At 50.0% G+C, this 65662-nt stretch overlaps 9 protein-coding genes across 21 annotated transcripts in view; 6 read left to right on the top strand and 3 right to left on the bottom strand.

The window, feature by feature from the left end:
* Nucleotides 1-19148: 19148 nt before the first annotated feature.
* Nucleotides 19149-24972, top strand: LOC105694869 (formin-2). Of its 3 annotated transcripts, XM_012415964.2 has the most exons (11): nt 19149-19557; nt 19736-20012; nt 20135-20320; nt 20696-20865; nt 21011-22190; nt 22326-22447; nt 22519-22803; nt 22880-23417; nt 23501-23754; nt 23827-24010; nt 24890-24972. In XM_012415964.2, exons 1-10 carry the CDS (start codon nt 19270-19272, stop codon nt 23977-23979), a joined length of 3453 nt encoding a protein of 1150 aa, XP_012271387.1. In that variant the 5' UTR covers nt 19149-19269; the 3' UTR covers nt 23980-24010; nt 24890-24972. The 3 variants fall into 3 exon arrangements, with proteins under 3 accessions (XP_012271387.1, XP_012271386.1, XP_012271388.1); XM_012415963.2 differs by lacking the exon at nt 24890-24972 and having other exon boundaries at nt 23827-24789; XM_012415965.2 differs by lacking the exons at nt 23501-23754; nt 23827-24010; nt 24890-24972 and having other exon boundaries at nt 22880-23266; nt 23334-23417.
* Nucleotides 24901-27807, bottom strand: LOC105694870 (zinc finger protein 568-like). The gene is made up of 3 exons (XM_023434127.1): nt 27563-27807; nt 27317-27475; nt 24901-27185 (listed from the first exon to the last, which is right to left on the bottom strand). Exons 1-3 carry the CDS (start codon nt 27743-27745, stop codon nt 24933-24935), a joined length of 2595 nt encoding a protein of 864 aa, XP_023289895.1. The 5' UTR covers nt 27746-27807; the 3' UTR covers nt 24901-24932.
* A 467-nt stretch (nt 27808-28274) lies between these two features.
* Nucleotides 28275-33906, top strand: LOC105694899. 3 transcript variants are annotated; one of them, XM_012416038.1, is made up of 8 exons: nt 28275-28877; nt 29119-29469; nt 29556-29909; nt 30000-30168; nt 30275-30415; nt 30491-30648; nt 30730-31390; nt 31484-33906. In XM_012416038.1, the coding sequence occupies exons 2-8, from the start codon at nt 29122-29124 to the stop codon at nt 32785-32787; spliced, it is 3135 nt and encodes a 1044-aa protein (XP_012271461.1). In that variant the 5' UTR covers nt 28275-28877; nt 29119-29121; the 3' UTR covers nt 32788-33906. The 3 variants fall into 3 exon arrangements, with proteins under 3 accessions (XP_012271461.1, XP_012271460.1, XP_012271462.1); XM_012416037.1 differs by having other exon boundaries at nt 28275-28860; XM_012416039.1 differs by having other exon boundaries at nt 28275-28657.
* Nucleotides 33907-34103: 197 nt separating this feature from the next.
* Nucleotides 34104-45861, top strand: LOC105694840 (tetraspanin-1). 4 transcript variants are annotated; one of them, XM_012415899.2, is made up of 9 exons: nt 34104-34270; nt 37571-37656; nt 37728-37826; nt 39855-39983; nt 40105-40179; nt 40244-40351; nt 40817-40981; nt 41480-41621; nt 42472-45861. In XM_012415899.2, exons 2-9 carry the CDS (start codon nt 37597-37599, stop codon nt 42504-42506), a joined length of 813 nt encoding a protein of 270 aa, XP_012271322.1. In that variant the 5' UTR covers nt 34104-34270; nt 37571-37596; the 3' UTR covers nt 42507-45861. The 4 variants fall into 4 exon arrangements, with proteins under 4 accessions (XP_012271322.1, XP_012271324.1, XP_012271321.1 ...); XM_012415901.2 differs by having other exon boundaries at nt 43504-45861; XM_012415898.1 differs by having other exon boundaries at nt 41791-45859.
* LOC105694839 (mediator of RNA polymerase II transcription subunit 14) lies at nt 45476-53914 on the bottom strand. 3 transcript variants are annotated; one of them, XM_012415897.1, is made up of 24 exons: nt 53673-53914; nt 53471-53603; nt 53227-53400; nt 53004-53129; nt 52749-52928; nt 52481-52674; nt 52293-52410; nt 52081-52222; nt 51803-52007; nt 51560-51719; nt 51278-51485; nt 50584-50756; nt 50256-50502; nt 50039-50182; nt 49820-49963; nt 49581-49753; nt 49306-49500; nt 48996-49253; nt 48691-48937; nt 48231-48601; nt 47995-48153; nt 47668-47937; nt 47333-47596; nt 45476-47250 (listed from the first exon to the last, which is right to left on the bottom strand). In XM_012415897.1, exons 1-24 carry the CDS (start codon nt 53819-53821, stop codon nt 47086-47088), a joined length of 4599 nt encoding a protein of 1532 aa, XP_012271320.1. In that variant the 5' UTR covers nt 53822-53914; the 3' UTR covers nt 45476-47085. The 3 variants fall into 3 exon arrangements, with proteins under 3 accessions (XP_012271320.1, XP_012271319.1, XP_012271318.1); XM_012415896.1 differs by having other exon boundaries at nt 50584-50759; nt 53673-53821; XM_012415895.1 differs by having other exon boundaries at nt 50584-50792; nt 53673-53821.
* Nucleotides 53915-54545: 631 nt separating this feature from the next.
* LOC105694910 (ectonucleotide pyrophosphatase/phosphodiesterase family member 5) lies at nt 54546-57588 on the top strand. Of its 2 annotated transcripts, none has more exons than XR_001103563.2 (8): nt 54546-55144; nt 55222-55468; nt 55607-55705; nt 55773-56136; nt 56225-56434; nt 56508-56756; nt 56876-57076; nt 57139-57208. XR_001103563.2 is itself a non-coding variant. In XM_012416052.2 (8 exons), the coding sequence occupies exons 1-8, from the start codon at nt 55032-55034 to the stop codon at nt 57257-57259; spliced, it is 1494 nt and encodes a 497-aa protein (XP_012271475.1). In that variant the 5' UTR covers nt 54547-55031; the 3' UTR covers nt 57260-57588. The 2 variants fall into 2 exon arrangements, 1 of the variants encoding a protein (XP_012271475.1); XM_012416052.2 differs by having other exon boundaries at nt 54547-55144; nt 56876-56966; nt 57139-57588.
* A 285-nt stretch (nt 57589-57873) lies between these two features.
* On the top strand, nt 57874-59882 carry LOC105694773 (motile sperm domain-containing protein 1). 2 transcript variants are annotated; one of them, XM_012415724.1, is made up of 6 exons: nt 57874-58024; nt 58295-58471; nt 58553-58716; nt 58790-58949; nt 59050-59193; nt 59265-59882. In XM_012415724.1, the coding sequence occupies exons 2-6, from the start codon at nt 58327-58329 to the stop codon at nt 59294-59296; spliced, it is 645 nt and encodes a 214-aa protein (XP_012271147.1). In that variant the 5' UTR covers nt 57874-58024; nt 58295-58326; the 3' UTR covers nt 59297-59882. The 2 variants fall into 2 exon arrangements, with proteins under 2 accessions (XP_012271147.1, XP_012271149.1); XM_012415726.1 differs by having other exon boundaries at nt 58571-58716.
* Nucleotides 59883-61944: 2062 nt separating this feature from the next.
* LOC111674327 lies at nt 61945-64287 on the top strand. The gene is made up of 3 exons (XM_023434178.1): nt 61945-62043; nt 62647-62735; nt 63990-64287. The coding sequence occupies exons 2-3, from the start codon at nt 62699-62701 to the stop codon at nt 64184-64186; spliced, it is 234 nt and encodes a 77-aa protein (XP_023289946.1). The 5' UTR covers nt 61945-62043; nt 62647-62698; the 3' UTR covers nt 64187-64287.
* Nucleotides 64288-64683: 396 nt separating this feature from the next.
* The window catches only part of LOC105694767, a 2307-nt gene continuing 1328 nt past the window's right edge, over nt 64684-65662 (bottom strand). For both annotated transcript variants that reach the window (XM_012415717.1, XM_012415716.1), the window contains 2 exons: nt 65425-65624; nt 64684-65331 (listed from right to left, as the gene is read on the bottom strand). In XM_012415717.1, coding sequence (XP_012271140.1) covers nt 64802-65331; nt 65425-65624 — 730 coding nt within the window. In that variant the 3' untranslated portion in view covers nt 64684-64801. The remainder of the gene's footprint in view (nt 65332-65424; nt 65625-65662) is intronic.

Here is a 65662-nt window from a genome sequence, read left to right on the forward strand (position 1 = left end):
GGTGGAACGTCCGCGGGACGGGATTTACTTAACACGCGAACGTTGAGCCGTCGAAATAATCCAGGGCGGAAGCAATAATGGACCGAAGTGCACACGCGCCTCTCCTGCCGGCACGGCCTCGACTACGTAAATAATGCGCGCTTATCAACGACCGCTGGAGCGAGTCGTGCCCGAGCCGGAGGGACGTTAGCCTTAACGAACGACGCGGACGGTTCACGGGACCTGATAGAAATTCTAGTCCGCCGGTTGCACTCGGGAGGATCCTTCTCACTCTCTCTCTCCCGAAGGAAATCGGCTCTCACCGCGCGCTTCTCGCGATTGAGCGAATCTCATTGGTCGGCGATTCGTTTCTTCGTCCCGCGCTCCTTATTCGCTGAGGCTTCGGGGCGACTCGAAGGTTAACGCAATCGGCGTCGGACTCCCCCGATCTTCCGACCGCAACGGCCGCGTCGGCGGATCCGATCCGACTCCGAGGTGCGACGAGAGGAGGAAAAAGAGAGAGGGAAATGGAAGCGCGGAACGGGCGGTGTGCGAACGAAAGGAGATCCGGAGGCGAAACGCGACTGCAGCGTCGCGGGAAAAGGACGGGAAGAGGGAGAGAAGACCCGGAGAAATCGGACTAATTACGTTGTGCGCGTTTCACGGCGGAGACGGGCGGCGGAATGGCTTCCGATTATTTTCGCAAGTAATTGCCGCACTCCGCGGGAGTTGGCAGTAATTCCTCTCGGCACGTCTTCCGGCTCCCAAGTTTCGGCCGGCTTGGATCCGCGGGTTACGTTCCGGGCGATCCGGAGCCAACGCCATTCTCGACTCCGATCGTTAATAAAAGACGTATCGACGGCGCGATAAAGAGCGGGGACGGCGACGTACCGCCCGCAGAGGAAAAATCCGGCCAACGACCAACTTTAATCTACTCGGCTTAATCGTAAACTCCGGAAATTGGAAATGAAATGTACGTAGAGCGGCGGGCAAAGGGTGTTAATTAGAATTTATGAAAGCGCCGGCAACCGGCTGGAAGTAAAACCACCCGGGGTGGGGGCGGAGGGGTTCGAACAAATTGCAGTTTCCTGGCGTGTCGACGCCGCCGGAGGCGTCTCCATCGCCGGGACGACTCTCGCCAGAGATCGGTTTCGACCCTTCGGCCCGGTCCGCCGCGACTTCTTCGCGGTCGCCTCCGTAGTTTTGGCACCGGGATCGTTGACGCGTAACTCCTCGGAAATTCCTCGGCCATCGACGGCCACGACTTTAAAGAGCTCGGAGGCAGGTTCGGGAGTATCCTTTGCTCCAGCCGTGATCGCGCCGCACTCGAGAAAATGGGATAAGAGGGGATCCATTTGTAAGAGTGGCACCGACCGGTAGGTGGATATGGAGGCAATTTAGGGCGGCCGCGACAAAGCGAAACGTTTCCTCCCGCGCGGAGAGAGGAAATTAAGCGAGTCCCGAGAGATTCTCTCCTCGACGAGCGAATCCCGCCCCGAGGAGTCTCTCGGGGAGACGGCCGGTCGGCAACGGAGTCGTCGCTTCGGACGACGCGAAGTCCGGGGACGGGGTCGCGCCTCGCCAGCCGGCGGAATAATCCTCGGCGGGGACCGAGTACCAAGAGCCGTTGCGGCTCCGTCTCTCCCGTGGGAGAGAGGATCGGCCGGCTCATCCCGCTGGGTGGCACATCCGAAACGCGAGCGGAGCAGAAAATTCGTTTCCTCGCGGTATCGCGTCCGCGCATGCGGATAATCGCATAACTCGCGCACGGCGGGCCGGAAGGTTCGAGGTCGGAGCTTCCTCCGGGGCCTCTTTCGAGAGCCAAGGGACGTTCCGCGACTGCGGAATTCCCGGCCGCGCGGCGGCGGCGGCCAAAGGGAGGAGCCGGCCCGGATGCACGTCGTCCGGTCGAATTTTGCATCCGTTTTGGCATCGCGGCTCGCTAAGCCGAAAGCTCGATAACGTATGCGACCCCTTTGCGGAGATAAATAAAAGTTCCTTCCGTGCCGGCGGACCGGCCGCCGGAAAAGACGCGGTGCCAAATAAGGCCTTCCGACTCGCCGCTTCCGTCCCGTTCGCGACGGAAGTCGCTCGGCGGTCGCGATGCTCGATCTCGTGCGGCCTGCCGACCGCCTTGTAATCCGGTATCTCTCGTACACGCGGCGTTTTCGCGTCGTCCAGGTAACGAGATCGTACTGCCGAACCCTGCGGGCCGATTTCACCGAGGTCGTTACCGGCGACTCGCGCGGTTCTTTCGGCAGGAGGGAGGGTCCGGAAGTTTGGCAGCCTCCGGCTCTTTGCGACCCGGGTGCGCGGACTTTAATATGCGCCCTTTGAGCCGCGGGGAGACGTCGACTTTGAACGGCCCGAGGAAGCCGGAGACCGACCACGCGGCCGCTCGCTTTTCGCCGTTTTCCGGGTCCGGTGCCCAGGAATTCGGCCTTCGAGGACCGACGACCTCCCGAAGTCGCCGTTCCACCCGACCGAGGGTGAACGCGATCTGGGCGCGCCCCCGACTTCCCGATTGGTCGCGCGCTGTTTGCCGTCGACGACTTCCCCGATGAAATCTATTCCGCGTTCGGTGAACAAGGAGTCCCCCGTCGCGAGGCATCCTTCCTCCTCCTGACCCCGCGAGACCCGGGGCTTGCGTCGCGATAAATCATTTTAACGCACTTTCGGCCCCGCCCTATCCCGCTTCTTTGTCCCGTCCTCCTCCAAGTCGTCGGGACACGCGCCGAAAATTCCACGTAGACCCTTGGAAGACCCTCGGACGCGGTTTGGACGATTCGATAACGACGTTCGCCGCGAGAGATTTACCGGCGAAAAATCGCTCGACCGCCTTTCCCCCGTCCGGCGAAAAGGCCAGTTCCGGAATTGCATTACCGACTCAAAATCGATATCGAGAAATCGCCGCTTCGACTCGAAAACCCCCCGCGTCGTTATTCTTTTTCGGAACCGAACGCCCTGTGGTCCGTGCGAGCGTTATTTGTCATCGGCGGTCCTACGATTGAAATCGGTTTCTGAAATTCCGCGGCCAAAAGCGGAGGTCGTTGCTCGTCCCGCGAAATTCGAAAGCCGGTATCAAATTAAAGGAAAAAAAAAAAGGTAGGAACGGCGTCCATTCGACGACCAACCACGATTCTTCTCAATCCCTCCGGCCGGAGTTCCCCGATCATTTTTGCGCGCCCTTCGCTCCTCCCGGGAGAGTTAAGGGAAAGGCGCGGTCCGTCGGGAGGAATCGTTATTAATCCGTAGACCATCATTCGAGAGATACGTTTCGTTTCTTAGTCGGCTTCGTCCGACGCTCTCGGTAACGGACTCGAAGCCCGCGAGCTCGAAAAAACGAGACGGGGCGGCGCTCGGACTTCCGGCGAGGTGCGAGGGTAAGCCCCGGGTATTACATATTTCCACGGGCGGAAGAGCCCGGTCTATACGGCTTAATCTTGGCTCGGTGAGCCCGGCAATCTCGGCGTCTAGCCGTTACCCCCAGTCGCCGGAAGCTTGCCGGACGAGCCGAACTTTGCGAACCCGGCCAGCAAATATCGCTCCGATTCCCGGAGCCGGACGTTCGAACTCGCGGGCTCTGCCGAATAGTCGCCGCGAGGACGAGTCGATCGAGCGAGATAAAACGATATCCCCGGAACCGATCCGCTCTCCTCTCCCGAGCCGGTTGCCCGGGATTAAACACGCGGTTCCGAGTTGGTCCGAGCAGACGCCCGGATCGCCGGGGCCCTCTTAACCTTTCCAGTCGAAGCGACTCGGCAGAGGGACCCACGTCGGGGTCCGTAACGTCCCGAGGGAGTCGGCACCTAGTCGTTCGATTTTATTACGCGAATAGCGCCGCGCTTTATGCAAATGTCCCGAACGCCCCCGTATCGGGCTCAAGAAGATCCGCGCACGCATCCTTCGGAGCCGTCGGTCCGGCAAAATTCCCGTTTGCATCGGCAACGACATAAATATTTAGACGGGGGAACTCCACCCCGACGCTCCCGCGATTTCCATGGTTTACGTTATCCTCCCCTTCGCCGGCTGTCTCGCTCCCAAAAAACGGTTCGCGATTTTCTTCCTTCTCGCCGATGCCGCGACGTCGGGTAAACGGTGCTTCTTCCGGGCAAGTCGAGACTTATCGGCCAGACTCTTTCCTCCGGGTAAGAGGAAGGAAGCGTCGCGGCCCCTTCGAGGGGGGGTCCGCCCCGCGCGTAACGAGCTCTCGAGCGTCCCGCCGTTGATCTCGCTTCGTTGGCGTAACGCATCGGAGGAGGTGCGCGAAATTAATTAAGTAGGCGAGCATCCAGCAGGTCGGTCGGGGCACCTTATCCTTGGGTCGTTACGCGACGGTCGCCTCGTCGCCGTCCATTGCCGGTCCGTTATCTCGCCGTTATACGCTCGTTTCCAGCCTCGTTGGCCACGGTTGCTTTCCCGTTGCTCACCCGTTGCTCACCCGTTGCCCGTAGGTAATCCCCCTTGATCGATGGAGAGGGCTGGACCCTCGGCGTTGTCATTCGGGGCGAAACGGAGCGCGGGGGCGGGCGGGGTCGGCTTCCGAGGGGGAACGATTCGGCCCGGCGTAAAGAATGCCCGAGCTCGTTGGATCGCGTTTATTAGGGTGGACCGCGAAAGTCGTCGTTGGCAAGGGGCTCGGAAACGGGTCGTTTCGAGATTCGGGTTTCTCCCAAGTCTCGTGGACCGAAATCGAGGGAAACCCTGGCCTGACGCGACCTTCGCTGCGTGCTTTTACGTGCATAATTTACGGTCAACATTGGCGGACGGTAAATGGAGAGGATTCGCGGTCAGTAAATACGTTAGCGTAGCCGGGGAAGATCGCCACGGGGGTAAACGAAAACGATGACGGGTCGGCTCTCGTTGCGCTCAGGGTGCGTAACGGCGGATGGCGCGCCCAACGGCCCGGTGAACGCGCGTCCCGAATCGCGGAGGGCGTCCCTTCCGTCCAGATGGGGTAGGTCGGAAAAACGAACGCGGGGCGGGTCGGCCCGCGCGTAATCCACCCCTGTACGGGCTCCGTCCCCGTAGGTATTAATGGGACGTTATCGCCGAGTAATATAAGTTATGGGGTCCGCGGTGCGGTGTATTATCGGGCGGAAAGCCATCTCGGTAATTATATGAAATGAACGGGAAACGCGTCGGCCCTGAGAGCAGCGCCTCGTAATAGCGAGCGATAATTCGCGGATAAGTGTGACGTATTTTCTCGTTTTGCCTCCCCCTCGGTCGCCGCGGGGGATTTTCGAGCCGGGCGCGACGCATCCTCCGAATCGTTCGCGCCGTGCCGAAAATTGGTACGCCGGCACCCTCGTTAAGCGGTAACGGGACTCGACGATCCGCCATTAAAATGTCTACTCGGAGGAGGCTGCCGACTCGCGGGACTTAATCTCCGTCTTTGACGGGGACGCGAGATGGCGACCCCGCTCGAACGGAACCCGCGCCGGTAAGCGGCTTGGGAACCCCTCTCCAGGGGGGGATCCTTCGATGCCTCGACGCCGCCGATCGGCCCGGCGGCGCCTTCGCCCTCACCCGTGAAACGCGATCCTTCCAATCTTCCACTCCCGTCGGACACATTTGCGCGAGGAATTTCGCCACGGGCCTCTCAAACTTTGCGCAAAATTAGCCGGAGAAGGGTCGGAAAAATCGGATCCGCAAGGGCGCCGCGCCGCGTCGGCCCTCTCCGCTGGGCGTTATGGCGTTACGGAGCTTCGCGCATCTCTCTCCCGTGTTCGAGACGCGCGTCGCGCCCTCACCTTCCCCTCGAGGAATGCGATCGGATACGAGTTGGCGAGGGCGGAACTAAACTCCGTTAAACGGGTAATTTCTCATCGGCCGCCCGACGGCGGCTGCCGTGTCTCAAATTGGGTTTACGAGAGACCGTAACGCGCGGAAATATAAAAGGGCGGCGGACGTTGGCAGCGTCGCGACGTCGACCTTCGACACCGGGGAAACTCGCGCCCGGATAACGCGTTAATTACGACGAATCGACCGGTGATAATGCGGAATTATGCGTGGGTCGAGTAAAAACACGGTGGAGTCTCTGGCGAGCGCTCGCCCCCGGTGATTTGTGTCCCGAGGTTCGGCGGCCGGGCTCCCCGATAATTTATTGCCGTAGAATATCGGCCGCGACGAAGTCCGATCGACGAGAGCGAGCTCGGCCGAGGGTTTCGACGGGAAACGTTCGCCTCGTCGAGTCGGAGTGACCGGGGAGCGACTCGATTTTCCTGTGTCGAAATTACCCTCGTTGTCTCCTTCTCCGGTTTCCGGAGTCTGCGCCGACCGGGAATACGCGAACGACGAGATGCGATCCCTCGTAATCGGTAGCGACGCCGGCCACTCGCCCAATCACCATAGAGATGCGATCGAGTGGCTCGTATAGCACTCGGCGCTGCCAATGGGAGCGCGAGCATTCCGTTAGAGATACGAGGAGGCAGCGATGCCCCGCGATTCGATGCGATACGATATCGGACTCGCGTCCTGGCCTGTCGCGCCGCGGGGGCTAATTAATCTTATCGCTAATTAATTTCCAACGAGTAATTTGGCGCTTTCGGCGTAATTGCCGCTCAAAAAGCGGCGCTCCTTTGCCTCTCGCGCGCGACCTCCGAACCTCTCGAGTTCCTGCGTTCCCCCTGAGAGGTCCAAGAAAAAAAGGAATTCGTAAATGCGAATACATGGATGTTACCCGAACTTAAAAACGCTCCGGTACCTCGACGACGCGGAGCAGCCGCGGCCGCTAGAGTAGCTCGGCGCAGTCGCGGCCGTCGTCGCGCGCGCCACCGTTACCGGGTCCGTCCGCGCTCCGGCTATGAAAGTCCTCCCCTCGGGGCATCACCGTCATTCGAGCCGAAGCCCTTGGCGCCGCCACCTTGACACGAGATCCACCAACGACGACATTGGAACGACTCGATTCGCAAACGGGATTCCCCCTCGTGGATCGTGACGTCGGTGCCGGTTCGATTAAATAATTACGCGCCCTCGTCGATGCGCCCGTAATTGGAAGGATTCTTGTCCAAACTTTCTAGAGTAAGCGCGCGGTCTGCCACCGGTCCTTTCAAATCAGGTCCTAGTGACGTCGCGGCGGCGGCAACGGCGACGACGTTCCGGGTGCGCTCCTTTAAATTTTCCGGCACGTCGCCCTGGCATATAATTCCCATCCCCTGGAAGCGAAATGACCCCGGCCGAGCTTCCAGGTGAGCGTGGAGGTGGTCGGTGCGCCTTCGTAATCCTCTCGCTACCGGGACCGTGATTCATACGCGTCTCGTCGAGAAACGGCGAGTAAGCCGTAAGCTCGTGACGTAGCCCGGGCGAGGGACTAAGGAACGCGCCGAGGGCCGGAAACGGCCCGGAGAGGCGCTCGTCCTTAAGGACTCGTCCTCCGGGGAGAGACCGCCTCTGTGCTCCCTTATTACGCGGACCTATCCGGAAAAACTTTTATCGAGGGTCCGATCGTGCCGATTTGAGCCAAGATCCCTCCGTTTCCGTGGACAAAGGACGGGCTCGTCTCTGGGTTTCGCGTGATGCCCGTTGCCACCAAGAGTCGTTTTACTCGCTCGGCGAGTAAATACGAGTAAACGGGTAAACGGAAGGTCGGGACGCGCGAGGGCGCGGAGCCATTAGTCCGCTAATCTTAATGGGAAGGGGGTCGCGCGAGGCCAAAGAGGAAAAGCGATCGAGCGGAGTCCAAGGGGTGCGTTTCGGGCGCCATTGAGAAGTCGCCCCGTTCCACCTGTCGACGGCACCACTCGAGGGGCGAATTGTTTCGCTCTAATGGGAACGAGCGAGGTCCCGATAAAAGTCCTTTGAAGCGCGAGGGTCCCGCGAGGGCCCCACGAGGGCCTTCGATTCCCGCATCCCCGGCCGCCCCGCGGCTTCCAGAAGCGAAATTTCCGAAAATTCGATTTCCAACACCTCGAGCGACGTCGGTGGCCATCGGTGGCCATCGGTCGCCATCGATCGCCTTTGTCAACGCTGGTCGCCGCTGACCACCGTTTCCGCCATCGGCGCCCATTGACCGTTATCTGCCGCTATCGAGGAAACTTTGACGCGGATCCTCTCCGGGAAACTCGGCGACGTGACGTTTCCTCCTGGAAACTCGACCTCCTTCCCCCCGACCGCTCACCGAGGTGACCGACGGCTGGGTTTTCCTAGGAAATGGACGGAATTAATTCTTTCCCACCTCCGGGAAGGCAGACATCTCCGAAACTCTCGTTTCCTCGGTCATCTGCCGGGAACGCCAACAGCCCCGACCCCCGAACGAGTCGAATCCTTCGGAGGCTGTAATTGCTCTTGATAATAGGCAGCCCGTGGCCTCTGGCCCCGGGAGACTCGAGGAGCTGGGCTTTGGATTCGCACCAAGTAGTTGGGAGCGCCGCGACGTACCCGAGCAGTTGCCCCCGATAACCACCGGAAAGGCCAATAATTATGCGCGAATTAGCCCCGAAACGTGACAGCGGGCATCGTGACTCAGCTGCGGGTGTAATCGCAGCCCTCGGGAGTCGATTCGTCCAACCCCTTCCGCGGGGATGAGTCGTCGCGAAGTCGGCCCGGTGTTCCGGCCACTTTTGACAATCGTCTCCCGCGCACGGTTCCGCTAAAATTGTCACCTCGACTCGCGCATTTTCCTGGAGCCCTTTCCTTTTCGCGCCTCGTCCAGATTAATTCTTGAGTTTGCATTCCTAGGAGCGTCTCACGAAGAGGGGTCGAAACGACTTGGCCATTGGTTTTATTTAGTCGTTTGTCTCGCAGTTTACGCTTCGGTCGTTTCGTTCGTTAGCGCGGACGATCGATGCTTCGAAAGCGCGAAATTATTAGACGGCGTCCATCAAAGCGTGTATCGTTAATTGCAGGGGGTTTTTCGCACGGTCGAACGAACGGACGGCTTTTTAGCCAATTTATGCGGTTAGATATCCGGCGGTAGAACCGGGCAGAATAAAACTAAACGTCCTCGGTGAAATATGAGAATAACCGTGCCGACGACGACGTAGGACGTCGCGAAAAATACCCGCGCACACTTTTAACGGCCACGGGCGCAACGCGAGCAGATTTAATCGCTCCTCCGAACAAAAAGATGCCCGTGGTTATTTACCGCCTTTCCGTCTGCCCGCGGGGTTCTCGCCGGTTAATACCTCCGAGGCTGCTCTCGACGCCGGACGGAATCCTTCGCGATTCCGTCGGTCCCGGGGGAAAACGTCCGAGTTCGCGTTTCTCTTTCCGAGTCGGTGCCGATGGATCGGCTCCCGGAGAGACGCGAATCGAGCGCGCAAGGTCCCCTTGGACCCGAGATGCGTCCGGGCTCTTTGTCCGAGGTCGAACCGAAAGGGAGGAGAGGGGAGGAGGATTAATGCTCGGGAATCGAGGAGGCACGAGTCTATCCCCAGGGCCAAGTGGAGTAGCTCGGCCCTAGAGGGTCCCGGCCGCGCCCTCCGCGGTAGGGGAAGCCAGCGCGCTAAGTGGTTCCATTTGAAAAAGCGAATCGCTGAATATTAATTAAGAGAGCGTCTCCGTTCGCGACCGAGGAGGAGGACCGTCGCGCTCCTCCTGTCCGTCCGCGCCCTCGTTAGCATTTCATTTTTATTCATCGGCGTGAGGGCGGAAACACAACCGACGCCATGGACGGGAGTTATCGCGCTGCCGCGAGGTAGCTTTGTAACTTTCCCCCGGCATTTTTCTAACTCGCAAATCTCGGGAATTCCCTACTAGGACTTTGGACGAGACGGCGGCCGGCCCGCGACCCTGGCGTGCCTCCAAGTCCGACCCCTCGATTCGTCCGGGGAACGCTCGCGGAGACGGAGAATCGGGACCTTTGCGCCGCGCGCGGGTTGGATCGCGAGCACCTTTTCTCGAATTTCACCGGAGGACCGAAAACGCCCGACTTTGACCGCGTCGAACGCAGGGACCCGCCCCGGCCCGACGCAGGGGACGGAGAACCAACCAACCGAGCGTCACGTTTTCCCCTATTTCAGGCTCTCGCCCTATTCGCGCGTGATTTACGGACGTTCGTTATCGGACGGCCGGGACAAACGGACGGCAAGATTTGCCCCCTGCCATGACTCGGATTACGCGATCGGTTAAATATTGGGGATGCAAGCAAAACACTGGAAACGGCGTTTGCGCCGCCCGCCGCTCCCGAACCGCCAGGGGGACGGATCCCACAAGGGAGGACTCGCCTCCGCGGCGGAAAGGAAGGAAGACACGTCGCGGGAGCCGGTCGTTCGGAACGGTCGAAGAATTCCCTTCGCGCCGACTCCCGTCCAACCGGGAATCGGACCGGTCTCGCGCGATTCCGCCCGCTTCGCGACGGGAACGGGCTCGGAAGTTGTCTCCACTCGAAGGGAGAATTTCGTCGTCGCGAGCGCTTCGTGGTTCGAGGAGGACGCCGCTCGCGCGCAATTATCCCGCGAGTGGGCGGCTGCGGTTCGCTGCCTCGTGTGTGTACAAGAAATTGTAGCCGGCGGCTGCAAAGGGGACGATCCGCCGGGGTTTCGGCCATGAATAACGCAGCCCGGTCCGCGCGAGGGGCGAGTCCGTTTTCCCCTTCGGGGTCTCGACCGGGACTCCGGCGATCGAGTCGGAACGTCGTTACGCCCTTGCCCGGTCCCCTCCGCGGTCGCGAGGGGTCCGTTCCGAGCGCGTTTTCCGCCGAGGTCGAAGACTCGGAGGTAGTCGGGACCGCGTTGGGTCTCGGCAAAGTTTCCTGCCGGCGGCCGGTGCTCTTAGCGCCGGCATAACGAGACGGCCAACGCGAAGCAACACGTTGCACGAAACTCGTTCTATTTATCAAGGTTAACGGAACCAGAACGCGCGCGGGTATCGCCAACTTCTCCAATTAGTACTCGCCGGTGTCGGCACCCTCGCTCTTCCTCCGCGGACGTCAAATGTACCGTTCCTCTCTCCCTCTTTGTCCCTTTGGCCCGCTCGTCCCCCCGCTCTGCGTTCCTGCGCGATACAACGGGTGCATTATCCGCCTGCACCATTATCCACCATTACGGAGGACTCGGCGATAAGACGCCGGGATCTAATTACTTAGTCGCGAGCGAGAACGAGATCGCCTCCTGGCGAGACCCGCGTTCGCCTTTGTCGAGGAGAGCGAAGGGCCCTCCCTTTTGGCGGCTTGCCCCGAGTCCCTTCCCGAATTCGGTCGGCCAGCCCCGACTCCTTCGATTCGAGTTCCGGTCACGCGATAAGAACGAAGGAACGGAGGAACGGAGGAACGGCGAAACGGGGAAACGAGGGGTAGGGGGTGCCTCTCGGCGCGGCTTTTCAATAAACCGCGAAACTCGTGGCCCGCCTCCTTTTTTCCCGCCCCTCCCGCCGCCTCGCGGGGCGCGAAGGGACTCGAGAAGAAGTTGACGGGAAGAAGAGCCGGAATTGGCCCGGAGATAAAAGGGGAGGTTTTCGACATCCGGAAGGAAACTCGGCTCTTCTTGCCACCCGGGGCCGTATCGGCCGCCGACAATGGAAAGGGAGGCCCGCGAACCGATGGAAGTTTAACGAGGTTCCGGTGTATAAGGGTTGGGCCGCCCACCCAACCCCGACCGGGCCGGGGGTAAGATACTTTTTCGGCGGCCACCGCGAGTTCGCTTTACCGTTGATTGGGTACTTTTAATCGCGTCCCCGGCCGTCGGTCGCGCCGTTATCGGGGCGAGTCGGGGATCCGGGAACGTCCCTCGTGGATTTCGAAGGCCCCGGAAGCCTCGATCCGGGTCCCCGCCGGTCGTAAAGAAGTCCGGTTTCCTGCCGACGTTGCTTCGGCTCCATCCCGGGGAACGAGCCGCCCCGGGCCGCGCCGCGAAAGGGATTACCGGGCTCGGATTCGCAGCCTCGTTGCCGGCTCCAGCTGATGAAAAATTGAGAGTCGAGAAAGCTCGCCGCTGTTTCTTTAATTCGCTTTTCGACGCTTCGGGCCGAACGTCGGACGGGGGCCCTGTTCTTTCCCGGGGAAGGGCGCGGGTCGATTAATTTTCTCGTCGCAAATGTCCCGCTCTCCGTCGAAGTCGAAATTTTGTCGACTGCTCCGCCCGCCCCTAGGATCAACCGTTCTCGCCCAAGGGCGGAGGGCGGAAAGGTCGGCGCGCAGGGACGAGAAAAACACCCGATCTTTCCTTTCCGAGGATCCGCATAAAGCGAGCCCTTTCGTCGACCGGCCTCTTGTCGATGCGAGCCGATGCGCGCGCGGCAGAGGATGCCCTTTCGTGCCAGCCCTCGAGGTCCCGACCGATTTCATTTCCCTCGGCCGGCATATTTTTCTCGCGACCCTCGTCGTCCCGGTAAAATCGAAGGCGGACGAGGCAAGGGTAAAAGTTTCGAGTCCACCGCGGAGTTTCCCGATCGACCGGGACGCGGAGGGACCACTTTGCCGGGAGAAAAATGGCAGGTTTTATGCCGGGCGGAACGGGAACGGCGGTTCCGAGACACCTGGAGGCCTCCGACGGGCTCGCGGGCGAAAGATCGGGAGGCCCTTCGACCCGTGAAAGTTTAATCGCGAGTCCCGAGCCACTCGCGGCTACTCCGGGCACTCCTCTCTCTCCCGGGTAAACTCTCGGAGCCTCGTCTTTTCAGGGCTCGTTTCGTTAAACGAGCCGCTCCTCTCCGGGCATTAAAGGCGATACTCGCGTCCGCAGCGGAGGTCTTTGACGGCGTCGGGCGTCGGGCGTCCCGGAAGAAAGGCCCCCTCCCGACTCCGGGACCGCGCCCTGCATATTTCAGGGCGCGCCGCGTCGGCCGGATCTTCCTAATTCCGCGATCCGCTCCGCCAGGGGTGCGTTTGCCAACTTTTGCAATTGTTTTATGGCACGCTCGTCCAGCATTGGCCTTGGTCCAGCGCAGCTCGTTCTTATCATAGCCGGCTCGTTCCGAAACGAACCAATTCCCCGGTCGTGCCCATAAAGCGATTGAAAAAGTTGTCAAAGCAGTTATCGTCGCGTTACTCCGACGGGGCCGCGGACTCCTGGCACCTAGAGGGAACCTAGGGAAAAAATCGGTTTTTATCGGAGACCCCGACCGAGTTCGGGGATCCGGGACTCCGAGTTTTAACGGCCTTGCGAGGGGGTCGCTCCTTGGCCCGCCGGCACTCGATTACCGCTCGGCCCGGACAAAGGTGACGAAGAGATTCGCCCGGCGTCTTCCGAGTGGAAAGAGTCCGGAGACGAGTCAGCGCTTCCGGTGTTTAGCGACCGCTTAACTTCCGGCTAAGAGGCGCCTCTCCGGGCCGCCTCGAGACGGGAGTCGAGTAAACTCGGCGGGAGACGTTCCTTCCTCGACTCGGTCGGTTTCCCGTGGCGGTGCGTGCTCGGGGCGTGCGACCGGAAGTCTCGGTCACGGCTCGCCGACCCCGTTTCGTGGGGATCCACGTCCTGCTGACGAGCGGCCGACGATCGAGCGGGACGTCTCGGGGACTCGAGTCGATCGCGGCAATGGCCGGATGCACCGGCTCGTCGGATGACGAGGGCGGTCCCCGGGTCGACGAGGCAACGGGGCAACGGGGAACGGTCCCCGCAAACTTGCGAGAGCTGCGTACCCTGCGGTATCCGGTCTCCGGGGCAGCGGAGGCGTTGCGGCCGGCCGGGACCACGGGAGAAGACGGAGCGAAAGTTTTCCAGGTATCTCCTGGAGCTGCTCGTCGACTAAGGGACACCTTCGAGGGGCGTCCCGCCGTCGAGATGGCCGAGGCAAGTTTCGCTAGATGCGAGGCGTCCCGTCTCCTTTCGGAAGATTACCTGTCCAAAGCAGACGACGGCCGGCGTCGAAGGTGAGCCGGCGCGCGACTTTCCTCGAAGAGAGGAACGCTTCTCCCGTCGAAAAGATCGCCCGGACCAACGTCCCTTTCGCGGAGGCGGGCCGATCGAATTTTCAAGGAATTTTTGGGAGGCGTCGGAGCGTCGAAGACGCCTCGCGTCCCGCGCTCGGATCTCTCGGATCCCTTCTCGGCGTCGCCCCGGCCGAGTCAATTTAAAGTTGGCCGCATTTTAATCCGCTCCGCGTATCCCGGAGACTCGACTATGAATCGTCAATGACAGATAACTCGATCAAAGACGACGTCACGGAGGGCCGGCCCTCGGGCCTTCGACGATCGGGTATGCAAGCGGCGTCGAAACTTTTCCAATCGGGCGAAAACTTTGTTCCGGTAATTAAAGTCGCATGAATACTCGACGGGCTGATCTACATCCGTGTTGCCGGGCTCTTTCCCCGGAAAAGAAAAGTGCCGGTGGGGCCCCGCTCGTCCCGGAGGGGAACGCGTAGGGCTCGTTCCTCCCGGTGAGCTCGAGCTAACGAAGGGTCGCCCTGGGAGTCGTTCCCTCCGACCCGAGCACCGCAGCAACGCCGCCGAGCCGCGGCGGCCCGTTAGCGCGAGCAAGAGGGAAAATGAATTTTGGCCCCGGCAAGGAACGGCGTCCTCGGCCGTTTTCGCGGAAATGGTCGATCGTCTCTCGAACGATATTCCCAGGTCCCGCGGACGGAAGAGCAAATACGGTCGCATCCTAAAGGGAAGAGCGGGAAAGAGAGCCCCGGCATCTCCTTCGGAAGGAAGAAAGGATGGAAGGAAGGAAGGAAGGAAGTCGGGATGGAGATGTACGCGTCGCTGAATAACATGCAAATTGAATACTCCCACGGCGGGCGCGTCTCAAAGACTCAAAGACTCGGAGGCGGGTTAAGCTCTCTCGCGAACTCGCGCCGGTGACTCGCGGGGCAACGCGGATCGGCCGAGTCGCGAGCGAGCCGGAATTGCTCTCGATCGAGCCACCTACGGTTCGCGAGCGCGTCTCGTTTGGCCGATCGGCCCCCCCGGGGGAGGGGAAGAGAGAAGCGAGATCTTGAAACGGATGAACCGGTCGACCTGCTCTTCTCCTTTCGGCCAAAAAATGGAACCGCTTCCGTGGCGCCGAAAAAAGGGGGCTTCCAAAAGTAATCCGAAAGTCCTCGGGCTGCAATATTCCGGGAAATTTCGACGACTCCTCCCGCGCTTGTTCACCTCTAGCGACGACGAGACGACGAGGAAACGGAACGACTTGATTCCGCCCGATCCGATTCCACGAGCGGACGCCACGGAATTAATTAATATTCATAAACTGGGAAGAACTGCGGGGATTAGGTTTTCCTTCGATTCGTGAACGCGAGCGTTCTGGTCGATGTCAAAATCTGAGCGAAATAGTCGGATGATACGCCCGGCATGGAAATTCGTTTTCCCGATACTCGGCGCTCGCGCGTAATCGATCGAATTTTAATAAAATCCATGTTAATTGGAATTCAATCCGCGGACGCTACTCGATGATGCATAACTTTTCGATTCAACCATTTTCGCTCAAGTAATTGGATGCGGCTGCCACCGCCACCACCGCGGGGTTTAATGTAGCGTCACGTTCCCCCGATATCAACCTCCCGGTTCAGGCGAAACAACGGAAGATGCCGAACTTCCTGACGCGACGACGCATCGGTGGACCGACGGTTTACCGCATAATCAGGCTCTACGGGAAACCTGACGATAAATCGGACTCTCGGGCGCGATTCGTTTCTTCGAAATTGGAAGATTTTCCAGGGCGACTCTCCGGTCAGACGCGGATTCGTCCGCTGCCCGAGCCTCGGCGGGGGGCTTTGACCTCCGCCGTGGTGCTTCCGATTTCCGGTCGGCTCGAGGAAGGAACGAAGGAAGGAACGGAGGAAGGAGTCGGCGACTTACGATGGCGGTAACGACCCATCCCGGGTACTTCGCGAACGGGGATCTTTTCTCGGACGTAAAGAGAGGGCGGAATGAAACCGTCCCCCTCGCGAGTCGGCCTTGACCGATGCTTCCCACTCGTTCCGGGCGGCTCGCGACTCGAACCCGGTCGATCGTTCGGCGGGAAGCGATTCCGTTTGATCCGAAGCTGGAATAATAACGAGAGACCCCGGGGAGCTCGGGGACCTCGCGAGGGGGAACGCTCTCCGGGTCCTCGAGGAGTCGGCAAACGCGCGCTGGTCCACTCGGGGACGGGTGGCGGTATTTGCATTCGATTCCAAGTCGACTCGGACTCGGCAGCGAGGGGCCCGAGGTACCCGGGGTACCCGGGGTACCCGGGCTGCTCGGGCTGCTCGGGCTGCCCGTCGAATCGACGACTCCTGGCCGAGTCCACGGGCGCCTCCCGATCGGCTGGCCACGTTTACGGCCAGTTCGGCTAAATTGGATCGCCGGGCAAATTGGACCGCCGCGGCCGAAAGATATCCATGTCGGTCCGCCAATTATCGGCGCGAGGACGAACCTCCAGCCGACGGTAAACGCGTGGCATTCTTTAACGACCGTTTCGAGCGCGAGTCGCTCGTCCCCTGAGGAAAGAGTTGCCTCCCCTTTCGATACCACCGGGCGTTTCTCTGATAATTACCCCGTCGACTCTCCCTCGCCCCGCGTCATCGCGGACGAAACCCCATCGGGGAGGATTTTGCGAAATTTGCCGCAACCCTTGCCGAACGGTGCCGAGGTCCAATCGATAGGCGCGTATCATTTGGCGCGCAAACCAACGGGGTCGTTTTTCCCCAGAGAGGCCCTCGAAAAGCCGGCTACTCTTCAGGGCCGGGCGCGGCGTGCCCCTTTCATTGCGCAAAAGTTGATAAAGCCTTTGGAAATCGCCCGGGGTATTTTGTATCAATTTCCGAGCTTCATTCCATATGTGAGTGCATTGTGCGCCCCGAACAATAACTCATCCCGATATTGCTGGACCGGTCCGCCGCGCGTTTCCTCCGCGCCGGCACGTCGATGCCAATGATTATCGGCCGGTCTCGCGATCGCCCCGGCGGAAAGGGAGTTCCCTTCGGCTCCCTTCCGATTCGCGTCGCGTGAGCCCCCTCGGCTCTCCTATCGCCCCTCCCTCGAGGACCCCCGGGTACGAGGATAGCCTTTTAGTCCGACTCGTCGCATTAAGCCGCAATTAAAGGTAAAAGCGCCAAAGACCGCTCTTGCCGGCGCGACGACCCGCGGCGGATTTCTCGAGAGCGGTCGGGACCGCGGTTCTCCCTTCGTCTTCCGCGATTCCAGCTCGACTCGTCCACGGTCCATTCCGCGAGCGCGGGGGCTAGAGACGGCAATATTCAAATACAACACCGGCCGCGAGGTCTGCGCTCGAGTGGACGGCAAACACTCCAACTCGGCCGGATAGATGCGTCCGCGCCGCAATCAAAGAGTAGGCGCGAGCTCGCGAAGGAGCGGCCCCCGCGATTCCGTCCGCGACGCGGTCTTCCGGAAGGGCCTATAGACCTTACTTAACCGGTCCGGATCCGTCCGGGCCGTCGGTCCCCGGAACGGAAAATTATTTATCCCGCGCGGGCCCCTCCCGGGAAGAGCATCCTCCGGTATTCAGAATTTCATCGACGCGATGCCTCCCCTCGGGTCTCCGCGCGAGACGTATCCCGCCCTCCATAAATCATTCCCAATAAAGGCGCCGGCAGACGGGGACGCGCGTCCTCGAAGCGCCTCCATGCTAATTCCGCCGCGAGCGAGTCGATACCGACCCGACTAACCCAGATTTACCCGACCCGAGGCCGACCCGCGTCCAACTCGCGGCCGGATCCGCGTGCGGATCCGTCCGACGTGCCCTCCCCGTGCCCGTAGAGGCCGCCGCCGTTACGGCCGATTAAAGTATCGTAAAGGCATCGCGCGGAGACGAGACGTTAGGAGGGGTCGGGCACGCCGCGCCGACTGCCGCCAACTGGCGTCTCGCCGCCGCCACCGCCGCCGCCACCGTCGCCGCCGCCAACTGGCGTCGAGGGCGTCCGAGCGGTCCGATCGCGCGCCATCGAACCCCACTGGTCGGCATTCCCTCTCGCAGGTGCTTCACCGACGAAGCGGGAAAGGAGAAGTCGTCGGAAGGAGGCGGTGATTTTCTCCGGGCGCGTAGACACGCACGCGCGGAGAGAGAGGCGAGGACGGCAGGTGTTCCTTCGAGCAGCTGCAATCACGACCGCGAACGCCATCTGCCCGAAACCGGCCCCGGGACTGCCCGGGACTGCTCGGGACGCGTCTTCTCTCCGACGCCCCGACGCCCCGACGCCCCGACGCCCCGACGCCCCGACGCCCCGACGCTTTTCCGTCCGGTTTCTCGCTCGTTGTGTTCTCTCCGAGCGTTTCTCCGTTCCTTCATCCGAAACTTTCGGAAGAACGTCGCCGCTGCGGGTCGATCGAAACGGTCTCGATTTCGATGAAATTCCAATTCCCATCGATTCCGAGACGGAACGTTCCTGTCTGTGTTTTTTGTGCGATTGCTATGAACTGTAACACGTGAGGAAAAAAATTTGTGTAAAAAACCGTACCCACCCTTCCTTGAAAATTTGAATTTGCGACACGTACGTTACACCTGACGTTATACCGAGTACGTCAAGCTACGTGTTGGGTATCTCCTTCCATGTAGATTTTATGTGTTCCCTAGGAAACGTTCATTATTTTTTTATTAATTTCCGTAGCTTATCAAAAAATGTATACAAAGTAGAACTCAACTCTCGAGCACCCACGTGTAGTTTTGCCTGTATCATTTGTGGATAAAATAAATAAGGTAAGTAAAGGATAAAGTCAAATAGGGCGTCACGAGTATTCTTCCCTTACCGTCAAAATCGAGCAGTGTCGATAAGCATAGGTAAGCCACCACCGTCAACTGCCTCATGGTATTACCATCACGAGTACGTGAGCCACCAACGGCGACTGGTAGATGGTACCGCCATCGCGAGTGCGCGAGCTCCTATCAGAAATTCGTTGCGCCGCCCTTGGCGGCAAAAAACGGTGAAAGCTAACGTACGAAACCAGAGGGCAGCACAGGATGCGATCGCACGACCCTGCCCGTGAACAAACTCCCAACTCATCTTTGGAGCGCGTCCGACCCGTTTCTTTGCGACTTCGAGGCCGCCGCCACGACTTCCACAAATCGGAGAGCGCGTACTTACGTCTGGCGCCATCTGCCCTCCAACCGGGACACTCGCGGACGATATAACTCGGTGGATAACTCGCTTCGAGATTCCTGTACTGGATTTCGTGAAACGGTGTTGGACTAAATCGGGGAATCGAGAAGCACGATTTCTCCGAATTTCTCCGGATGTTTACGTGGCGAGTCCTTCCGACTCGTCCGGCTTATGTAAATATCGCGATTACGCGCGAGAAGGTCCCACGACCGCGGACAGAGAAAAGGGGGGTTTAACGGACTTTATCCCCACGAGACGCGAACCAGTGCCGCGAAATCTTCCGGGCGAGGAAGGCAAGCGATCGGGAATCCGGGAATCGGCTCCGGTGGGCCGAGAGAGGGCGAGCGTCGCGGCGCAGGGCGCCTATATCGACCGACGATGGACGCGGGGAGCGGCGCAGCCGCGGACGCGACGCGCCCCGCCGGCACCTCCATCCGCGACGTCGTCCGGCTCTGGATCGACGCCCTGAGGATCCACGACGCGGAGCCCGTCCCGCGGACTGCCATGGGGAACCTCCAGAGCGAGGGCAAGAAGAAAGCCAGGAAGTCGAGAGGCTCCGCCGGGACCGAGCCGGAGCCGGCGAGCGCCTCCTTCGAGCGAGTCCACCCTCCGACCAAGAGACCGGCCCCGAAGCCGCCGGGGCCGCCGGGGCCCCACTCGCGCCAGGTGAGCGAACCCGCCCGGCGAGAGGTTTCGTCGACGTCGGTAAAAAGGATTCTTTCGCGCGTCTACGTTACCGGCGCTCGTGTTTACACCGAACCGGGCAGCCCGGGCAGCCCGGGCAGAACCGGGGGAATCGGGGAACGGTTGCGGGTGATCGAAGTCAATTGGTCGTTTCGGGCAGGTGACGACGGCGGAGCCTCTTCCTCTCCTCGTGACCGACTCGTGGCGGCGGGCCAACCGGCCCGCGCCCGGGACCCCGACGCCGCCCAGCCAGCAGTCGTCCAGCGACAGCGTCTTCACGGATCCGGAGGACGCGATGCTCGTCGCCGCGGACTCGGCTCCCGCGGCCCTGAATCTGCCCCGGGACTCCAAGCCCGAGTGGTCCCCTCGAGTACAGGGGCAGTTCACCGTCTCCAAGCACAAGAGGATCGAGCTGTCCCCGGCCTCGCCTCGACTCGGTAAGGCCGGGTCTCTTCCGAGTATCCGTCCGGCTCGGCGCCGAGTCGATGGGGTCGTCCTCGAGCCATTCGGCCGGCTCGAGAAAGAGACTCGGGGGGGTCATCCTTGTCGCTCTTTGCAGGAGTCCCGACGACCCCGACGTCGGCGAGGAGGTTCAGCGCGTACGAGTCGAGTCCCGATGGCGGCACCGTGCTCAGGAGGGTGGCCAGCCTCACTCTGGACCGGGCGACCTTGGAAGCCAGATCCCACGCCAGACCCAGGACCGTGCCCAGAAAACTGGACTTCAAGATGTACGACAAGTTCGAAGGTGAGGAGACCGCCAAATTCTTGCGAAACGAGTCCCTCGCTCGATCTCCCCGTCTTAGACGTCGGCGAGGGAACTCTGGAAGACTCGCGCGCTTTTGGGAACGAGCGTCGAGGTTTGTGGTCTGCGGGCCCGCGTCGGTCCCTCCGTCGGTCGGGGGGGGGGCGATACCGAAAGCCAGATACCGGGGACCCCAGCCGATAAGGTGCACTCGTTGCGATAAGGGCTACTCCCAGACTCCAGGGACGCGGGAAAAGGAGCGTTAACCGTTAAAGGGGAACGTACCACGATTTGAGCCCATAAAAAATGTGCCGGAATTTTTTAATCGATTTTTGGCCCGATTCTCGCCCGCGATTGAATTTCTTCTTGTCTCTTTAGGACAACATTTGCTGAATTGGCTGACGAGCGACGTGGCCGATCACCTCAAGGGACCCTTGTCGGAACTCGAGGGCAAGAAACTCGTGGCATCGTTTTGCGAACGATTGGTGACCGCTGGGGTCTTGAAACCGCTTCCGGAAAAGGGATCCGCAAGGAACGCCGACTTTACGGTAAGGAAACTCCCCCTAAACGGCACACGATTCGGGAGAATTTTTCATCCAAAGAACGGTTCCTCGCTCGCCGAGATAAAAAAAAAAAGTCGTACGTATAATTATTCCAGCCACGCGAGAATTAATTCGCGGCGTAACGTTTCAGTCGGAGCAGATGTACTCCTGGGCGCACCAGGAAACTCCTTCGCCCCTCGAGGAAGTCCGGGAGAAATCGACTTCCGAAAAGTCGGCCTGGGAGTCCGCGAGGCGTCTTAGGGAGGAGCTCGAAAGTTTGCGCTCCGAGGTCGAGAGACTTCGCAAACTCGTCAAGGAATCCCAGACGCGCTGCGAGGGCAGGTCCACGCAGACTTCGCCGACTTTGTTGTCCCCTGTTCGAGCTGCCAAAGCGAGTTCACCCAAGAGCAGGACCCACGAAGGCATCAAGACTCCTGACAAAAGTTGCGAAAGCGGTAGGTTTACCGCCACCTCCGTGGACCTCTCACCGATCCTCTCGGAAAAGACGTTCTCGTTTTTATTCGAGGATTCAAAAAACGACGCTGCCATGGTGTCCGATTTGTCCTCGTTAGACGAACGGCATCGGTCGAGAGACCCTCGCGATACGTCGAACGTTTCGAAACGAGCCGGTGGGGTGGTCGGCAGGACCGATGACGAACCTGATGAAAAAGAATCGCCAGCGGATAACGAAGTCCAAGATTCTTTGGGATCGGCGAGGAAGACGTCCGACGATACCGAAGGGCCCTTGGGACAGGTGGTGGCAAGAGGGTCTCCGTCGAGTGGAAGGAGTCGGACGTTAGAAGGAGAATCATCGGCACCGCCGCCCATGCCGGAAGGTCCAGTATCTGGTTTACCTCCACAATTTGATGGACCACCCGCCCCACCGCCTCCTCCTCCTCCTCCTCTTCCTCCATTACCTCTGGAATACTCGGTTCCCCCGCCTCCACCTCCACCTCCACCTCCACCTCCACCTCCACCTCCACCTCCGCCGCCCCCGCTTCCAGGAGCTGGATTTCCTCCGCCACCTCCTCCTCCTCCTCCTCCATTTCCTAGCACAGGAATTCCTCCGCCGCCTCCGCCACCTCCGCAACCTCCTCCTTGTCCTGGAGCTGGAATTCCTCCGCCACCGCCTCCACTTCCAGGGGTTGGGATCCCTGCGCCACCTCCACCACCCGGTACGGGATTTCCGCCACCGCCTCCTCCACCTGGAGGAATTCCTCCACCACCTCCTTTTCTGGGAGGGTCGGGACCACCGCCTCCACCTCCAATGGGTGGTCCAGCCTCGCTGCCACCTCCGCCAGTCGGTGGGTGGAATCCACCTAGTCGAGCCGGTGAGTGAATCTTGTCGTTGACATCGTTCCGCGTTATATCTAACACAAGTCCGGCCTAAAAGTATTTTCGGACGTGGGAGTAAATATGTCCAAGGTGACGATACCGTTCAGCATTCTTTACCTCTTCCTTGTCAGGAATGAGGAAACAACCTCTGAATCCCGATGTCCCCATGAAGCCACTGTACTGGACAAGAATTCTGGTCCCAGCAACCGCGGTCCCGGTTACCACCGTCGAAAGTCCCGATTCCCCTCCAGAAGTAAGAAATCCCATCCCTTGTTCTCGATGGCGTATCCAACGATCGATATCGTAACGAAGACCGTTGTTTAGGTTCCCCTGTGGATGGAAATAGAAGAGGAACGGGAGGTCAACATGAAGGAGTTCGCCGAGCTGTTTTCGCGACAAGTGGCCGAGCGGAAGCCGACCAAGAAGACGAACGAGGCCGTCTGCTCCTCCAAGGTAGAACCGGTGAAAATCCTAGACTCGAAGAGGTCTAAGACGGTCGGCATCTTGGAGAAGAGTCTACACGTTGACTTCAACGAGGTGGAAAACGCAATTTACACTCTGGATACCAGCGTGGTCAGCTTGGAGGCCTTGCAACAGATTTACGAGATCGTAAGTGGCGTTCTCACCCAAAGGCGCGATACCCGACCGACCATCAAAGAAACGATTCGTTTGACCGATTTGGTAGAGACCGACTCCCAAGGAACTGGAAGAGATCGCCAACCACGAGCGGACGCATCCGGACGTCCCCCTGGATCGTCCGGAAATGTTCCTGAAAAGGCTCTCCGGCATCGAGCACTTCTCCGAGAGGCTTACCTGCTTGATGTTCCAACCCGAGTTCCAGGACGCCGTCTCGACGGTCTCCACCAAACTGACTAACCTGCGCGTAACCTGCGATTACCTGAAAAATTCGAGTTCCCTGAAAAGGGTGATGGCGACTATCCTGACTCTGGGAAATTACATGAACGGTGGGAACCGGATGAGAGGTCAGGCCGATGGCTTCGGCCTAGAAATACTCGGCAAGTTGAAAGATGTCAAGTCGAAAGTTCCGGGGATTACGTTGTTGCACTACGTGGTAAGGGCGAGATTAGCGCAAGAGAAGGACTGCAGTTTTGATGAACCGTTACCGTTACCGGTTCCAGAGCCAGCCGACGTAGAGGCGGCTTCTACTATCAGTTTTGAGGACATTACCAAGGAGCTCGACAGGCTCGAGAGAGAACTCGAGGGTAATTATTTTTCCTCGTATGGATTTCCCTTGAGCTCTTCTTTTTTCAAAGGTGAACGGTCAAAAGTAATCATTTTCTTGCAGCTTGCAAAGTCAAGAGCAAAATCGTCGAGGCATCGGAGACCGAATCCGGGGGACCCTTCGCCGAGAAGATGAGCGCCTTTTTGACCGGAGCCGTGACGGAACTGGCAAACGAGAAAGAGGGTCTTCGAGAAGCTAAGCTCAAGTTCAAGGCCGTCATGCAATTTTATCAATACATCCCGAAAGGTGCTACCCTTGAGACGGCGGATCCGCATGATTTTTTCGCACTTTGGATCAGCTTTTGTCAAGACTTCAAGGTACCGTAACCACGTGACATCGTGGCAAACGTCGTCGACTCGTCAATAAATCAAAGTATATGATAATTTCAGGACATTTGGAAAAAGGAGCAGCAACGCCTGAGGAAAGAACGCCTTGAGGAAACGCGGAAGAAATATGGATCAAGAAGACACATTGAGAAGCCATTAAAAAAGAGCGAAGGTGGCTTGAAAGCTCGACTGCAAAAGCTCGCTGGAAAGCGGTAAAATTTTGAAAACTGGTGCCAGCATCGAAAAGGCAAGATTCGAAGTTCAGTTTTTTTTTTACCCGAGATTGCCACGGTTTGAAAATCTTCATATCATGGATAACAGCGTGACATCGTTAAGTACAGGGCAGAAGCACCCACCCTAGCCCAATGTACGTACTTCGGGTCTAGCGATAATAATCTTGTGAAAAAAATTAATTTCGAATCTTAACGTCGCAATAATTTTGTCAGCCTTCGTGTCTATGAGGCTTTAGCTTATGCACGTTGTCATATTAGGTGCAGCCTACTCGTGTTTCTTCGGCGATAACTTATACATGAAAATTGTAAATACATATTTATTGAACGATTAACATTAAACGAAAATAAGATTTTTTGACCACCTTCGCATAAAAATTGCTCGGAATTCGCGTAGATTTTCTTACCATGATCAAAAAGCAGGACACGCGGTAATAAGAAATACGATGAAAGTAGCGATACCGAATCGTTTACTATGACGGGTCATAAAATATAAAATAACCCGTAAGTAGATAATCTTACTTCTTCGATCTTGCACACCTTAATTCTAAATGCCGTAAAAAATTGATTATAATCTTTTCTTAATACGAGTTATTCCACGGTACATCTATACCCATGTATCCGCGCAATCTTAAAAGAATAATGATTTATCACAGAAGGGTTAGGGTAAACGCTCCGTTTGTCCGTTCCAATAGCAACAATGATTCGATGATGCCGAAATATCCGCACATGGCATATACGAAATACCCCTAAACTACTACTATTTTATTTAATAAAATGGTCAACCGTGCCCTCATTCACGGCATTTGTATTTAACGAGTGCTCCCTCGAGCACCCAATCCACGATTTGCCGTAATTACCCCATAACGAGCTACGGTACGTTTCCCGTGTTTCAGAACAGAAAGAACAAATCCAGATTAGCGGCCAGGAAATCTGGTTCTAGGAATGAAATATCTGACCGACGATGGCGAAACTCCTGACGGCCGAGGCCATATCGGAAACGTCATCGCCAGAGTGCACGTGCAAACTAGGACTGCCAACGGTAGCTGCAGCTACCGCATGGGTGTTCATCCTTTGCACGTTATCTACATAGGTTTTGTTCGTTTGAACGCCTAGTACGTTATTTGCGTTACCTACGCGATGGGACGGGGGTACGTTCGAAAGTATAGGAGCCACGACGGGGCTCGCAACGATCGCGGTATGAGACTGGCAATAGTTCTGCGTATCGTGACCAGTTTGCCCAGGCACGGGCTGATAGCTACTGTACTGCGCCTTGCACTTCTTCTCGTGAACGAAGAGACTCCCCGAATGGCTGTAAGCCGTTCCGCAAATTTTACAGGCGTAGGGTTTCTCCCCGGTGTGCGTGAACTTGTGCTCCTTCAGATACTTCAATCGTCTGAAAGATTTCCCGCACGTTTTGCAATGGTAATTCGCTTCGCCGGTGTGGGTCGTGATGTGTGCTTTCAGGGTGCAGGACTTTGCGAAAGCCGCGCTGCAGAAGTGGCAGACGAATGGCCGGTCCCCTGTATGCGTCCGCTCGTGGTTGATACAGTTAGAGTTAGAAGTGAACCCTCGGCCGCAATACTTGCACACGTGTGGCTTGTAACCGGTGTGCGTCCTCATGTGGAACATTAGGCCGGTGTTCTGTCTGAAGGTTTTACTGCAGATGTGACACAGGAATCGCTTGAAATTGGAGTCCTCTTGCTCCTTCGCCCGCTCGTGGATTCTTGTGTGTTTTTGTAGTTTCGATTCCTTTTCAAAGGATTTATTGCATTCGTCGCATGAGAAGGGCTTCGCCTTCTCGGAACCTCCATCGGGAATCTTCTTGTCGTTACAGCTGCAAACCTCTCCACAAGCCTCGCAGGGACTCTCGGGTGACGCGTGAGCGTTTGCTCTGTGCTTTATCAACGACTTCCTTGTAACGTAAGATTTACCGCAGATGTGACAAGAAAACCCTTTACCTTCGTTGTCCGAGTCCAATTCTTCCCTTATCCAGCTGTTTATCAACTTGATCGCGGATTTATCGTCGGCAGGTTTTTCAAATTCCGTGCACTCTGTGTATTCGTCGTGACCGTGTCGCTGCTTGTGACTCTTTAACCGATCCTGTCTAAAAAACTTCATATTGCACACATTGCAGACATATTTCTTTTCGTCGTGTATCAACACGTGCCGCTGCAATGATTTCTCAGAGGTATAATATTTTGTGCACTGTTGACATCGATACAGTGGAACGTAGTTGAAGGAATCGGTGTCGATGCTGATATCGGTTTCGGAATTAGGTGCCTCCTGGTTGTGATTGGAATCATTCGAAATTTCGGGAACCTTCTTCGGAAAATTCTTCTCGAAACTCTTGTCTTCGACTTCGCGACGAGTTTCTTTCTTTAGAATATTCTCATCCTTTGTCGAATGCTTTTCTGGGTCGGAACACACTTCACCGTTTTCCTGTTTTCTCCTTTCTCTCAGTTCTTTTAAAATAGAAAATACTTCCTTCGGGTTTGCCTTTTTATGTACGTTCAAATGTCTAACCATGGTATCTAGCTTTCTAAAACTTTTATTGCAAATGTTACAATCTACGGACTTAGGCTTTTCCTTAGATTCATGTAATTTACCATGTTCCAACAATTTGTCCTGTCTCAGGAATTGTTTCTCACACTTCTCACATTTAAATTTGTCGTTCTTGTGAGTCAAAACATGTCTGTCTAATGACTTTTTACTGGAATATGACCTGTTACATTTAATACATTCGAGAAGGGGTTCGGTTCTATGATTCGACTCCCTTTTGGGTCTACGTCTCAAATTATTTCTAATCGGTGTCATGTTCTGATCAAGGAATTCATGCTTTGCGTTAACATTTTTCTTAATAAATTGTCTTTGCCTCTCCTTAGAATTTTTTAAATTTTCCATTGATGTTATCCTTTTAAACATCGATATTCGCCTTGTTTTTAAGATCTCCTTTCTCATTAACATTCTCCTTATTTTCATCTGCACCCTTAACTTCTTCTGAACAACGAACAAAGGTATTTTCTCTTCGAGTTCGTCGTGCTTCCCATAAGGAAATGGAGAAAATGTTTTCTCTGCGGTATCGGAATTGCTGTCAATATCTGAAACTGCATCTTTGTTTCTTGATGTTATCGGGTGCTCCATTTTAACACCTTCCAATTCCGAGAAAGGTTCTGTCTGAGACCATTGATCCTAAAATACAAAAGTCAAAAAGTAACGTAGCGAAAACAAGACTAGAACCAGGGTTCCGATCGAGTTGGTTAATTCTATAAGAACAAAGCGATACAGCCAAAGGTTCCATTTGGTAAACCTGTCAAACTCACTTTCTGTCTATCCGATCTGTGTGCATCGATAGGAATCCCATAAAGTTTCCGAAGCTTTTCGTCAGCCCACTGACACTGTTCACGTAATTTATGGGCAAGGTTAATCTTTGATATACAGTCAAAACAGATTCCATCAGGGAGCCCATCGTCTTTAAGAATCTATCAAGAATAATCAAAAGGGACGAACAATGTAAAATTCCTAGATGCTTACTTCATATAAACTGCATTTATTCCAATATAACAAACCTGTATACCGCCACAGACTCGGAGCTTCTCGGATAAGTTGAGGTTAGAACTCCTCTCAGGATCGTCCGCGTTTATTCGAAATATGGATAAGTTATTTTTTTTCCGCGAAAGGCACACTCTACAGAGCCTGTCGATCCCTTCGGGATCAGCCGGCAAACTCTTCCTTTCCATTTTGATTTTCATTCGGACTCAGTATCATTGAGAAACCTCTGACGCTTGCGATTAAAAACAAGTTCCGAACTAAAGAATAGTGGAGAACACCCAAATCAGAGATGAGTTGAGAGATTCACGGGAAGGATCGAGCGACCGCGTCCTGTGCGACCTCCGGTGGAGGCAGAGATGAGTTGGGACATAATGGTAAGCCACCACCGTCAACTGCCGCATGGTATTACCATCACGAATACGTGAGCCGCCAACGGCAACTGGTAGATGGCACAGCCATCGCAAGTGCGCGAGCCCCTACCAGAAATTCGTTGCGCCGCCCTTGGGGGCAAAAAACGGTAAAAGCTAACGTACGAAACCAGAGGGCAGCACACGATGCGATCGCGCGACCCTGCCCGTGAGCAATCTCCCAACTCATCTCTGTTCATCTCTGGTCTATTTAAGTGGCGCCACCCGCGTCTTGTGGTTGCGAATGGAAGTTCGAAACGCTCGGCATGGTAGTTGGATCGCCGCACGGCGACCGCGAGAAGTTCTTCCAATGAAGATGGAGGTCGTCCGATGATCGAGTAGCCTGGATTGAATCCACGTTTGGCATCGATTTATTCGCTGGGATCGATACGGAATCATCTGCCAATCCTCGGAATCGGTAAAACCGTTCACGGACGGAATAACAGAGCAAAAATAAGCGCGACTCAGGCCGATTTTCGTTGTGCAATTTGAAGGAGAGACGTCGCCACCGCGTTCACGAAGCGCATTCGAGAATCTCGAGGATCTCTACGCGAATTTCACGGTCTCCTCGTGTTTGCTGGTGACCTTCGAAGAAGGAAGAGTGGCAAAACGATGGATCTTCCAGAACATAAAATCAGCACTAATTTCTGCTAAAAGCCTGACTTCTTATTTGCTTGTTTCCTCGTATAGCCTAAAGATCCTTGGGTAAGAAATTTCAAAGGAGGAGAAGGATTTCTTATTTACGCACGCAGGACATTTAGATCGAAGGGTTTCTAATGATTATTCGCAATTCATTTTGACTGAGTTTTCGACTTCGATGAGGAAGATAACGACGTGGGTATATAAGTTAGTTCCATGTCGGCAATAAGGTGCCTGCGAGTCGAAGCATTCGATCGACGGAGTTGATGGTTCGTAATCTTATTAGGTAATGCTTTGCAGTTGAAAAAATATCTTCTATGGTTCCATCAAATAGGCGTCTGTAATTTAAACCAAGCTTGGAGATTAAAATTTGTAACAATGTAAGGTTAAAAGATTCAACACACGAGAATTATTTAGATTTAAAGTTGTCATTGAAATTGAGTTAGGCAACGATGCTTCACAATCATTGGACAACGTTATAAAGGATGTTCGCTAAATGGGTTATAAGGATTGTATTCCTGTTTCAGAAAATGAAGACAATAAAGGCAAAAAATAAACCTAAAAAAAGCAGTGGGAAATTCAGGAGAATGAAATTTGAGAATAAGAATTCAAGTTTTGAAACAAATCCTGATTTAACTCAGTTGCGCAAACCTGTTGACCTCAGTGTGTCCAGCTTATTGCAAGTTTCCAAGCTATTAAGTATTGGCAGTGAAGAGGTTAAGGGCATACTTGTCTATGAATGCGACATCGTCTATGAGTGCAGAGTTTGCCGGAGCTTATTTAGAAGTCTTGCCAACCTTATCTCGCACAAACGTGTCTATTGCAAAGAAAAATGTAATTTAACACGCTACAGGGATTGCATAAAATATGATTACACGGTTTGTTTATTAAAATTCTCTATCCATTGCTCTCATCGTGACAACATTCTGAAGGTTAATGTACTCTTGAATAAATATTTTTTTAGGTTCAAGACAAGTCGTCTCTAAACAGTCTGCATGAAAATATTGATGACATCTTAAAGGAAGCTGACAATGCCAGGGTATTGAGAAGTCAAACACCTAAAGTCTCTGGTGTCCCGAATGGTCCCGACAAAGATTTAACATCCATTGTAGATGCGATTCAACAGCAGCAAAATGAGGATTCCAATGATAATGTCCTGCCAACTCCAATAAATGAAAAGACTGGAAAAAATTCTATATCTAATAGCGATTGCATGCTTTTGGAAGAAGTCGAATCAAACTGTGTCGCGATGTATCAGACAATGGTGAAACCATTAGAAGCAAATGGTCAAATAACAAGTGATAATATGAAAACTCAAGTAAGAATGCAGCATTACGTCTATATATCAATTTGTTATTCTATTTACATGGAATTAACTGAGAATATGGCAAAATTTAAATTCTTTTAGATATCAGAGCTGCAAGAGATGATGAATCAAAGTACTGCAATCCTTGGTACGGATGGACGAATTCTGGAGGCAAATTATGTGGAAAAGTCTGATAACCCATTGCAATGTTGCATGGACAATGAAATATCAAATGAGTCAGTCAACACTCAAAATCTGGTTTGTTCTATCTGTAAGTACATGTTATTAAGCCAAAAGCCTTACTTATTTTTTAATGCACTAAGATTGCATTAAAAAAATAGCCTAATTCAATAAACCTAATAGATCATTTTACTTAGGTAAAGCAAAGTTTGCAACCAAAAAAACATTGACTTTCCACATGAAGTCATTGCACGTGTCTAATCGAATGTGTTACCCATGTCCTTGTTGTTCCAGTACATTTGCAAACACATGGAGTGTGTATCGTCATCTTTTTAAAGGTAAACATCTTTTGTAGTATCAATTGTTTACACAGGTAAATTCCTAGGTATCATTTTAATCACATTTACTTTTAGTTCACAGGAAAACGAATGAACAAGTAAGAAAATTAAGAGTACATATCCAAGAGAAGGCTTTCCGGAAAGAAAGTACCGGAGCTGAGGATTTAGAGAAACAATGTGTGTTAGATACAGCTCTGGATTCACTACCTTTGGCAGCAACTGATGATACACAGGTATAGAAATTTATATAGAATTTAAATAGACATAATTATCTAAAAATTATTGACATTCCAACATTGTTAAATCTATCAAAGGAATGGATGAAACACTTGGAGTTGGATTTGGAATTGCAACGTTGTGGCGGCTGTGGGAGACGATTTGATAGAAAAGTTGCATTACAATCTCATTCACAACGTTGCCAGAGACGAATCGATGCATGTAACGGTGCTGCAAATAAAGTGAAGAAGATAGTTAAACCTCTACTGCAGAGTGTGCATAAAAATGATAAACCGTTAGTTGAGGAAGTAGTCAACCAAGTTGCAATGCGTAATGATAATGTCGCAAAAGCTACAGCAGAAAAATCTCAGTTAGAAACAGAGGAAACAAAAACTCAAATTGCCCCTGACAAGGCAAATAAGGTGCTTTCCGCGGGAAGCGATGACGGTAATGAATTACCCATTAGAGTACAAAATGTGTCGTCTCTTAGCAACGATGCTTGGGAAAGAATGGGTGCCAATAGCCCTTTGCTTAATAGCACCAGCCATTCGTCGTCTGAATCTTCAGTTGTCGATACTATCTGCGATGAAAAGGCAACAATGCATAGACAACAATCTTCCCCTATCAGTGATTTGTCGGATTCGCCAGAGATTATATATACAAGCATCGACCGAAGTAACACTATGTCATTAGCATTCGGTAACAAAAAGAGGAAAATTATGTCTACTACCAAAAATGAAAGGCTACACGCAATAGCAGGTTAGTGTTGTATAATCATTGTTTCAGCATTAATAATACACATTGCATATATTTTTTGGAGGAGTTTGTAGTAATATTTATTTCTAATTTTAGATAAAATAGGTGAAAGAAATTTGGCACTACAAAATACACTGCTCAATGTAAATCGAAGCAAACCTCAAAGTACTTTTGATTACACTTTGATCATGGAAAAAAAAATGGCCGCAATATCTAATATTCGAAAACTACAATGTTTACCGTGCAGGCAAAAATTTACGTCAATGGCAAATTTACGTCGCCACATGGCTATTCACATTGGTTGGAATCGATATCGTTGCAAACTATGCCCATTTAAGTGTTTCGTGAAGTGTGATTGTGTGGCTCATTGCAATAGATTACACAACGCTAAGAATAATAGAAGTGTTATATCAGAAATGGTTTTGGAAATGCCAGAGAAAGAAATTTTATTGAATGCAGGTATTAATGTGGAAAATGGAAGAGCAGACGTAGAGCCTGAAATTATCGATGTGACATCCTCCACGATGCAAACTGTCAGTGCAGAAACAAATAATACTTTCGGTATAGAAAGTTCTATCGATAAATCTGCTCTAGATGTTTTAATCGATGAACCTGCATGCGCCAATGACGCGAGGAATGACATTAACGAGACCGTACACACGGAGGAGGTTGAAAAGGAACAGGAAAACATGAGCGTTTCTAACGACACCGTGGAAAGTAATACCGATAATCCAAAGGACCCCGAAAAGGACAGTGAAGATCCTAACAAAAAGAAAATTGCTGAATCTACTCAAGCTCATCGAAACTTGTACACTGATCCTGATTTACGAAGAATGGTCATGGAAGTCATTTTTGGCTCATCTGACTCAAATTCAAATAAACAGTCTGCAGAAAATAAAACAGTGCACGAAGTTAACGGTCATGAAAAGACATCGTCCCAAGACGAAGAGAAGAGCAAGGAGGCTGACGAATTTTCTGAGACTGGAGGTACCAAAGAAGAAAATGTTTCAAAGAATACCGATGTCAGACCTCAAAGACCGGTTCGAAATCGCGTCAAACCGGTGGATAAAGACTTCATTTACGATCTAAAAGAGCTTGATTTCCGGAATAACGTATCACTGTCCAAGGGAGCAGTTGTATCCACGAATAGATCAGTCGAGAAAAAATCGCCAAATCGATTGGATGTGCAAGACAAGAAACACGATATAGAGATTACTGAAAGTCAACCTGTGAAGATTTCTAAATCGTTATACGAGAGAATGTGTTTAGGAAAAGTTTCTGGAGATACCGACAAGAGGACCAAAGATGTCGCGGAAAAGATTGGCAAAGATGCAAGTAAGAAAGACAGATTCGTTGTCGCAGGAAATGGAATTAACGAGGTTTTCGTTTCCGATGAATAAAAGGTTTATACCGGAGCTCGGGCGGTAATCCTCTTTCGAAATTGTCAAGCACGGCTAATTTCTACTCAATTACACTTCATTCTTCAATGAGAAGCAAATTATTTTTGGAATCAACATCTTCGGATTAAGTGTAACTTATCATCGTAATTGTACATATATACATTCAGAAGTTGTCAGTTGTTCTGTTAGCTATACGTTGCGAATTTCAACGTAAGAAATTTCAGAACGATATCCTCTATTAGTGGAATACGCATGCCTCGTAGGAATTCAGAGTATCGAAAAGTGCGTAGGGCTGAAAGTTAGTTTCATAAACTCTGTTTTTAATGCCGAATGGTAACGAACGTTCGTTCGTTCGGAGAACATATCGATTTTCCGTTATAAATCGTAAACCATCAACACTTAATAATTAAATTCACTGTTAGAGTTACTTTTTTTCCTTTAATATTTCCACGAAGATAAAAGATATTTACGGTTCATACCGTATGCGTTTTATGAACGATAAAATAATTGGTGCAATTTATTTTATGAGCGAAATGTGCATTTGCGATTATTAATTGCCCTTTGACGCTAGCTGATCGTTCCCTTACATCGAAGTTAACGAAACCGTATTTTTCGTCAGCAATTCATTGCTGACCATTAAGTTTCACTTTTTTATCAATGGTGGTTAATCGTTTGCACGAGTTTTAACATCGAGTTAACGAGTTTTCAAAAGCCATTCGTGTGATGCTCATAAACATATTTTAACATTGAAAATCGGTACAACAATCGGTCCGAATTGATACGTTTCGTTAAATCTCGAAATTTCACTTACACGCGTGAGAATAAATGAAACAAACGAGTAGCGCAACAGTTGCTAATAAGTTTAATTTCGCGTTACGAATATATTTGTAAAATTTCTGTAAAGCATCACCTCGGCGTAATCTGAGTAACGAGATCGGTGATTTTTTTTTGCCCGACCGCGTCGTTACGTCGTTCGAGAAAAAATCGTAAACTTCATAACGCGTAGATATATTAAAAATTTGTCGATAAATTCTCTCTTAGGAGAAAGACAATGTACAGTTTGCAGCGTGTACATGCCGAAGATGTCCTTGTATAAATATGTACCACAATAAAGTTAACGCCGACCAGGTTTTTTAACGTCTATTCTTTACGACGAATAATTTGAACGCGACTTCCAGGCTCCGTATTTTCAAAAGTCGCCCATCTTGCCGCCTCGTTTCCGATTCGGCCCTGGGCGCGCGCAGCGCCAGTCGCGAGCCGGCGGTACGCGCGGGTTGCGAGGACACAGGTGTCAGTTCTTGTCAGTTCGCGTCGGTCGGTGTCCGGTGGCGGTTCGGTCGCGCTCGATAGACGGGAGAGGGGTTTCGAAACCGTCATCGCTCGCGCGCCGCGACGCGATCGAGTGCATGCCCTCGGAGCCGGCTCGAGGTTCGCAGGGGAAAGACCTCGAGCGCGTTGTCGACTCACCCCCGACGAAGAGACGGTAAGTACGACTCGGGTGCGTCTCCTTTGGCGCCATTGTCGAGCGTCTCGCCCGGGCCCTGACCGGTTCGAGGCGGCCGCGGCCGCGACCGCGACTGCGTCACCGAGCGAACGCGGACCCGCAACGTGAATCGCGCGTCCTGCCCTCGTCCGCGGAGGTTTATCGGCTGGAGTGACGCGCCCCGGCGCATCCCGACGCCCCTAGGGTGGGCGGAGGGCCCGCGGAAACCGACCTTCCTCGTGGATCGCGCCAACGGAGCCGAACGGCTCTCGGAGTGGAGTGGCGCCAAGTGGTGCGACCTCGCGCAAGGACGTCGGCGTGAATCATCGATGGTTTTCGAAGAAAAAAAATGACGATATTCCCGACTACGTTCCGGTCGGTTCAATTAAGATCCCACGCGCGTATTAAGGGCCTTTTTTGAGGTACCCTCGACCGGAAGGCGGAAAAGTACGCAGCCCCGCCCACGACGTCGTTTAAGCGCGTTTAATCGTTTACGCGTATTTCGTGAGAGGCTCCCGGGCACTTTCGAGTAATTAATTAGAAGCGGAGCGCCCGGAAGATCGGATCGCGCGCGGGTATACACCTTTCCTGCGAGTTTTCGCGAGTTTAATTAACGGGAGCCTCGAGATGGCTCCGGGTAAACGAGGCGAGAACGAATTATCTTTGGGGACGGACCGCGAAAGATCACGGAATAAATACCTCGGTCGTTAAAGGACGAATTTTTTTTTCTCCCGAGACGTCGATTCGACCTCGTTTGCTCGTTACTCCGACCGTCCTGCGTAGGACGCAGCCTTAACGATATCGTTGTCGTTCCCGAGAAGAAACCCAGTCTCCGAACGAAAGCGTCGAGCCAACGACCGCGGCGGATTGCCCGCGACCCCGTTCTCCGCGAGGGACGTCGCGTCGAGGAAAGATTCGGCGCGCGACGTTTTCGGAAACGCCGAGCCAATCGGCACCTTGATCGCGCTCCTCGCCCTCGACCTCTGGCAAATATTTATTATCGCGAGCATTCCGGGGAAACGACGCGACGCCGAGAAGGAAATGGGTTTTCTCCCGCCGGCTCGCGGATTCGGGTGAATAACGTTCCCCGGGAAATCGTATTCCGCGGGCCCGGCCCCTCCACCCGTTGCCTCGTGAAAGTAAACAAGCGCGCGAGAGGATCCTCGAAGAACCCTCCGGCGTGGCATCGCGGTTCTCATCCCGAGTCGGTAATTCACGATTAAACCGTTGGACTCGGCGCGGGATTTTTAACGGGAAGTCGACGGTTTTCGTCTTCTATAGGGGTGGGAGGTCGACCGCCCTCTTGCAGGGGATGGGACAGCCGTGCACCGGGTCGCGGGGGGCAATGACATCGCGCACGCATGGGAAGCGCGGGAAAGAGTAGTTATGGCAACGCGAACCATAACCGTTCACCACAAACGTCATTTTTCCATCGCCGAGGTGATTATCGATTCACGGTCAAAGCGCTCTCGCGACGTTCCCATTCGTTTTTCAATTTGATTTATTTATTTCGCCCGTCCGCTCGCGGAACTCGAGGCTTTCCTCCTCGTCGACGAACCCTCGAGGGGCTGCCGGTTTGGATTAATTTTAACGACGAAAACCGCGGTTCTCGCTTCCGTTCGGTCGATCGAAGGCTCGCTTCGGATTCGATTATACCTCGTGGCTATCCGGCATTCGCGATCTATTTTCGCCATTTTGCCATTCCCCCGCGGAGCCTCGCGGAAGGCGAGAAGTCGAGGAACGCCGAGATCCTCTCCACGGACGAATACCCCACTTTGCGTTTTCGTCGCGGGAGTTTTCGAAGAAAACTTGAGTTCTCTCCCGCGTTCCCTTTCGCGCTCGTTAAGGATCGCTCAGAGAACGCGAGAGAAGAAGAAGAAACGAGTTCGATGAACGTCCGCGTGGGACTTTTCGTCGTTAGTTTCCTCGTTATTTTCCTCGTTATCCGACGCGGAACGTCGCTCTCGTTGTTCTCTCCTCCGGATACCGTTTTCCCTCGAGAGAATCCCCGCGGTTGCGCAAAAAGAATTTCGGATTAATCCCTTCGTCTAGTTTTCGACGGTGCTCGAATGCTCCGATCGGTCTTTGAAAACTCGCCCTCGACGCATCCGCGCGTGCTCGGATGCGAGTCGGATGCATCACGAGTGAGAGAAAAGAGGACAGCCCACGGCATGCTTTGGCCTCTTCTCCCGCTTCCCCCGCGACACTCGGACCAAAGAAAGCCGTGGCTCTTGGAGAGGACGTTCAGGCCCTTCCAGAACCGACGCTCGATCCGGGATTCGGGAGCAAGGATCCATCGCGATACATATATTTCTTCGAGTCTTTCGACGTTTTTTTCAGGGCGGGAGGTTTCGTCGCGGACTCGACGCCACGATTCGGGCTCCAGGGACGCGAGGTGTTTTTTCCTTTTTTTCCTTCTCTCGAGAAGCGGTCCCGGGACAGGTGCACCTCGGGCGGCGCAAGGGTTAACGAGGACAAAAGAAATATCGACCCTGGACGGACGCGGCATCCCGGCTCTCCTCCGGCATCCGGAGGGCAAACTGGCTCCCGATACCGATCACGGAAACCCTCCCTCGTAAACGTGGCGACGAGTCGATAACGGCACTTTCCGGACGACGAATCTCTTTGCTCGGTTTGCTCCGAAGCCGCGGCACGGAGTCCCGAGTCCGTTAAACGGCCCGCGCGTTTCTCGGCTGCGACAGCGGCGGTCTTTACGTAAAGGGAACTCCGTCGGTTAATTACGAATATAAGTCTCGACGTCTCCCGAGCCTCCGCGGACCGGATTCGAGGCGACTCGGCCTAGATCGAACGGGTGTCGGTCGGGCTCGCGGAAAGAAAGCGGGGTTTCGTCTCTCCCTCTCGACCGATCTCGAATCCGGCAAGGATGCACCCGGTCGTTACGCAACGGAACGGCCGCGCGGCCCACTCCCCCTTGGGAACGAGTCCGTAAGTGCGTAATTGCGTAATTGCGTAATTGCGCGAGCTAGGTGCTCCCGGCCGATATGGCGCCGCCCCGCCCGCGTGGATCGAGGGAGGTCGATTCCGAAAAGGCGAGTCATAGGAAGGAGCCTCCTTTAAATTCGAGGGAGAGAATGCCGAGCATCTCGCTTAGCCCTGGGAAATCCGATCGGCCTTCCGATCGGCCTTCCGGTCCCCGATTCTTCTCGACGACGCGAAGGACGCGCGCCCAACGAGGCGAGGAAGGTCGCGAAAACGCTCCTCGTCGGGGATTGCGACCGATTCGTCCAGGGGAGACCCGGAGGAGGCGAGGGGAATAAATTGTCGGCGTTCGTGTTGCAGGTGAGCCCCGCCGGGGACCCGGAGCCATGGGGTGCGCGTCGCAGTGTGCCAAGTACTTCCTCTGCTTCTTCAACTTCGTCTTCTTCGTAAGTACCGGCAAATGTCGATCCGAGGCAAAGATCGGCCGCGGAGGTGAAACTCGTCCTTCGTTGTCCAGGTCGCCGGGGGAGCGGCGCTCGCCGTGGGGATATGGCTGGTGGCCGACCGGAGCTCCTTCGCCAACCTCGTCGGCAAGGTCGACCAGACCGACGTGCTGGTGAGTTCTAAACCTTTCTCGTCCCTTCCGCGCGTACGCGGTCAAATTTGGAACGACGGCGGGCCCTTACGCCCTCTTTCGCCCTTTGGCCTACCTCGACCGGTCGACCGATTTCGCCCGTGTTTTTGTCTTTGGAGCGGGCTCGGCCTCCGTTTTCTCTTGTACTTATCGGAGGAGGAACGGACTTTCCGGTCGGGCTCGAGGGAGCCCCGTTCCCCGTTCGAGCATCGGTTACCGATCCGACGCGAAGTACCGGTTCCGGCATCGTCCGTCGCCACGCCCGCGAGATCGCCGCCGCTTCCTTGTCTCGCGAGCGTCCTCGTCCTTCGTTTCTCGGTTTTTTTTTTAACCTCTTTCCGGGTCGGCGGACGGCCGGCTCGACGACGCGTTTTCCCGCTGGAGCTTGACCCAGATGTATCCCGGGACGCGATCGATTCCCGCGATGTCTCCCGAATGTCCTCCGAAGGGGCACGGCGCGTTTGCGGACCGACAAAAATATTACACGTGCTCGGTGAATTCGCATTCACCGCGTATCGAAGCGCGGGGCACCGGGGTAACGTCGATTCCCGCGATTCCCATATCCCGGACTCTTGGCCAGTCGATCGGTTCCAAGTTTTCGAGAAAAGTGGGTCGCATCTCGAGGACGCGTCGCCCGGAATCGGACCAATTGGCTCGAACTCGCCCCGAGTAGAGAGAATTACGTCGCTCGGGATCCGTCCCGATCCCGACCGCGTGGGCGTCCTCGGTTTTTTTTCTTTTCTTTCTCTTTACCGCGAGAGGGAGAGAAAACGCGAATTACGGGACGCGGCCTCGCTCGTTGGCGTAAAATGCGAGAGTATCGGGTTCCAGCCAGGAGAAGACGAGACGGAGGCGGAGGTTAGGAGGTTGCGCCTTTAGAATAAAGCGTAACGCGATCGTCGCGTTAAGGCGTTCCCGCTTCTCTCTTTCCCACCCCCGAGTCGTCTTTCCTCGAGCGAACGATGAACTCGACCCGAGAAAACGTCGCCTTTTCGCGCGTTTTCCCCACCCGAGAAATTGGATCGTCCCTGAAAACGTTGCCATCCTCCGAATTCGGTTTAAACGAGAGCGCGAAACCGTTCATTTTTCCTTCGAGGGATTTCCGCTCTCCGGCTACAAATCCAGCCGATTGCGCGCGTTTGGAGGGAAACGAAAGCGGTAATTCCATTTCCGGCCGCGTCGAGACTAATAAACCGTGGGCCCCGTTGTCGAAGTGCGCCTAAACGGCTCGGAAAAAGAAGTTCCCCCCGATCGGACGGACGGCCTCGAGGTGGTGAGCACCGCGTGGATTAATAAGGCTCGTTAGCGGTTCGTCAATTATTTCCACCGCTGACGTTATTAGCGGCATTAACGATACGATACGCGTTGGCGCATCCGGGGCGAGACAGCGTAACGTGGAAAGTAAAAGTCCTGCTTTCAAAGGCGGGACGTTCGCGTATCGTCGAAATCGTTCCTCGTGGAATGAGGAGGCCTTCCACTCGAACGGTCTTCGCGAAAATATCTTTCCCGTATGTTGTATCGACTTTTAAGTAACTCCCGAATTCGCGCTCGCCCGGACCTCGTCGACGAACCTCACGGTGAAACGATATCGTAACGGATACGACCGAGTAGAGTTTTATACAGGGTGTTCTAAAGATAGCCGAGGCGAGCTCAACAGGTGCCTCGAGGAACGCGATAAGCGTGTCAACGGGCTAAAGTCATTTAGCACCGGGCACGATTTAACGGCGTTTTAAGTGGCGTGCCACTGTTCTCTACGGCTCGCTTCGGCACGAGTCGAGGCTATCGTCGCCGCGGAAAAAAAAGGAAAGATCCATCGATCGCGTCCTTCTCTCTTCTTGGGCTATTCCGGCCTTCCCTTCCGTGCCGTCCAGTTGAACGAAACTTCTCGCGTAACGGCTACGTCGCATCGATTTGGATATCGATTTCGTTCCTCCATAAATATCTCAACGATGAATTCGTCGATCTACTTCTCCTCCGTTGGACGAGTATCTCCGTCAGTATTTTTTTCAGACCAAGACGGATGCGGACGTTATCAGGATGATCGCCTATATCCTGATAGTGGCGGGAACGCTGACGTTCGTTGTCAGCTTTCTGGGATATTGCGGAGCCATGTTCGAGTCTAGGTGTCTCCTCTGCGTCGTGAGTATCGGCCGATTCCATTCCGCCGTTGGAATCCACGGACGTTCCCCTTGAGAAACGTTCCCGATAAGGCGGCCTTTTCGGAGAGCAACTTATCTCGCGCGTATCTTTTTTATTTCAGTACGGCGTTCTGATTCTGGTGGTCCTGGTCCTGGAGTGCGTCGTCGTTGGTCTTGCCTTCGGACTGAATGAAGACGTAAGTATCGATGACCCCCGTTGATCCAGCAAAAAATATTTCTTCGCGTTCTCGTTTGTCCCAGGCTGGAGAGGCTACGAGGGACATCCTCAAATCCACCATCAAGTATTACGCCGGAAACGCGGATCAGGCCGAAACGGTGACCGTCACCTGGGACGGCATCATGACGCAGGTGAGCTTCCTCTTCGGGAGGAGTCGCCGGAGTTATCCCGGGCAATGGGCATCGTTATTAGGGAAAACTCGGGGTTTCCGCGTTGCTCGTTTACCGCCTGTTATTTTCCCGTAGGGACGCAGGAGCGTTGCGCCAACGCGTGCTCTCGTAAATTTGCGGAATGACGGCGTTACCGCTGGGACGAAATTACCCAAGAGACCGGCGAAAGACCGACTTATCCGACGTAACGGATTCCTGACTCGAATATGGAAAAATAGAAATTGTTCCCCTTCCGGAAAAAAATCATTCGTCCATGCGAAAGCAATGAGATTCTTTTTTCGCGTCGAGATACCTCGATCGATTCCTGGGATGAAAATTAAAATCGCGTTTGCGACATTCGCGTAATAAAGGAACGTTCCAGTCCCGTTCTCCGCGTCAGGAAGAAATCTTCGCTCGATTATTTATTTAAGCGGCTATCCGTTCCAGCTTCACTGTTGCGGGGTGGAGAGCTACTTGGACTTTCGCGAAAGCGCCAATTGGACCGCGACTGGGAAATTGGTCCCCGAAGCCTGCTGTATAAAGGAAAACGGAGTCCCGAAGGAGCCCTCCTGCCCCCTCAGCCCGACGGAGGCGAACTCATATTACAAGACGGTAAAGATTTCTTATCCTTTCTTTTAATGTAAATAATTACCACGGAATTCGTTGGGTATCGACCGGTCTCGTGTAAACTTTTTTTTTTTACATATTACATATAATTCCCGAACGTTGCGCCCTCGTAAGAGGCCGTTCTCTCTCTCTCACTCCGTAAGAGTCGAGAAATCGAGTGCCGAATAACGAGCTTTCCTAAGGTTTACTTTCACCGGTCATTTCGTCAAATGACTCGAAACGAAGTAACTGCGGCGCTTTCTTCGATTCGGCACGTCGCTTTCTAACTCGAGTCAAATCCGATCCGACTTCGGGGAGAGAATAAATATCGCATCGCGCGATCAAACTCTGCAATGTAACATATAAAAGCTAGAACGCTTACACCTGCGAAATCTACCAGACGCAAGTCCCAAGGAAAGCGACCGCATGGCCGGATCCGCTCTATAAATTTAGAAAATTACCATTTTTTCGCTTTAGCGATTATCCTCCCTTGTATAATTTCAGGGATGTTACAAGGCGATAGTGGATGCTATCGCGGAAAATGCGGCGATAGCGATCGGAGTGGCAGCTGGATTGGTCCTCGTGGAAATCTTGGTGACAGTGTTGGCACTGTACTTGGCATGCTGCTATTGGCGTCCTCAACATGGTAGGCTCGGCGTTAAAGTGAACTACTAAAAAAAGCTCGACCTTCTAGATTATCTCACGAGTGTGTTGATCCCCTCACGCTTTTCCCTCCCTCTCTGAAATGTCGAGATCTCGAGCAAAAGAGTGTCGCCCTGTCGCCTCTAAAAACCTCGCCTTTTAACGATTTACAGTTTATCGATGCGTAGAGCCGTCTTTCAAGGAGTAATACGTCACGCTCGGATCAAATTAAGCCGGGGCTCGACTTTCGAGGATCTCTTCGAAAGAGAGAGAAAAATAGAAAAAAAAAAAAATACAGCAAAAGCGCAATGAACGAAGTACGATTTACGTTACGATTACATAGAGGTGGTTTACTGGCACGTTCATCCTAGTACGAATCTTCGGTGGACCGGCTACGCACCTTGGATCGAGAAAAATGATCGCAGGCGATGTGCCGCGAGTTGTTAGAAGCGTTGCATCGCTTGCACGGATCTTCCAGCTCCGTTAGATTCTCTTCCACTCGTCGTTCGAGCGAGTATCCGCGTTGAGGGGGAAAAAAAAAAGGTTATTTCTTTACCCTCCAGCCGACTCGGTTCTTCGGGGTGATCCCGAGTCTTCGGAAGTCCCTTATTGACCCCTCATATTTTGTACAATATATTTTTTTCTCAACGGGTCTAAACCGGTCCCTTTTACAAAGATCCTGAAAAATCCGATGGACTTTATAAGGAAAAGGAAATCATTTTCGAGCATGCAAAATGGGTTTTCCGGAAACTCTTCTCTCAAGCGAATGTTTCCCTCGCACGGTTTTAACTCAGCCTCTCCGTTGACGTTGCTTCTCGATATGTATCATTGACAAAAGGCGTATTCTCTTCTAGCTTGTGTAGACGTGTCTTCGAGGCAGGCCTGGTGAGGCGATACGGTGGTGGTGAAAAGTGAGGATGATATGGTGGGGGTTCGGTGTGTCAAGTAAGAATTAGGTGGAGGTGTCAATTGACGGTTGACCTCGCCTCTCGGCTGGTAGCTTTGCTCGGTTGTCACCTTCGGAAGAGGAGAACTCCATAGCACGGGGCATGGCGGCTTCTACGTGCATGACGGTTAAGCGCACTTTTTGCCAATTACTTTTTCTCCTTTTAATTACTTTACTTTCGGCTCGTGCTTCGCGGAGGATAATTTTTCTTTTCGAGCGGAAGCTCTTCGAGCATCCGTGAGTCGTCGTAAAAATTGTCCTTCGCGAAGCCGGAACAAAATACATTGGCACAAGCTGTCGCAAAATTGTCAGCCCGGACGAGAGCAATTTATCGCTCGGCCGATAGGAACGAACGTGCATGAAAACGTTGTCGATATTAACTATCCCCGACGCGGTTCAATTATACCGATCAATTCGCACGAGGGTACGCGCTGGTCAGTTACGTCAAGATTCGTTGCACAACCTGCTCGTTGGATCGCTATCGTTAATTTGCATTAGCACTCGGCCGGCGTGTCGGTCACGTCTGGAAATCCCTGTAAGACTCGTTACTTCGAGTACGAAGTATCGAAAACGAATCACTTAACGGGTATAATTAGACCCTGACGAACGTGGCACTACCGACAAGGTAAAGCTTCTCAACGACGCGTATTTTTCCACTCTTGACCACTTGTGCCAATGCACGCGAATCGATACTCCTAAGCGCAGGAAAAGGTTCACGCTCTAGAAACGTCGAATTTTCTTCCGATCTTCCGTGAAAGGACGAGAACCGTGAATGTCGTCTGTCCGTTTGGCGGCAAAACTGAGTTAATAATTAAAGAAAATGCTAAGAATGATCAGCGAAAGCGCGAGTTTCGGGGTAGGAGGAATCGCGGATCGTTCTTTTTTTCCCCCTTATTCGCGTTGACGTTCATGCCTTACACTTTAGTTGTTTTCGTTCCAGTGTTAACTTGTTGGTGCTGCTGCTGACGAGGCACTAAGAGCATGGAACCGTTGAGTAGAGCCTCCTAGCATATTCGCACGTTGAGCCCGTAGAGCTTGCTTGAAAGTCCATGCCTAGGCTTCCCGAGGCTGGTCGAAGCCGAAGACGAGACCCGTCCTCCTCTTTTCCATTAATCGTTAAACCAACTTTCCGAGATGGAAAGCGCGCGATAAGGCACCGCCGGCTGCTTCCAGCCTGAGATTACGAAGAAAGCGTCATTTAATCGCCGATGGCTCCGAAGCAGGGTACATGCAATCTTTCGATTTATTTCGAAGCGTTCGTTCGACCGGCGAAAGATAAATTAATCTTGCTTTATATCGATTTGAAGCGAGAATCCACCGATTAGTCGGTGTTCCATCGGTAGCGTAGAGACGCGATGGATAAATGTAAAGTAAAGATTTATATGAACTCTGCTCTCCGAAGTCGGTTTCGGGCAAAAAGTCTCTCTTGCTGTCGATTTTTGTTTCTCGTGGGAAACTTCGCGTTCCTCGGCTGCGCCACCTTCTCTCGTCCCTCTCGTCGCTTTGGTGGTTCTTTGAGACCGTTTCTGCCGTTTCCAATCTTTCCAATTTTCAATCACCCCCCGGAAAGGGCTTTTTCGGGTTGGTACGTCCCGTTGAATATCTCTATATCGAGAACTCTCGCGTAAATTCCGTGGATTTTGGTTTTGGACGTCGACCTCTAAAGAGCGGCGCAGCCGAGTCCGAAGATTTCGTTAAATTTCGAGAACGAAGCGGAGGACGGATTTTCAAAAAATGAAATTTCGAGACTCCGTGATTTACCTAACCGCTCGCAGAAACCATGAAGTCTCGTTGTCTGTCTTATACAGAGATAAGTTTACAGTTTATTGAGCGCTTATTTTCTATACTATTTAACCTTCGTTATTAATTTTGTTATAGGTTAATTACGCAACAACCAACAAATAACGGGGAGCTTTTCTTTAGGGTCGTTCGAAAGTTTTCGGGTGATGAGAAAACGATTTGACGAATCCAAAATCGACACCCGACAATTTTAAGAATTGCTGGAGAACGGTTGTCCTTGTTATTTGTGGTTGTCGCGAGTCGCTGATACGCGAAATTTTTTGAAAATGCTTGTTTTCTTGTACTGTACAGTCCAGGATAGGCTTTTAGCGTTAATTCGCGCGAATTTTCTCTCTGCATTATAATGCGCACTAAGATTGTATTTATTTTTAACTGTCCTCGCAGTATTTGTCTTTGTACAGTGTAAGGCACCAAATGAACGATTTTTCGTCGTGTTTAATTTCTCGAAATAAGGAAAAAGAAAAAAAAGAAGTCTAAGAGACTATTTCCGTTTTCCTTCGCTGGAGCTGAGCTCGGGGAGTTCCGGGATTTCGAAAATCGCTAAAAGATGAACTTTTAGCTGACCTCTCTGGTTTCGCGAGATTTTCTCGAAAAAAAAAATTCTCTCGGCTTAAATTTAAAATTGAGCTCTTGTTTTACACAACCGACAACGAAAATTTAGTAAACTCAATTTTGAGCTCGGTCGAGTCTGCCGTTGATTTGTTGCTCGGTATTTCGGAAAGGTCAGATTTTTGTTAATAGCTCATCGTAACAAGATCCGCGAGGAAAACCGGGCTTTCGCGGTCAATCACGGCGAATGTTATAATTTTTTGTTAAGCTCCTCGAAGAAATTTCCGCCGAGTCGTTCATCCGGATAAGGTGTACAGATCGCCAGATATTCGTTTACGGAAGGTATTTCCGTAAAGCCGGCGATTCACTAAGGATAGACTGTGAAACGAGAACTGGACAGTTGGCGTTGATATTAACTCTAATTTATTATTTAAGTCCGAAAAGTTACTGTCCGTTAATCAATCGCTTTCGTACGAGGTCGCGCACAGAATTTTTTCTCAAAAAGGGCAACCCTCTCGGTCTAACTCGAGAAACCACGATCGGGGATGGGTAAAAGACTGTTTCGAGTGGATATTTTGTTGTTTATTTAGAGGAAAAAAATGGAAATACTATTTCAGAGGAACGGTACTTTACCCATATCCGACATTCGATGTACCAAGTTGGGGTATATCGAATCGTAATCAGGGAAACGCGCTGCGTACTGTATTCACATTTCTATACAGAGACTGATATATACCTGACCTAATAAAAATGTATATACTTGACCCGCGATTATCGATATACGGTTATACATTGCGAAATGCATTAATACTATAATTATACCTTAATTCGTCTACTATAATTACATTTAACGGTAACGTGTCGCAGTAGCATTGATTTGTTAAGATTATTGAATGTTTTTTGTAAAAACTGTACACACGGATTTAAAATTAAAAAGTTTTATATTATTCATAAATCTCTGACGGAGATGCAGCAATATCATCGTCCTTCTCCGTTAGGATTCCGAATTTGTACTTTGCAATTTAATGAATTTACTCCCACTCGTTTTGAAAATGTAAGTAATTCAAACCGGACGATGTGGCTGTTTCGTCATTTTTTAATGACCTTTGCAAGAGACAAATAAGTCAGTTTATAAAAGACAGCGCGATATCTCGGTAAGGTTAAATTAATAACGCAAAAATATGGTGAAAGCATTCTGGAGATATTATCGGCGGACGAAGTAAGGGATTCTGTTCTTTGCGTGCACTGATATTACGAAGAGATAGGAAACATAATATTTAACGATGGAGTAGGAGTATTTACAGAAAATAGGCTGAACACTATTTTGGAATCAAACGATATTTTCGGAGAACATTGGTCGCGTGATTTCATCCTCGCCCGATTGTATTTCTCAGAATATCACAGTCTATCGATCCTCTAAATCGTATACTTAATAGGGAAAGTCAATCGTACACTTCATTCGAGCCCTCGAATCGTTACAAATAACCTGTGTACCTCTGAACGAGGGCTCTCAAAATCAGCGCGTCATTCTTAATAACTTAGAAATCATCCTAACCAGAAAGCGCACGATTTCTTAACATAATCTTGCACTATCGGTATCTCCTTCCTTCCGTGTACCGGGAACCATTCCTTAGAATTTCCTTCAACTGTACACGATTCAAAATACGTTAACATTCCGGGCGATGTCCAGAAAGCTACTCATCAAACGATAAGCTTATAAGTAAAAATAGATCTGCATCATTCCTCTAATACTTAGCAACGATTAAGAAAATAATCGTGGCTAACGGATACGCCCCGAGAGGCAATCCATTTACGGTCTATTTATACATTTCCCAGTTTGTGACTCGAGACTGGACTCTTTAAAATGAGTCCCTCGAGTCCAACATAAAGAATGCCGATTGCGAGTGCTTAATTAAATTACAAGTGCCGCACCTTAGACCCTGAAGAGACCGCGGGGAGTCAGGGGCGTGAGCTGCGTGCACGGTTTCAAAAACGATTCATCCGAAACGGTCCGCTGGAGCCAAATTGGCTAGCGGCTCCGGTGACCTCGGAACGAATCGATCTCGCTCGTTGGCCGCGAAAACTGATCGTGAATCCCTTGAACCTGCTCTCAATAGAGCCAAGCCGGGTGGTTACTTGGCAGGCACACGGGGTTCAGGTGGTAAAGCGAGTCCTATTGAGGAGGACCGTTCATCATGCCCATCGGCGGCATGCCCTGGATCCCGTAGGGTCCTTGAGAGGGGCCCTGTCCTCCGGCCATGGGGGAGTGCAACTGCATCGCCGGACTCTGGATCTGCTGGGTCGGAGTGACTTGACCGCCGCCGGGGGATGCAACCACCTGTCGACATTTGATCAAGCGAAATTATCCAATGGCCAGGTTTCCCGGACTGCAACGGCAAATAAGAAATTCCGGTACGCACTTGCGTTATGACCGGAGGTTCGGACGGCAGGATCAGATTAGCCAGGAGATCCCTAACCGCGGGAAAAAGCGAGCACTCGGACGGATTCGCTCCGTACTCGGCGAATCTTTTCAGCTGCAGCGACGCAGCCGCCGTCGCCGATGCAGGGCTCGGATCTCTCTTTTCGGCCAATTGCGTTAGATTCGTGCTCACGTCGTAAACCAAGGGTAGCACGAGGGACGGGGCCTCGCCTTGATACGGAACCCCGATTCTCGTTATTTGAAGCTGAAAGTTAAACTTTCCAATGCATTCGCTCGAAACGATTAGTTGTTTCGGAGAAGCTCTCGAATACTCACGAAAAACAGGATCTTGTTCCTGCACACCAAAACCGCAGCCATTCCAGTAGGCACGATTGGAGTAGCCGAAGGTGGTATTCGCAAACACCACTGTACCGACCACTTGAGTTGCTGCTGTTGCCCTAAACTGGGCACCAACTCCAGTTTCATGATCTGAACGAAGTCTTTCAGCACGTTGAACGGAACGTTGAGCATTCTTCCGAAGCCGGAAAGCGTGTTGGGCTTATAGGGCGGGGCGGCCGCTCTTGTGTCGAAGAACTTCTCAATGATCTGAAGAAGGAATGTTTCGTCGGATCGTTCGATCGAGATTCCCATCCCAAGACTTACCTGGAGCTCCTCGAGAGTCCACTGATCTTTGTGTTCCGGAAGAGGCTGCACTTTTATATGGAGCGACTGCAAATGCTGCGGATTCAAACCAACCCTGCACTGCAGGGTCTCCACCTTGAAGTGTACCACTCCTGGCTCCGTGCTATGAATAGTAGTCAACTGCAACGAAAATGCGTTACCATCGTCTGAGTTCCATTTAATTGCCCGATTCGAAGCCTGGGTCCGTAACGACTTACGCAATCGTCTGTCTGTATAAATCGCTGCAATTGCCTGCGCATGTAAACGCAACCGAGGAATCTTTCCAGCGGCGAGAGATCCGGTCCAGGTAATCCGGAAGGATGAGGCGAAGGACAGCACAGCAACTCCAGAGCTTCATGGGTGAGCAGAGTCGGAACGGCGCCTGCCCAAGATCTTGGAGGCAACACTCTGGAAATGTGGCTTCCGGCTTTATGATCGGAGGCTTGAGGGCTATGAAGAGCCGAGTGTCCCGGACTCTGTCCTGGTCGGGCAGGAGATGGCCTCGGCACACTCGGGGATCCTGGCCAGTTCGACGCGGCCGGGGACGTCAAACCTTGGGACGAGGGAAATGGGCTGCCATCTATGTGACCTGTCCATTCAAATGTTCCATTGGTTACGTCGTCGTTTTCACGACCTAGGAGTCAACTGGCGGTAATCCAAACGGAAGCAGTTACTCACCGGTCTGCATAAACGAGCTCGCGGGAGAATGTCCTACTTGGACGTTGCTGCAAGGACCTGGAGACGACGTGGGCATGAGTCCTGCAGGGCTGGGCACGTGCATCTGGTTCAGGGGACTATTCGCAACCAAACCGGATCCGGGAGAAGGATGAGGCAACATGTTTGGTGTGTTCGGTGGCAACGAGGGCGGCGAAGCTAAATTGAACGATGTCGCGGGACTGCTTCCGAAACTCTGGTGCTGGCTGGCCTGAAATCACGGATCGGGTAATCGTTGCGCACGGTTATATTTGAAATGTTCCAATTACCTGCGAGATGTTGGCAGTATGTGGACTGGCCGGAGTGTGAGGATTGCTGCCGGATGGAGGAGTCAATGGTGGATGAAACCTGAGGCCGTCTCTTTGCTGAGCGGGGGACTGAGGACCTCCTCTATGGTGACCGAGGAATCCAACGTTGGTCCCACCTCCTTCGCTGTCCATGGTAACAGGAGAAGGTGGGTTATCGTCTTCCGACTGCGATCTTCTCCGGAATACCGCGGTCTCGTCGACGTACTTGGACAGGAAAGCCTGCGGAGACGCGTTTTAATACGAGAACGAGGGAGTGAGCCAAAGGCCGTACCTTTAGTCCCTGGGTGGGCGTAAATTCATCGACGACGTTACTTCTGTCAAATCTGCTGTAAGCACCGTCGCGCAAGCTGACCAGGCCACCTCCTCGAAGTCTTAATTCCAGGCAGTATATTCCTTGATACGCGAGTCTAACCAAGGTCACGCATTGTGGCATTATGGTGAAGGTTTGTACGGGAACTTGTGGTCTCTGCAAATAACGCAAACGAGGTGTCGGTCTACCCACTTAACGTGAAAAATGGAGGATTCACTCCCTGATTTTCTACTTACGGAATTGTGAACTCCTAACTGAGGAATCGTCGGTAACTTGCTGATCGAGGTCAAAGGTTGCAACGTCTCGTTCAATATGTGCACGATCTGCGCTAAATTTCTGTGACGATTCAAATGGGCCTCGAGCTGTTCCTTCATCAGAGAATGAGCGTTCACCACCGTGTTAGTGGGACCTGCAAAGACGACGTACTTGGAGATTTTTATTTCCAACCTCAGAGCAGAGAGAATATTTTTCTCACTTTTTCCGAAAGTCAGCTTGAAGGCTTTATCGTTTGTACTCCACTGGATGGTTACCATTGCTCCTCGATTAGGACCATAAGCGAGTATCAGCTTACTGTAGCTGTACGACTTAATGCTAATCATGTTCCTGATATTATATTTCTCTGAAAGGATTTCATCCGTAAGAAACGCAAATTCTATTTAACGGAAAATTATAAACTCGGCCTATTTTTTCTCACCCATTTTTAAATACTCTGCCAGATCCTGCACTATCGAATACAGGTGAACTATTTGAGCCCAATCGCTCAGCAGAGAATCTACAGTTCGAGACACCGTATCGGCTGTTCCCATTTCGTACTGAAAGTAAACGGGTCGGCGCAGTCCTGAAATCATTGCAAATTTCCTCAGTTATATCTCAGACTTTACAATTGTTAGTCAACGAATCGCCATCCTTGCCTTGCTCCTTAGGATGACTGCTCGTAAGAGGACTGCTGAAAAACACAAACTCGGCCATCCACGTCTTGGCCATTCCTTTACCCTGCACTCTGATCGCGACACTGAGAAGTCTTTTCAGAAGAGCTTGCCATGCACTACTGGATGCAATGTTCGCAGAAGGTGCAGGCAGTTGAACGAGTTTCAGCACCAGCGCTGTTGCGTTCGCTTCGACTTGAAGTCCTTGATGTGCTATGTCTCTTCGAGTCAACTGCAACGGCAAGGGCACATAAAGTTAGATAAACGTTACGACTCTGACTTAAATCCACGAGGTACCCGTTCTGGTACTCACCTCTTGAGCCAACGTAACGAAGGGAATTCGTTCGTCGCAAAGTGCCACGACGTGGGCCAATTCGGGAATGAAATAAGCAGGATGCTTGGGCCTCCTGTTTTGCGACGTTCCCGCCGCGTCGGTTCTGCCGGCGGCCCCAGTGCTTCTACGTTTGTTGCCAGCCTTCTCCACTACTTCTGTAATGCACCCCCCATCTTGTTCATTATTCCCTAAAAAATCCACCTGTTAAATCCCCGCCTAGTTGCAAGACACCATACCAGTACCACGGCCAGTGGTGCCAGATGTTAAGGATTAGTTATTAAGTACTGTACAGAGTGAATCGGTACGATCGGTTTAACGCTTGTTAATGGTTAATTGGACAAAGAGGTGTGCTCAACAAAAGAAATTCATTTATACGCAATGAACGCGGGGTTGATTCCGCCAGTCTCCAAAAAAGAGACAAGGTTTGAACGTGGACAACGAGGGCGAGTCATAAGCCTGATTATGTACATCGTGAACGTGTGATTTATATTTAAAAGCAAAAAAATATCAATATTACGTGGATCGTATCGAGGGAGTTTCATTCATGCTATTTGACGCTTTACATTCTCTGGATCAAACGATTTGTAGCAGTTCGGAGTGGGATACGCATCTGTACTGGTAAATGTGCTCATCGTGTGAAAATGGGTATAATTTTAATGTCGTTCGGGCTTACCACTGTCGACACTAGTGAACGGTCCATGTGTGATGACAAAGGTATCAAATTCGATGAGACTTTGAACCTTTAAGTACATTTTTGGAATTTCGGTTTCTATACTGTCATCGTGAGGATCATCTTCGATAGAACTGTGCTTTACAACAGCCAGATAAAAAGAACATTCAATTTCACATTGAGACGACTCTTTCTCTTTGAAAGCCACTATCTGAAAGAGAGATAAGTGTACAATTTCCAGTAAAAATAATTTGATTCTATTTAGTTTTAGCTAAAAGTGCATACCAAAATCACTGTAGGATGTCGGTGTAACTGAATAAACATGCGATGCCTACTAATCTTGGACATGGGATGGTCCGGATGGTGCAACAGAGGTAAACGCTCATGGGGCGTTGCCGGTAAGTGCTGTAAAGTTTTCTCACAACGCCTCTGGGTTATCCAAAACCTGAAATTAAAGTATTACGAATAGTTTCTCCTCCCGTAGCACCGAGGTAAAATGGAAAAGAATAAGATTATCGTTAACTCTACCTTAGTTCCGATATCAGCGTCGGCAATCTTGAATGATCTCCGTTTAATGCGGTCGTGAGCTCTGGGACAAGGGGGGCATCGTATTGCGGTACATGACACTGAAGCATTCCTGTGTGAGTATCAACGGTGACCAAGAGAAGTTCTGCTCTCAAGCAAGGTTGCAAGATTGGTACCGAAAGGATAGCTGGTGACCCTGCTAACGTGCCTGGAAAACAGGTAACAATTAAATAACGAATTTAATCGTAACGAATAGATAAGCATACCACAATATGACTTACATTCGACATCTTTTAACATAGATTGTAATTCTTGTTTCAATTCAGATAATCGACTTCTTGTTCGAACGTAAATAGTATGTACGAGTAAACACTCCATCGACAATTGATCCGATCTAATAGCTCTGTCAGCAATTTCACTTTCCTGCAAATTAAGATTTTTTATGTCACCGAGTATATGCGTCTTGTCTCTTTTCATTTTACCGTTTACTGACCTTACTACCTAACGAGGGGACGTGCACGACAGCAAGAGGTCTAGCAGGATCGTGTTGGTCTACCTGTACAGTTAATTTATATCCAAGTTCTGACCTAGGATCTTTGCTCGTCAATTCTCTGAAACGAGAATATAAATCAAAATATCTAATTGTCTTGATATAAATTAGATTTACCGACTAGATCATACCTCCAATAGGATATAGACAGGCATTTCCCGGGTGTGTATTCATCGACGTGAATATGATCGTCTAATCTGTCTCGTATTAAACGCAGAGTTTGGGAATAAAGTACTTCGAGCTGCAGCGATTGACAAAAGTAGTGCAGGATGTAATATACTTCAGAAAGTGGATTAGTGCTCTCCGCCAGTCTTGATTGTACAACCTTGTAAACAGAAAATATTTCAATAGACAATAATTTTTTACAAACGATAAAATTCAATAAATCACGAGTCACACCTGGTGAACGTATCTCGTTTGTAAAGGATGCACTAGTGCTTTCCCATCACCGGTTTCTCTATCAGAGACCAAGATCTCCAATTCGAGTAATCTCCAAGGTACAGCTGGCCCATCTCCCATGACCGTTAACGATACCGAGAATTCTTGTTCGACAAGAAATGTCACTCTCCCTGCTTCGATCTAAAGTTAAAAATAGAAACGATGTCAATGTTTCCGTAATATACAGAAGATTACACATGTCATTAAATGCATTACCTTCAGATTCCGCATTTGTGGCAGTAAATTTCCAGTGACCAATCTGTGTTGAATCACTTGATTTAATCTCTGCAATGTACTTCTTTTTTCCGCCTGAGTTATTGGATCAGGTGGAACTATTCTTTCCTGCATGAAACAGATTAAATAAATTATGACAAACCACCTGTTCCTCAAATTTCATGCAAAGTACCTTGCTTTGAAGGCAATTATAAATTTAGTTTACCCGAATGCAAGCCGGTAGACGACTGTACGTGCCCGTTGTCAGAACTTCAACTGCTGCTGGGATATGGAAATTTGGTAACCGAGCATGCACAAGGGTTTCACGAGCCATTCTGGCTAACATATCTGCAGTATCCACAAAAAGAAGCGACTGTTTATCTAAGAATGCCATGATGTGCTGAAAAATAATTTAATGTTTTGGTATTTCATTCCCGCGGCATTAAAGTTGACTAAAAATAAAAACTCACTGCAGATTTGTCAACTTTAGAAGCACTATTGGCCCATTTGACCAATGCCAATAAACGGACAAATAATTGCCGAGTCCTTGCGGAAAAATTGTAGATTTCAATTTTACGTTCCATATCGGTTTTCCTTGGTAATCTAAATTAAACGACGATTGATATAATGTTGAAATATCCTCTAGATATAAACGCAGTAAAGTATACATACAACTCAGCAAGCACGGTCAGCTCATGATACGTCCTTTGTATAATAAAGTCTATTAACATCCCCAGAGAGATGGAACCTACACGATTACCCTCTTGAGGTATATTATTCGTTACAGGCGTTTGATGCCCTTCCAACGGTATAGGAGCCATCTCGATCAATTCTCTACACTGTACCTAAATATTTATTCACCAAATATGCAAATATTGCACTTGTTAAATGATAACCTCACACGACAAAAGTGCCCGTGCTGCAACAGAGACGAGATGGGAGATTGCTCACGTGCAGGGTCGCGCGATCGCGTTCTGTGCTGCCCTCAGTGGAGAATGCTAGATCAGTGCCATCCCCTAAAGATGGCACCGCAATTTCATATCACATCTTTATTTGTTTCAATTTTCGAGTTTCTTCATAAAAAATAAAATTTGACGGGCGCCAGTCATCCTTTAGGGCCTCCATACTGACATGGTAAAAATTCAAATGATTCGATACAGTTTCGAAAAAAATTCACAAAAGATTGACCTCCTAGGTGTTCCTTCCTCGTCACCTTATCGGAAAATCCGTACTTTTGTGATCATTCAATGAGAATACCAAGGTATTATCCAGGTACCTTGTTTACTATATATTCCAGTAGAGGGACCCACTGCAGTGACGCGATTGAACTTTTCACGCAACCTGTTCGTTTACTCTTCTTCAATTATACCTGAGCAACGGTTAGTAAAAAGTCCGCCAAATTTAATTTTACATAACTTCATCAATCGGACTATGATGAGTAATAACCTCGTTGTAAAACAGAGATTTGTTGTAGCTCAGGATAAAAATTACATCAATTAATCTCATAAATTGCTTAGGCACGTGAGAAAGGAAAACCTATATTGTGTTTTAAAATGTTAAAGCAATTATTTTAATAGAAGGTTAATCCAAGGTGAACGTACCTATGAAACGCGCTTTCTGTGTACCTCGATGATTATTTTTGCTCTGTTAACGTTCCGTAATATATCAAATTATAGTATATTATATCGCACGTAAACATACGATAAGATTTGTAATAACCTGTTTTCGCCTTGGTTGCGTCAAGCAGAACGGAACAAGGCAGTTTAAAAGATATTTTTACGTAAATAACTAGTTTGACTTTACCGACCGAACTATCGACCCGCATCGTACTCTGCTAAAAGGGTTTTTTCTTGTATGCACTATATTTCTATCTTAAGAAGACCCAGTGTATAAAATTCATTTTACCCAGCAGATTACACTTGACTGCTTCATTTATTTGCTGATTGTTTCGAAGGCTGGACTCTCGTTTTTATTTATCAGTTTGTGTACCCTTGCGGTATCAGAATTCATGTTCAAAGAATTATTACTATAATGTTTACGTTAAGTATTTCTCTTTGGGTAACGCTTGTGTTTATACAAGTCCAGATTGCGGTGCTGATTTCACAACATCCAAAATTGTTAGTGGTCTCCTATGATGGTTTCAGGTATTTATTCTATTCTATTAATACTTTGCAATACTTCGTTGATGCGGATTAAAAATAATTCCTTTTTTCCTTTGTAGGTATGATTATTTGATTCGCAATTTGACTCCTTTTATGGATGGCTTAAAGACTAATGGTACATATGCTGATTACATGAAGAACATTTTCATTACAAAGACGTTTCCCAACCATCATTCTATTATGACAGGGCTGTACGCCGAAACACATGGTGTTGTTGATAACAGTGTACTTGACCCTGATTCGGGCGAAATGATTAAGTATTCATATAAAATGTTTCATTACAATGAAAAAATATCTCCAATTTGGGTATGTGTCCACGTTTGAATATAAATTATCTGTGTTTATTATATTTATATTTATTATTTCTCATATTAAAACATAATCAAGATAACCTTTAATTTATAAATACAAAACTTAATTGCAGTTTGTATTTGTTTTATACAGACAATTAATGAAATGGCAAATAATGGAAGACGTAGTGGGTTAATGATGTGGCCTGGGGGTCACTTCAAGTATCAGAATATCTTTCCCACTTATGCACAGGTATAATTCGTCTATTCAATATTCTTCAAATGTCAAATCTGTATTTATTCAGAATTTTTTTCTACAGGACCTTAACATTTCTGTCTCCTGGGAGCAGAGAATCGACGTTCTAATATCCTGGTTCACAGATCCAATTTCTCCGATAAATTTTGGAGTATTATATATAGAAGAACCAGATTTACTTGGTCATGCCGTGGGTATACATGGAGATCTCTTCGATAAAATGCTTATTAAACTTGATCGTATTACGGAATATTTACATGATCAACTAGGTCGTCATGGTCTTACCGACGTTAATGTTATTCATCTGAGTGACCATGGAATGGAAAGTGTTACTTTAGATAGAATCATAAATATAACAAATTATATAAATGATTCTGATTATAAAATAATCGAATCTCCAACAACGGTACATATATACCCCAAGAATGGTCAGTTATCATAAAATAATCATGTCAGAATCATTCATAACTAGTAATTTAATATGCAAGGTTATAATTATTTTCCTTATTTTCTTAGGAAAAGAGGATCTAATTTATCAAAAACTAGCAGTAGTAAGTAATAAAACGAGGCATTTCAATGTTTATAAAAGGGCTAATATACCGCACGAGTATCATTATGGTAATAACTTGAGAGTGGGCCCTATCTTTGTCGTGGCTAATTTGGGTTATGCATTTTCATCTCTTTACAATTTTATTCCGGACTATGAAAAAGCATACAATTTCACAGGTAATTATAAGAATGTTTCAACTAGAAATATTTATTCTATTCTATATATCCCTAATAAATATATCTTCTACAGTTAATAACAAGAGTGAATTTGGATTACATGGTTACGACAATAAAATTAAGGAGATGCATCCGATATTTTTTGCAAGTGGTCCTGCATTTCAATCAAAATGCAAATTGGAACCTTTCGATAGCGTAGATTTACTTCCTTTATTTTGTGAAGTACTTAATCTGTCGTGCCCTTCTGTGAATGGTACGTTGCAACACTTTCGTAAGTGTTTAAAACAGTCGGCAGACATTAAATCTTCAACTGTAATTATATGTGAGTACAATTAATGCATTGGTAAAATTTTACATCTTACTGTAAATTATCAAAGGATATAACCATGATAAGCTGTTCATAAACTAAGCATATAATTTCCTGAACATTATTATTTTCAGTGGCAATTGTCATCTGTGCCTTATTAATTTTGGGTGGACTCGGAGGTGTACTTGTTCCACATTATATTAGCAAGATGAAAGGACATCAAAGGTCGGTTTATGAAAATGATTGGAACGTGTGATATGCTGTTGCTTGATGTGTTGTTGCATTTTTTATGCATTTATAAGATTTCCATATTAGAGGATTTCCTTCACTAAGAGGTGCAAAAATTAGTCTATTATTAATTATAATTTATTACATGTATTTAACATTACTTATTTAGACAATCAATAAGTGATCCTGACATGGAGCGACTTTTAGAGGAAAGTGCTTCCTCGGACTATGTTTGGCGTCAGAAGATAAATTACTCGATACTACCTAATACTAACAGTAATGGACTATAAATATTTCTTTGATCACCTGAGAAAAGTGATACTGCCGAAATTTGTACAGTGTCGATATAAGTGTACATATTCACTCTTTAACTATGTTTTTCTAGAATTACTGTACTTTTTACATACTTAATCTTTTCCGTGACAGTGACAGTTTCCAATAATGTAATTACATATGATTTATACAATTTCAATTAACCCCCAAATGGTGATGTGCGTAAATAAGGCAATCGAAGGTGTGTGTATAACTAGTCATTTGATAATATACGTATAACATTAATTCGATTGTACATAAATCTATTGAAGGGAATATAGTAATTAAAGTTCCCTTGTTAAAGCCATTTTCGTGTTTTTCTTTTCACTATTCTCCTTAGGAACACGAAGAAGAAAGCTGATTGGTGATAAATAGTATCGTTAAAGCGGTACGAGAAGTCATTGCATACGTTCAATCGTACACAATGTTTCTCTTTTATATTTAATCCTGTCTAAAGATGTTTTACTTATTTTTAAACTTCGAACAAAATGATGTGAACTGAAGTGACCTGGAGTGCAGGGTTGCCAAGATTAGGCCTGCATAAAATAGGTCGTGCCACCACTGAAAATGGCAACCTCGGAATGTACAATACTGTGTGTAAAAAAACTTTCTCTGCGTATAGTAAACGTCATTATTTATGCACATTTTTTTATTTCTTTGTCATTGGTTTAGGCACTAAAATTATAGTCGTGGTATAAAACTCTTTTAAATTATATCATACGTCGGTTAAGTAAACAATAAAGGTACGTTCGAAGGATCTGTTAACTGAGATAATTTTTATTAGAGTTGATACTATGACTTTTACCTTTTCTTATTCGCTTATCGTATACATGTATATTAATTTTCACGCGTTATCACTTTTGATAATAGGTTCGCAGTGTTAACTTAAAAGGCAACTACTTTTTTTAGTACAAAACAAGTACTTGAGATGTTTTGTCCATAACCTACTGCAGTTGATGTTAAAGTCCATTATCATAATATTATTATAGTGATATTATACGGTGATGTTTCAGGTGCATGGCCTATTCAAAGAACGAGAAAAAAAATGCAACCTCAGTTAGCCGTTACTCCAAGAAAATTGCCAGTATTTGTCTTTCCACAGAGTGTCACGTTTTACTTGGATGATCAGTCGACGCACAAGCAAATTTTAACTCTGTACAATCCTTATGACTTTGCAGTGAAATTTAAAGGTGAGTTTATGAGTTTGGAATACCATTTCGAATACATATTAAAAACAGGTATGGTTTATGTCAATCGGTGATATGTCTTAGTTTTGTGCACTGCACCAGATAAGTACAAAGTCGTTGATCCAGAAGGTACAATAAAATCACGATGTTGCGTCGATATTGTCATCCGACATACAGCTCTTATGATCGCAAACTGCAACACAATTGACAAATTCAGAATAAAAATGCAAGAACATCCTACGAAACAGGTAGCGTAAATAATGACTATCGTATTACATCGTTTTATCGATAGCTTATGAAATATCTTGTTTTATATGTAAGGCCATCGGCAAACGGGATGTCGAAGCTAAATTGATCAGTGGAACTATAGAAACAGCCGGAAGAGGTACTCCGGATCCAGATTCGTTTCAGCAGTTTCCAGCAAATGAACAGAGGCAACAACAGTCCTATGCACTTATTGCTCAAAATAGGACAATTGAAAGTAGGTATTGGGTACCTGATACATTGCAATAATTTCTTAAAAATCTTATTTAGATATAATGGTATTTGTATTTATGCATACCATTATTCTGTGCTTTTAGGGGAAACGAATTACGTGGCACTCGTAGCAGGATTAATTTGTATAGTTGGTCTGCTGTTACCCACCCAAGGAGAGAGTACTCACCCAGTGCCAGATTATCTTCACCTTTCTTCGCACTTTAAACTTATATTATCATTTGTTTTAGGCAAGTAGAAAAAAATTCAACTGCAGTTCAATCACAGTCGATACTAATTCATTACTGTTTTTTTTTTTCAGGTATGGTTACAATAAATGTCTTGAGGCTGTAAAGACATGGTGGAATGTATAAAGCAAATGTTATATATTAAGTAGAGATACGGAGCAAAGCACAATTACTTTAAGACTTTTTTTAATTTAGATCTCATTATTAAGCATACTTGACACTAGTCCTAAAGATTAAGCTCACACCCTACCATTACGCAAAGATACCAATATTTATTTACAAAACCCGGGAAACTTATTTTTTAATACACAGAATATTATATATTAGTTTCTCGAAACTAAATCAATTATCGCCTGTGTCCGCAAAGGGTGACGCGAATGTTATGTATATATTGAAATGGTTCGCGAGTGGCAACAGGAAGGTGTTTCCTTTTTTTATATTTACAATAATTATTACGTATGATTCAGCGATTGTTAATAAGCTGGAATCATATGCGACATAAGTGATTTGAATAAACAACTGCGGCATGTTCGTGCTGAAAGGTTTCTGGAGAAACACCATCGAAACGTGAACCTTGAATTTAAGTTGCAATTTTTAGTTGCGTACGATAAAGAAATTCGGATATTTTTATTATTCCATTTTATACGTGTCCTGAGCAGTCAATTGGAATAAAATGCAACAATTAATCCGTGTGGAAGTTGACCTCCTCATTTGTACGCGTGTTTGTATGTAAAATGTAACTTGAACGATTATCACTCCGAACTGCCATAATTACTCGAGGGAAACCTTGTACATTTTTCTAGAAACTTAAAGTTGATATTCTCCGATGATATACTTTTTTTCGGTCACGACCTAAACTCCCTTTGAGGTAACCGAAGATGTAACTGCCAGTTTCTCATCCGTGAACTGACATCGATGCCGCACTTTGTAATCTTTAGTTCGTACAATTAATTAGAAACCGATAATTGACAGGAACGGTGGTGTTTAAAGTTGAAAGGTGCGCAGAATCCAGTTCACACTTTGCAGTTTTAAAGGCACGTTACGTGTTCAACTTGCCAGTTGTTGCATGGAAGAGCGTCGAGAATGTCGCTCGTCTCGACCGTCCTCGTTACGGTGCTACTTCGTTTTTCAATAGTTTCAGGTTTGTTAAATCTTTCGGACAACCTTTTCACAAAGGGAAGAAGTCATTAAGTACTATTTGCAAAACGAGAACCGTTTGAAAACAGGTAGTCACGGCGTCAAAATCCTAGACGTCGATGTGCCCGAGAGCGTGGAGAACGGGACCGGACCCGTGGAGTTGAAGTGCAATTTCAAAATCTCGGGAGCGGAAATCATCTCGGTGAGATGGTTCCTCGATTACGAAGAGATTTTCACAAGTAAATAGCTCGGCATGAGAGTTCCTTTAAAAAGGAAATAAACTCTTGAAATAATTATTCTCCCCTGCAGCCCGACCACGGTACAGAGGCATCATCGGGACGATAGCGGACCGCGATACGCCGCGACTCCGTCGCTCAAAATTGCACTCCACCCTTCGTCTTCGACGAGTCACCTACGACACGAGGGGTACCTACACTTGCCAAGTGGTGACGAACTTGGGGCGAGACACGAAATCGAAAAGGATGGACGTCTACGGTAAATTTTCGAGCAAAGAAGAAAAGGACGAAAGGTCCTCGCTCTCGTCTAAACTCGTCCCCTTTGCAGTTCCGCCGATCAGTTTCGACGTTTCCGCTAAAATCTCCGGGAAACCGGTCGTCCTGTGCATCGCCCGCGGCGCGATGCCCACTCCCGGTCTGCGGATATTTTCTCCGGAAGGGATCGCGTTCGAACCGCTGGGAGAAGAAATACGGAACGACGACACGAAGGATTCCTTGATCGTGCAGAGAGTGGCGATACGGGAAATGCCTCGGGAACCCGTCGTAGTCGAGTGCGAGCTGACCATTCCGCCGGTGTACAAGCGCGTCAAGAAGATCGTCGTCGACCCAAGTTCGTTCCCTTCCCTTGCTCGCACTTTCCCCGTAACTCCCCGTAAAATCACCCTTGCACTTGCACTCGCAAGTAGCTCCCTTTTGCCCTCCGTGCGCGAAGCCGGGCCGAAGATCGATACATTTGTTGACGAGGATGCAATTATTGTTAACAGGTGAATTAACCCAACCGAGCAGCGGCGTCGGAGACAAACGCTGGTCCGCGCTCTTCGTCGGGGCGCTCCTAACTCTCGCGACGCTCGCTCACTGATCGCCGGGTATTTTTAATAAGCGTAGGACATTTGGACCCGCTCGTCCCTGCTTTCCCTTTCCGGAGAAATCCGCGAAATTTCGTCAAACTAAATATATCGAAAGTCTCATGGGAGCGCGCTTTGAGCGATGTGCTCCGAAGCGAACGATATTCGGACTCGATTCACCGAGCACGTGGATGCCGACATCGATCCTATCGTCGACGCGGCTCTTGCAAATGATAAGGTACACAATGTGAAAGCCAGAATCGACGCAAGCAAAAGTACCCGACTTCGGTTTACAAATCATGCACTTCCCAGACTCTGGTCGATAAGTTCTTCCGTCTTAGAGTTAGAGAATAATTAAGACGCGCCCGACACGAAATTCGCGTCGGTGGTGTGCCGTTAATTTCGATACTTTGCGGGGGCGATTAACTGGAGAGGTCTTTGGTCTTTGGGATCGGGATCGGCGCGCAAACGCGAGACCCCGAAGAGCCGGAGCAAAGAGACGCGGTCCTGTCGCGGATCTCGGGGGTGGCCAGGGGGTTGGACCTCCGGATATGGTGGGGGAAGCCATCTCGAAGAAGATCAACAGGAGGCACCCCCGCGAATTGTCATTTGCAACCGGACTCTCATCCGAAGAGGTGAGTCGCTGGATGCGGGACGTTCCGGGTCCTCTTCCTCGTTTCTCCATCTCTGTCGCTTTTCGAATCGGAAGCGACGACCTCCTCGGCGAAATAGTAACGAATACCAATTAAAGGGAAAACGAAATTCATTTGAAATCGGGTAACCGTCCGTCGCGATTAAGTTTCCAGTGTCAACGTCCAAGTGTGATGATACTCGCGTTTAAAAATAGAAAGATGTATTTCTGGATTTCCTTGGATCAAACGAGATCCATTTCTTCTTTTTCTTTTTTGGCTCAGGTACCGCCAAGTCCGTGTTTTTTTCCTTTACGAAGTCGAGTCGTTCGAAGGATCTTCGATTTCTAAGTGAACGCCTCGGCGACACGGCAGAGTCTTAAGGACGCGACCGGTGAATGGAATCCCTTCGGGGAGTGGAAGGATTATAATTGGCTCTTGTAGCGGCTTCTTTTCGGATCGCTGCACTTTCTGACAATGCTCCAAACCGTGCACGCTTTACCGAGAAGGAGACGTTACTTTCCGACTTCCTCCTCGTAGCCAGTTATATTCGCCCGAAGGATTTCCCGTAACTAAATATCCTTCATCTGAACACTGATTTTCTTTCAGGTGCAAGAAACATCCGTCGAACCGGCCATCCGACCAAGAGGCAAGAACCAGGATGGGCCATTATGCATGCGTGATCGTCTTCTTTGCGGGTAAAGTAACGTTATTTAATTCCCCATCGCAGCTTTTTAAAGGGACGCAAAGAAGTCGTTTCCTCTGCACCTTTATTTTTAGAAGCGACGGACAAAAAAATCGGGCGTCGGGGATCTCGGAAACCCGTGGAAATGGCTCGCCGCCGATTAATCGTCATTAAAATGACCACACGGGCGGTATCCCCGTTTGCGGTTCGATTCTCGTTCCACTCGGGACATCCTAATCCGAATTGTCTCCTCCAAAGCCGGCAGAGACAGCGCGCGATTACGAGGGAGTAACGTTGCTCGGTGATAATACTACCAAGAAACACCAGGGCAAAGAGGGTGGTCCGCAATCCTCTCTGGCCTCCTCGGAAGATTCCGCGGCGTGGGCGGGTAATCCGAAATCGCCGGGTTCATTGTCCGCTTGTTCGGCCCAATGAAATCATTTCCCTTGATCCTCCCGTGGATCTTTGACCCAAGCTTCCGATAGGACTGTTTTCGCTACGTTCTCATATCTTTATCCTGCTATCCGGAAATCGGCTCACCTGGTTCCAAGGCCGTTCCTGGTAGGGGGATTTTCGATGGTCCCGCGATCCGCGAGGCTTTTTCTTTTCAAATTCCCTCGACCGGGAATCTTCGGCAAAGAAATAAATGCCGATCGTTTATCTTTCCCATGTGGCGTTATTCGTAATTAGCGCGCATCGAATGCGCGCCGGCTAGATCCTTATTAATCGTGAACGCTTCGATAGGTCCTACCGAAATGCATGGAATCTTTATCGGTGTCCTTGCTCCGCATTAAATACGTTTGATCGTGTCTCTCCCTAGCTCCGAGATGGCCAGTGGATCGTATCGATCTCCGAAAGCATCGATGCAAACGAGACCTGAACTTATCAGTCCAGAATTTATTCTACCAAGGGGGGAGATAGTAAAAGTTGCCGCAAAGTTATGTACCACCTCTGGGCGGTGCGGAACTTGTAATTACTTAATTGACATTCATTAGTAGCACCGAAGGGCCGTCGCTACATCCATAAATGTATCCATCCCGAAACATGGGGACGCACGAGGCGAATAAATACACGGAATTAGTACTTTTTGCTATTCGTGTCCCTTTTTCTTCTTAATTAAGTAGTATGACGTTGAAGATGATCTTCGTAACCAAACGGGGGAACCGAACCGATTCTCTCGATTTCGGTGATTTATAAATAAAAGTAGCTTATCGAAATAGAAGCGATACCTGGGTTTACATGGAAGCGTACTTCTTGAATGTTTCAGTATGCGCGCTTTGGACATTCGGAGAAACCTTGTCCTGCGACCAATGCGGCCGAGAATGCGTGAACAGCTGCGGGACTCGCCAGTTTCGAGCTTGCTGCTTTAACAATCTGAAAAAGAGGGTGCCCGATCTTGGGCTTAAACTTTGGGTGGCACCTCGGAGATACACAAGGCACCTACACCTCGTTTACGATGCATAACTTCGATCCCGTTCCGCAAAGACTATCTGCAAGACAATGAGCGACCGGTCATCCATAAAAAGACTTCAACCACCAAATTCGTGATACTACCGAACTGCTCGCAAAAATAATCCTTCTACGTTTATTAAAGCAACTGCTTCGAGCAAAATAAATCTTGTCGCCTCGTATTGATTTACTTTGGAATTAAAACGTTAATAGCACTCCTAAAATGAATCTCATTGTTCGGTTAAAGACAAATAACGCTTGCATCGCATTTTCCAAGAGAGCCTTCCTTCTTGACGCTTATCAACGCTTTCATTTTCTTACGTGTCCTAACTGGAATTCATAGTCGTTCTTACGAACTATTGTAAGATCGTCTTCGGTACTATACAATGACCTACCGGAAGCTTGCAAATTTCAAAGCGATCGCGAGACAATGCTTGAAATAGGTATGCAAAGGACGCGGGTACTTTGCAGTAATGATTGAGTTTAATAAAATCTTTTTCATGACGAAGATGTAAGTGTATAATTAATTCCTTGTATTTCTAGTAGCGTTCGCTTCTTGAGTTATACAAATGTGTCATAAGAACTTACGTCGAATGTAAATTAGAACGCAACAGATTTAACTGAGAAGCATCAATTGGTCCAGTCTCTTAAACGTTGTCCCAACCTTTCACGCATGAGCTTTAACTTTGCCTTGTCCGTAAGATCGTGTTTACTTAATTTATTCAAGGATTTTAAGGTTTTTCGCTTAAGCATGTTCCACTGCAGTTTATCTAACCCTGGATAAGAGTCCGCGCTAAAAAAATTATTAAAATCATCCACTGATTTTAAATTCTTCAACATTTTTTCCTTATGAGCTTGCACATCGGTTGTCCTCTTTTCTTTTTCATTTGTCGTACTTATAGTTTGCAATCGCTCTTTTTCTTTTACCACAGCAGTTGTTTTTTCCTCTACTGTTTCACAGAATTTTTTTCTCCTCGTTGCTTTGCAAGATGACGTGCATTCTTCTTTTTTCCTTTTACACGATACCGGTAGGCTACAGAATTTACTTTTTGAAGTATCCTTACTGCTACTCGGATCTTCTGAACTTTTATTTAATAACGTTTTATCATTAGTTTTTTCGGCCGTAGAGTCTAGTTTAAATCCTTGACGACTAACTGGTTCTAAAATACAGTATCAATATTTTCATTCTAACAAATTGCATGTACTGTACTAAAAGAGGATGAATAAGATAAATAACACCGTGGATAACCTACGTCCAATATCATCGGTTTGCAATATATTACATCTGTTTTCATTTGTTTCGTGTTCTGCTCGTAAAAGATCTAATTTTGGCACATTGTCCTCGGGTCCATTAGTTTTCAGTTCAACAGCGAATTTTAAATCTTCCATTTCGTTGTGTCCAACTTTGATTAAATTAAATATGGTTTCGGTTTGCTGATGATGCGTGGGAATGCTATAAATAAAATGAATATTTAAATTTGCAAATACTAT

Source organism: Orussus abietinus, unplaced genomic scaffold, assembly GCF_000612105.2.
Source record: "Orussus abietinus isolate OABI.00-Male unplaced genomic scaffold, Oabi_2.0 scaffold27, whole genome shotgun sequence".
Taxonomy (NCBI): Eukaryota; Metazoa; Arthropoda; class Insecta; order Hymenoptera; family Orussidae; genus Orussus; species Orussus abietinus.

Coding starts and splice junctions, on each gene's coding strand:
- LOC105694910 (XM_012416052.2), top strand. CDS start 55,032: ATGTTTACGTTAAGTATTTCTCTTTGGGTAACGCTTGTGTTTATACAA. Junction 55,145..55,221: donor GTCTCCTATGATGGTTTCAG/GTATTTATTCTA, acceptor TTTCCTTTGTAG/GTATGATTATTTGATTCGCA. Junction 55,469..55,606: donor AAAAAATATCTCCAATTTGG/GTATGTGTCCAC, acceptor TGTTTTATACAG/ACAATTAATGAAATGGCAAA.
- LOC105694899 (XM_012416037.1), top strand. Junction 29,470..29,555: donor GCATAAAATATGATTACACG/GTTTGTTTATTA, acceptor ATATTTTTTTAG/GTTCAAGACAAGTCGTCTCT. Junction 29,910..29,999: donor GTGATAATATGAAAACTCAA/GTAAGAATGCAG, acceptor AAATTCTTTTAG/ATATCAGAGCTGCAAGAGAT.
- LOC105694869 (XM_012415964.2), top strand. CDS start 19,270: ATGGACGCGGGGAGCGGCGCAGCCGCGGACGCGACGCGCCCCGCCGGC. Junction 20,013..20,134: donor CCCGGCCTCGCCTCGACTCG/GTAAGGCCGGGT, acceptor CGCTCTTTGCAG/GAGTCCCGACGACCCCGACG. Junction 22,191..22,325: donor GAATCCACCTAGTCGAGCCG/GTGAGTGAATCT, acceptor CTTCCTTGTCAG/GAATGAGGAAACAACCTCTG.
- LOC105694870 (XM_023434127.1), bottom strand. CDS start 27,745: ATGAAAATCAAAATGGAAAGGAAGAGTTTGCCGGCTGATCCCGAAGGG. Junction 27,476..27,562: donor GAGTCTGTGGCGGTATACAG/GTTTGTTATATT, acceptor TATTCTTGATAG/ATTCTTAAAGACGATGGGCT. Junction 27,186..27,316: donor ACAGATCGGATAGACAGAAA/GTGAGTTTGACA, acceptor TTTGTATTTTAG/GATCAATGGTCTCAGACAGA.
- LOC105694773 (XM_012415724.1), top strand. CDS start 58,327: ATGCAACCTCAGTTAGCCGTTACTCCAAGAAAATTGCCAGTATTTGTC. Junction 58,717..58,789: donor AAGAACATCCTACGAAACAG/GTAGCGTAAATA, acceptor TTTATATGTAAG/GCCATCGGCAAACGGGATGT. Junction 59,194..59,264: donor TATATTATCATTTGTTTTAG/GCAAGTAGAAAA, acceptor TTTTTTTTTCAG/GTATGGTTACAATAAATGTC.
- LOC105694840 (XM_012415899.2), top strand. CDS start 37,597: ATGGGGTGCGCGTCGCAGTGTGCCAAGTACTTCCTCTGCTTCTTCAAC. Junction 40,982..41,479: donor CGAACTCATATTACAAGACG/GTAAAGATTTCT, acceptor GTATAATTTCAG/GGATGTTACAAGGCGATAGT. Junction 41,622..42,471: donor CTATTGGCGTCCTCAACATG/GTAGGCTCGGCG, acceptor ATTCTCTTCTAG/CTTGTGTAGACGTGTCTTCG.
- LOC111674327 (XM_023434178.1), top strand. CDS start 62,699: ATGGGCCATTATGCATGCGTGATCGTCTTCTTTGCGG. Junction 62,736..63,989: donor CGTGATCGTCTTCTTTGCGG/GTAAAGTAACGT, acceptor TGAATGTTTCAG/TATGCGCGCTTTGGACATTC.
- LOC105694839 (XM_012415895.1), bottom strand. CDS start 53,821: ATGGCTCCTATACCGTTGGAAGGGCATCAAACGCCTGTAACGAATAAT. Junction 52,223..52,292: donor TCCCCTCGTTAGGTAGTAAG/GTCAGTAAACGG, acceptor CTTAATTTGCAG/GAAAGTGAAATTGCTGACAG. Junction 49,254..49,305: donor CGCCCACCCAGGGACTAAAG/GTACGGCCTTTG, acceptor GCGTCTCCGCAG/GCTTTCCTGTCCAAGTACGT.